A 72,089-nucleotide genomic window follows, 5' to 3' on the forward strand; every position below is an offset into this window, starting at 1 on the left:
TTAAACAAGAGACTCTTGACACTCCTTAGCAAGCCATCACCTCTCATTACATCTGAAAGTGTGTTGACGTGCAGCTGTCTGCACCTCCAGGGGATAGGGGTCTCTAAGGCCAGAAACCATGTCTTGCCTTCATTGGTTCCTCTGTCACAAATGGGATTTTACCTTCTCTGGAGTTGATAGATGCAGTGGAGATTTATGGGCCAGACAATTATGGAATATTGATAGAATGAAAGATCTCCCTCAGTAAATATCTTAAGACTTGCTAAGACATGGTGTTTTCTTTCCTTTTTGCTTGTCCTTAGAACTATTTGCTCTGTACTTTCTTAGATTACTGTATGGAGTGCTTTTATCTGTAACAGATCAGCATCTTCAACTCCAACTGCACGCAGAGGTCCAGAGTATAGCTATTCTGTAGTCAGTGTCTTTCTGCTAGTGCTAGGCATTTATTTCCATAGTTCTTTAAAGATGCCTTAGATTATTTTATTAGTTATTTTATATTAGTTATTTCATCAGTTCTAAAGTAGATAAATCTCTAAAGCTAATTGATGGATTTGCCTTCACTTCCCTCAGTGTAACTAAGAACATCAATACTATTCTCTTTTCTTATTAGATTAGAAGATAAAAAACACTTCTGGATTTATAGTTTGAAGGGACAGGGCATATGATGTCTTTATGATTATCTTTTATTTTGTTTGCCACTAATGAAGAGACTGAATAAGATTTCTTCAGAAGAAAAAATATCCAAATAACAATGTACTTTGGCTAGGAAAACTTTTCTTAAAATTCTCACTTGGCCTTCTGAGTTTGTTATTTTTGGAAGTTCTATTCCTGTGACTTTAAAAACATTTCTCTACCAATATGACCATATGATATAGATGAGGTAGTTATTTAGTCCATTTATAAACCCTTTTCTGTCCTGGTTTAGTTGTGTTGCATTCTAAATCATTTAGTAGATTAATGCATGTGCCGCCTGCTCTTAGAGATAATCTGGCATAGTGAAAGATTGGGGGTTTTTAGAATTGGACAGACCTGGTTCTCTTCTTTATTGTTGGAGTGTCCACAGACAACTTACTTAATCTCCCTGAGTCTTAGCCTCCACATATTTAAAATAGAAATAATAACATTTGCCTTGGAGGGTTGCTATGAGTTAAACACCATTAACAGAAGCAGTACAAAGAGCCTGCCACACAGTAGTCAAGAAAGAATTGCCTTTCCTTGCAAAAGTGTGCCATGCACACAGGAAAGAAACAAGGTGCCTGATAAGAAGAAACACTAGGGGTGCCTGGCTGGTTCAATCAGGAAAGCATGCAACTCTTGATCTCAGGGTGTGGGTTCGAGCCCCACGTTGGGTGTAGAGATTACTAAAACAATAATAGAAATTTAAAAAAACAACACTAAACTTCTACAGGTTTGAAGGAAATCCTGGCTTTAGTCAGGATTCATGTGAACATGGGTGGGTGATCAATGTCTTCATGCAGGAAGGCTTAATCTGGGCCAGCCCTGCAGTGCTGAGCACACAATGGGGTTGCCTCCCCTCTCTTCTGCTTCCGGAACAGGTGCTCCTGGGGTCGGACACCCTGGGCGGTGGCGGGGGGGGGGATTGATGTTAGCAGAAGGGAACCCAGAAGGGTAAATGTCTTTCGAATGTTTTTATAAAAATGGGCACTTTACTTTGCAAGGTGCCCTTGGTGACTAGGTTCTCCCATTTTGGATGATGAGGGCAGGCATGAGGAATAGCAGTTTTTCAGGAGACAGAAGGCTTCCATTTTTTTTCCTTTTATCTCACTTGTACAGAGACTCTGTCTCCCTCAGGGGCATATAGAGTAAAAAGACCTCCTAAAAATCAACCAGGCCAGAACTGCTCCAAGTTTTGGAGCAAGAGAAGTGCTTGGCAATGTGGCAGCTGTAGTAGGCAGAACTTCTCCTGGGAGCCCTGAGACCCACCATTGTCCTATTACATTCAACGAGCTCCTCAGGCTCTTGTCCTTGGAACTGTTACTGGAACAAGGGCCAGAGTGAACCTGCTTCCCGGTGAGCAGTAGACAAAAGTCTTCACCAGGTGGGGTCACCTCACGAGGTCGCCTTTATTTGTACAAACAAGGAGATCATGGGAATCATTTCCAAAGCCGTGACTTCCCAAACAAGGGAAAGCAGGCTCCTTTCATTAGGGTTTGATATGAATATTCAGGAGGGAAGATTTTAACATTATAATGAGGCTGAGGGAACGGTTGGTCACTTCTGGCACTTTCTGATTCATGTGGGTTAGGGGTCTTCCTCACAATTTTTCTGTTCTAGCCATTCATTTGTTTCTAAAAGGTAACATTGACAGGTAGGCAGAACTTTCTAGTAGAAGTTTCCTAGTTCAGGGGGTCCTGCCAGTGACAGAACTGGGGTTCTTGCTCTATTGACTTGGGGGCCCTGCCTGTGTCATCATACCTTTTCATTGGTCCTTCTTTCATGGTTTTGCAAATAGAATTCAACCAAAACAACATGTACATAGAAAAATATGCACCATCAGAAATTAATTCCAAGCTGTCATCATCCCGCTGCATTTTAGGAAGGTATTTTAGACTTTTTAAGGTGCTGGTACCTGCTACCTTGTTCTTTGGTGATGGGTTGGGGCCATGGTTTCTGTTTGTTGCTGAGTCCATTGCATATTCCGAGCCACTGCTCTCCATATGAGCTAGGGCACTGACAGGAAGTTTCAAGAAGAGTCACATATGACTCTTGTAGTAAGATGCTGGACAAAACTTTTTCAAGGGGCGCCATGTTTCTACCCAGGAACTCCCAGACCCAGTGAGCCCCACCTGGAGGTGAGTTCTTTTTCTTTCCTGAGGATGCTCCTGTGCTCTATTCTTTCTGTCTTTATAAGTAATTCTACCCTGAAATTGGGAAGACATGTCAGTTATGATTCTGGCCACACACTGGGTGATTTGGATATTGCTTCAGGCCCTGTGTACTGACCACTTTACTAGAATGGACTTGGGCATCATTCCCGAAGGAGTGGCTCTTGGTTATTTGACAGCTGGAAAAGGTGATGTGTACAATTCTTACTTCCTTGGGATAGAATTTCATGTGGGCTATGTGATCCCAGGGTCTTGGTTCCCTGGAAATCATTCCCTCCAAATTCTCCAGTGGCAGAATCATAATTTACTTCATTTTTTTCCTAGTAAAAGATTTTTCTCTATAATGGAGAATTAAATACTATTGATGATCCACTAGCCTAGTACAGTAAATCATAAAAAGGTGGTTATATTATTATAGTTGCTGTTTGTCCTATACATTCGGTGATTATTGATTTAGTGCCTACCATACATCAGGCACAATTCTTGGCACCAGGCATACGATAGTAAACAAAATGGCCCAAGTTACCTGCCCACAAAGAGCTTTATGATAGGTAGTACTCTTATTTTATGGAAGAATAAACACAACCCAGAGAGTTTCTGTGACTTATGTCACTACCATTAGGTTGTCATCAGTGTTTGGATTTAAACCCAAGACTTATCTTAAAGCTAAGATTCCATTGATTTGTTTTGAAATGTGTAAGCGATCCAAATTATGCATATAAACAATCACCTTCCATGGGAGAAAATTAGTATAAATATCATTTGAATTAAAAAAGAAAGGAAGAACAAATTCTTACTCAAATGTTAGATTTGTTCCTGACTTTGGACTTAACTGAAGCAAATGAAAACTTTGGCACTGATTATCCTTTCTTTCACTATGGTATGAGTACTGGAAAGGTGGAAGGAAACCTGTTTTAGAGGATCTGCCAAGTAGGGAAGTGATGGGGACAGGCAAGCTCATGTCAGCCAAGGGGTGTCATCCAGTCGTGGGAAAATCTCACTCACCAGTCAGGAATGAGTTGCTGACCCTCACAGGAAGCAAGGTGTTGTGGAAAGACCCTGCAGAGGATTTCAAAATACCATCACATCTGCCTAATATGAGAGAATTTTCTGAGGGCCAGAAAAATAAAATTAATAGGAGAAAAGTTATTTTTCCTCCTAGGCATTTGATAGGAACCAGAAACTATTTCTTTGGACTTAACAGTTGAAATAGGTCACTAGTTGCTTAGCAGGGACATGATGCTGTGAATACCCATGCTGTCTGTCCTTCACAGCCCCCTTGCTTTTCTAGAATAAAGATGGACTAGGATTAATTGGTAATTAGGCCATGGTTTTTCCTGTTTTGGTAATTAATGTCCTGTCTCCTTGCAAGGCTGTTTGATACAATACCCTGTTTCCACATCTGAGGACTTAGAATAGCATGGGAAGGCTTTCTGACAAGCAAAAAAAAAAAAAAAAGTTGTAATAACCATAAACCTATAATATTAAAAGGGATGAGGTTTTTTTTATGATTTCTGCTTTGTTCAGTATGATGTTTTAGTCTTCAAGGGGAGGGGGCTCCAGTTTTCAAGGTGAAAACAGAACACATTTCACTGGAAAAACAAAGGGATAAGGAGAAAATCATATATTTTCCCTTGGCGGCTGGCAAAAATCAATTCTACTTCAACAATGCTTTAAAAACATTCCTGTTTTAAAATATGGTCTAGAGCCATGTTGAAATTTCCTAGTGGCAATCTGGAAAAACTACTAAAGAAGGCAAAAAGGGTAGTTTTTAAAATATTTTTCATTTTCCATCATAAAATCCCATTTTGGCTTAACAGCAAATAATCTCGTCAATTCCAGATTTCCCCATTCATTGAGGAAACTTCCGTCAATGCAAAGTTTTGCAAGTTCTTTGTGCAACTGTTGTGTGAGGGGCTAATGGGCATTATGGCGTGGGGAGCTTGTGAGGGGTAGAAAGGAATCACCAGTCCATGCCTTTGGTACCATAATACCATGTCTCGACATTGTGATACCATTTTCCCACATTGTCCCGTGACACAAAGGTATCCAGGTCACCTTGGGCTGGTCAGTGTGGGCGTTCTCTCAGGTCCTTCTGAGTCTTCTGGAATTGGCATCTGCTCCAGAATATTGTTTGTTTTACAAGTCACTGCTTCTGTAATGCCAAGAGCATTACATTTTTGGGCCTGCCTGCCTTCCACCTACCCCAAATGGCAGTTCTGTGTCTCATATTTCTTTCCTTTTTTTTTAAAGATTTTATTTATTTATTTATTTATTTATTTATTTATTTACTTATTTATTTATGAGAGAGAGCAAGAGAGAGAGCATGCAAGCATGAGCGGGAGGAGGAGCAGAGGCAGAGGGAGAGAGAGAATCTCAAGCAGACTCGGGGCCGAGCGCAGAGCCTGATGTGGGGCTCAATGCCGCAACCCTGAGATTATGACCCTAGATGAAACCAAGAGTCAAACATTCAACCAACTGAACCATCCGAGTGCCCTTCTCATATTTCATTTGAGGGGTGACCATGAATGGAGAAGGAAATAGGCATTGACTTGGAGCTCAATGCTCTTCCAACATCCACAGGGCAGAATGCCTTGGGTCATTTGGTTGATCCATGGGAACCTCCATAAAATGCCCCCAGCAGCTGCCTCATAGGGGAGAAGTTAAGTGAGGTGACTCTGGAGGAAACATGTGGGCTTCTGAGGTGGTCAGCGCATGGCTGCTACTTCTTTCCTTCTCGTACAGTTGTTGACCAGGGGACCAGGAGCCAAATCTGAGGCGGAATCTTGGGGTTGGGATGATCCTGATGTCTTCTCCCTTCATAAACTGTATCTCATGGTCTTTCTGCAGCAAAGATTCATGAAATGCTTCAAGTTATTAGAAAAAAGACTGCTAGGAAAATGCAGGATCATTAATGTGACAACAGTGCTACCTCATTCAGTTTCATTCTGCCCATTCCCTAAAAATCTTTTCTTCTTCTCTCATCTTTTCCAGTGAGTGGTTATTTATTCATAAGAGACAGAGAGAGCGGTAAGCAGAGGGAGAAGCAGGCTCCCCGCCGAGCAGGGAGCCCGATGCGGGACTCGATCCCAGGACCCTGGGATCATGACCTGAGCCGAAGGCAGACGCTTAACCATCTGAGCCACCCAGTTGCCCAGAATTTTGCTTTTAAAAAGTTATTCTAGAACATTGCAGTATTGGGGGAAAAATAATATATATGTTTGTTTTTCCAATTTATTAGTCATGCTACATGGGTAGGATTTAAGAATCTTCAAATGAAAAGTAAGATTAGTGGTATCTTTTAACTGCTCAGGGTTCTGCTCTGAGCTCTGTGGATTGATGCAAAAATGACACAAGACAGTGCATTTCTGTCCAGACCCAGGGACGTCCCTCTTAAGGAATCTAATATCGTGCATTTTCTGGCAGCATCCCAGTTCATGGTGAAGTATGTCTAGAACACAAAGGACTAGGGATTGCTGATTATTAGAGCAATTAGCCTTTTTTCCCAATCACTGCTTGCCCAGTGGTGGCATGCAGTGGCCCAGCCTGGCGCTCTCTGTGTCTCCTCTCCCTGCTATCTGCTTCCTCTACGGAGTGGAGAAGAATCATGGCAAGCCAGCGATGGTCTTTGCTAAAGTCAAGATGGGGCTCCGGGGCAGCCCATTTCCTTATACTGAGCCTTCTCCCTCAAAAAGAAATTGGATGAAGTGGTCACAAACATTTTCCCAATGTTTCTCAAGCTTGCTTCTAACTGTGGTGTCTGCTTGTTTCAACCATGAATCAAAACACAGTAGTTTGTTTCAATATCATTGCAGTGAAGATATCGAATATTCTTTATCTCTCCCTACACCTGTGATGACATTAACAAGACTAGAGTACTAGAATTTATTGAGCCATTTTTATTCCTACGAATAGCCCAGGAATTCCAATCAGCCTGTAAGATGCTGGTTACTTTCAGGATTAAACTTATGTTACTTTCAAGTCAGGGCTGGAGCATCACATGATGGGAGGAGAAGAGAAAATTAGGGCAGAGACGGAATAGGAAAAGAGGCCGGGATGAAATGGAACAGCTTTACAAATGAGAATATTTGAGCTATATATAATAGGGTACATTTGTCCTCATGGTTCATAATAATCACAGTATTTTCAAGGACATTTCTTTTGCTAAAGGTTCTGTTGCCTGAATAAGCATGATTCACATTTTACCTGGTTTTAATGCAGCATTTATTAGGATGCTTTCATATTTTCTAAACCCCAATTTTAAAAATTATTTTTGGAACTCTGTACACACACTCCATACTGTGGTTGGGTATGTGTGTATAGCGTGTGTATCTCTGAGTGTAGGTATGTGTGTTTATGTGTAGGTTTGTGTATGCATGTGTGGGTGCCTGTGTGTAAGTTGGTGTGTATATGTGTAAATGTGCATGTATATAAATGGGGGTGTATGTGTGTAAGTGGGTATGTCTGTGTGTGTATGTGTTTATGTATGTGTATGTTTCTGTTTTGTGTTTATATGTGTATTTTCATGTGCATTTATGCATATGTGAGTGTATATGTGTAAGTGGGTGTGTTGTATGTGCATATGTGTGTGTCTGTAACTCTTTGCGACAAATGCTACACCTATTACAGGAGCAAAGTTTTCATGTTTATGCTTTCAGAACACTATAACCTCAACTTCCTGCACCATGTTGATTGGCAGAAATAAAGTTGCAAAACAAATGCTCTGGTTTGTACCTTCTACTAACAGCATCGTATTTGTTGACAACTCCTACTGAATTAAATGTCATTTTTTTTCTTGTTCTTCTGTCAGTTAAGTGTCTTCAGAAAGGTCCATTTTCATTCTAGAAACCATACTAATTTAAACAGCATTATAGTTCAGGTTTGGAAAATATAATAAATAGCTTCATACTTACAAGCTTTATTGATAGGCTAAATTTATGTTTTCATTTACTTCTTTCGTTGTTGGTGTTGTTGGAGTCTTTATGTTAAGTGACACAATTACTAGAGATAGTTAAAGAGTTTTTATGCCGTAGCTGCTGAAACTAGAACCAGGGGAAAATGCCCTGGACAGAGGTTGTGAGCTAAGAGAATGTCTTCGGTACTATGATGCCTGCTGATGAGCATTCGAGGAATGGATTATATTTCTAGCTCCACAACTACTTATTTTGAGTGGGTGAAACATTCTAATTTATATTTATAAACTAAGACGAATGGGTTGCATCTTAATTTTTCCATAATTAATTGATTCTAAAATATACATTGTGGAATAGGAAACAGTATGAAATTAGGAGCAGTACATAGAGGGAGGTCTCTTCTTTCAGATCCAGACTATGTCCCTTGGTAGAAGGTGTATGGAGTATAAGAAAAATTGAGCAAATATCGCTGGATTTATTTATGTTCTAGTCTTTCTAAGAACTAACTTTTAACAGTGTTAATACTGTATGTGTGTTTTCTCCTTCATTGATTTCTGCTCTTATTTTTATTAATTTTTCCTTCTTCTTTTGGCTTAGCTCTTCTCTTCACACATGGATCAATGTAATCTACTCTGTTAACAGTCTAAAAAAGAAAAACTAGATGATTGTATCAACCGATGCAGAACAACCACTTGACAACAATCAACAGCTAATCTGTCAAAAACTAGGAATACGATATAACATCTTCAAGTTGATAAAGAAGATCTACAGAAAGACCTGTAGATAACGTCGTACTTAATGGTGAAAGACTGAATATTTTCCCCATCAGAACAGGAACAAGGTGATGTCTGTGCTTACTACTCCTCAGGGGGACTCTGAGTGAGACTGAATTCCACTACTGTGTTATTCAGCACACAATGAGATCTTGTGTTTAATTTTCAGCAATTTCAGTCCTGTGGCTGCAAGAAATAGGACTTTTTGTTTTTTGTTTTTTTGTTTTTTGTTTTTTTTTTTTAGGGATGGCATGGAAGCCCTCTGATTCACAGGCCGTCATCTCAGAATTAAAAGATCTGAGCTTGTTCTTTTCTCTCAATGAAAATTTAATTATACTAAAAATTATTCATCACACACCACAGTCATCAACACTGCTGTAATAGTCAAGGGCAGCAAACACTTGGGCTCCCAAAGTGTGTGTGTTACATGGTGCTTTATCATTGTTCAGCACAGATGGTTAGTGTTCTTGGTTAAATTTTATGTCCCGCATGCCATGGATTACTAGCACCTCGTCTTCCATGAGGCAGGAGCTCAGCATTGCACTGGGCGCGAAGGCATGAGCAAGCTAACTCCCAGATCCCTTCCTTATGGGTCCATCTTCTGGAACTGCTCTTGCTATCAAGTTGGATCCCATCAGGAGACAGAAACTGCAGTTTTTCAACCTGGGAAACTATAAAGAAGTATTAAGCTGGTATAGGAGAAGCTGGTAACTGTAGAAGTGGAAGAAGAACCCTAAAGGGTACTTTAGGGCTTATGCAAGAGGACCCGAGGAAGGACAAACTTGGAAGGGAAATCTGGACTTTGTTGAGCAAGGTGTGATTCCGGACCACTAGATGGCAGAGAAGTTTGCGGGATTCCTCCAACTAGAGGTGGTCCCTAATCACAGGGAAAGCAGCAATAATTCTGGGGCCCAGGTGAGCTGAAGCTTGTAGGCAGACATACAGAGGGAGTTGGGGCACAACTGTAGGCACTTTTGGAGTTAGGCTGGTGAAGGAACATACAAGAACCAGGAAGGGAAACCCATTCCTCTTGCAATGTCTCTTTACAACACTCCAGAGCACTCCACTGCCAAAGCTCACCATCATTCCAGCTGGCAAGAGAAATATTTATTTATACATACATTTTATTTATTTATTTGACAGAGAGAGAGAGAATGAACGAGAGAGCACAAGCAGGGGGAGTGGCAGAGGGAGAGGGAGAAGCAGACTCCCGGCTGAGCAGGGAGCCTGACATGGGGCTCCTGGGATCATGACCTGAGCCAAAGGCAGCCGCTTAACTGACAGACACGCAGGCGCCCCAACAAGGGGAATATTTATAAAACATATTCTTTTCTAGCTGGACCACAACCCACATCCCAGACAAGCCCTGGACAGGACCCCGCCCCCTCTGGAGAAACAGTCACCTCCTGCTCTACCTGGCCAAGAGTCAATCTCCCCACACACCCTCCCCCAGGGGCACAGCTGCAACCCTCTCACATCCTTAAAACCACTTGAAAGGTCCAGCCTAACCGAAACTCGGGGCGACATCTATCTTGATGTCTGGCTCCTCTCCACCCTTAGAGAGTGAATAAACTCTATCTTGCTTGTTGCTCTACCCTTTGTATAATTCTTTGCTGGCCGCATCACTGGCCACCCTAACAACTGTCATTCTTTTCTTTTTTTTTAAGATTTTATTTATTTATGAGGAGGGGAAGGGGTAGAGGGAGAGGGAGAAGCAGACTCCCCGCTGAGCAGGGAGCCTGATGCGGGGCTCCATCCCAGAACCCTGAGGTCACGACCTGAGCCGAAGGCAGACACTTAACCGACTGGGCCACCCAGGTGCCCCACATTCTGTCATTCTGATTGATTTTATTTGTGTCTTCTTCTTTTTTTTTTTTTTTTTTTTACTTTGTCAGTCTGCTAAGGGTTTGTCAAATTTGTTGGTGATTTCTAAGAATCAATTTTTGGTTTCATTGATTTTTTTCTATTATTTTATTTCTCTATTTTGTTTATTTCTGCTCTAAACTTTACTATTTCTTTCCATCTGCTAGCTTTGAGTTTAGTTTGCTTTCCCTTATCTAATTCCTTATGTTGTGAAGTTATGTTATTGAGACCCTACTTCTTTTTTTAATGCAGGCATTTACACCTATAGATTTCCTTCTGAGCACTTCTTCCACTGCATCCCTTGAGTTTTGGTAAGTCGTGTTTTCATTTTCATTGCTCTATAAATGTTTTCTAATTTCCCTTTGATTGCTTCTCTAGGAGTGTATTGTTGAGTTTCCACATATTTGTGACTTTTCCTGTTTTCCTTCTTTAAGCATATTGGGTAGATTAACCCACTGACTTCTGGCCTCCAAGGTTTCTGATGAGAAATTGAGATAATCTTATTGGGGATCTCTTGTATGTGATGAGTCACCTCTTCCTGGCTGTTTTTAAGATTCTTTCTTTGGCTTTACCTTTCAACATTTTGTTTACTATGTGTCTCTGGGCAAGTATCTTTAATTTATCCTACTTAGAGTTTGTTGAACTTCTTGAATGTGTAGATTAATTTATTGCAGTTTCAATCCTTTAAATTTGGGAGGTTTTTTGGCATTATTTCTTCAAATATATTTTCTGCCCCCCCTTAAAAGATTTTTATTTATTTATTTGAGTGAGAAAGAGAGAGAGAAAGAGAGCAAGCACAAGGGTGGGGAGGCAGAGGGAGAGAGAGAGAGAGAGAGAGAAGCAGACTCCCTGCTGAGCAGGGAGCCCAACAAGGGGCTCGATCCCAGGACCCCAAGGTCATGACCCAAGCTGAAGGCAGACACTGAACCAACTGAGCCACCCAGGCCCCCGTCTGCCCCTTTCTATCCCTCTTCTCCTGCTGGCATTCCCACAGTGCCTATGTTGGTCCACTTGATAGTGTTTTACAGGTCCCTTAGTCTCTGCTAATTTTTTTTCATTCTTTTTTCTTTCTTTCCTCAGACTTGATAATTTCAAATGTTTTCTTTAAGCCCACCAATTCTTTCTTCTGCATGCACAAATCTGCTTTGGAATCCCTTTGTTGTATTTTTCATTTCAGTTATTATACTTTTCAGCTTTAGAACTTCTTTTTGGTTCTTTTTAAAAAGAAATTTATCTTTTTATTGATATTATTTTTCCACATATTATTTTCCTCTTTGTCTATGTCTTCCTTTATCACTTCGAGCATCTTTAAGGCAGCTCTTGTAAAATCTTTGTCCAATAAGACTGACACCTGGGCTTCCTCAGGTACATTTTCTGTTGATTTATTTTGTTTCTCTGCATCAGCTATACTTTCCTGTTTCTTTTTATGCCTTGCTATTTTTTTTATTGCAAACTGGAGTTTTGAATCTTATAATGTGGAAATTGGAAACAAGATTCTCTCTTTTAACCAGGGTTTGGTGTTTTTTTATGTTGTATGGTGCCTCTGTGCTGAGGTGTCTTTTCTGAGCTGCATCTTCCCTTGGGTAAGCATGGTGGTTTTCTAAATCCCCCCTTATACACAGTTGTTTTAACATAAAAAACAACAGGTGTGACTCTTTTAAATCTTCTGGAAGCCACTTCAGCTGGTGGAAGTTGAAATATTGGTGGCCAGCCTCCCTGTCCACATCTCATCAATCGGAGCAATAACTCCCAATGAGAATCTAAGACCCTCATATTTGGATGGCAAGATTATCACTGGCAACCCTGGTCCAGTAAACTGCCTCAGAAATATGGGTCGTATTCTATACAGCTGCCTGATATGGGTCTAGGTAGCTGCCACTACCTTCATGCCTTAAATAAACTAAGTTAACCAAAATTTCCCAGGCAAGCTATCCCCTGAATATTACAAGTTCTCAAAGAAACTACAGAGTTCCAAAGTGTTTGCTTCAGTTAGTTTCTGCTAGTATAATTGTTGTTCAGCTGGAGAGATGGATGCCTGGGGCTTCCAACACCACTGTCTTTTCTGTCTTCACTCCTATGAGGATCAATCTTAACAGCAAAGCATAATTACTTATTTAACCTTACTGGTTTCCGTGCATTGGATATTTAATTTTCTAATTGGATATTTCTAATTTTTAAGTTTTTCATTAAACTTAAAGTGTCTATGGCCTGTTCTATTGACTAGCTGGAAAATATGACTTTAAAAAACCTGGACATTTTGATTAATCAGAAAATTACATTGCACTAATATCCTAGTCAATCAAGCATCCATATGTCACTCTAGTAACACTTTGCAGGGTAACTGAAATAACTTTTCTTTGCCATTACTGATTATTGCAGAGTGTGAAATAATTATAAAAGTATAAAAGCCCTTAAGGAGAGCAATTTACCTGTTCTTGGCATTAATATTTAGGAATAGAACCAGTGCCCTCTGGGAACAATCAGCTCAAGTGACTTCAAATTTTTGGAGAGTATCATCATGGCCAAAAAAAAAAAAAAGTAATTATAGATAGATTTCAGTGTGAAAAAATTATAAATTTACTTTTTATAGCTCTGAGTTTGGTGATATAATTGTACCTCAGGGCATGACTTAACAAGAGGGACTGAGAAAGGAAATGCCATTGACTTCTCTAGCTGTGCACTTCGTGGGATATAGTTTTATAATGAAGACCCTAGACAATTATGAAACTTCTGAAAGAAGCTTCCTGTATGTATATGCATCTGTGTTTTTAAAATTTATACTGGATTGGCATTATAAGACTTGATGGGGTCTAAAAACATTAAAAGGGGATATGAGGACTAACACAACATAATAAAATTAAAAATAAGAACAAAGAAGGGAATATGAGGATCTATGCCAAATAAAAAAGGACTGTCAGAATGCCTAATTGTGTATGAGTCCATTTATTAGCAGTATAGGTCTCTAAGAAACTAGCGATCTAGAAACCTATCTCCTGAGAGCAAACAACCCTGAGTTTGAAATTCAAATCTCTCAGAATGGAAGGTGGTGATCCTCAAGAATGTTAGCATCTTATCACTAACCTTGCAAAACTGGATTATAGCACAGCCCAGCTACTTATTAACTGCCTTATTAGTCTCCTTCCTGGGCCTCGGTTAACTCATCCATGGAATTGGGGAGTTAGACTAGATATTCCTAAAGTCCATCCTAAATGCACCTCTTCTGGCCTCACATTTCGATCATTGAGTTAAGCTTCCTGCTTCCACAGGTGTTCTTTGTACAGCGACCTTCTACAGCTGTTGCCAAGCTAGCTCCCTAGAGAGGGCTCTAGGCAGGGTAGAAGAGTCTGGATTCATTACATACGTCTCTTTGAAAACCAGTGCTAGTCTTCCTGACCTATCTTTTTTAGCAAGTTAGATCTCGCTTCCATTTGTCAGTCTACCTCTTCCAGGTCTTATATTTTCAGCAAATCTTAGACAGTTCCATTAAGTTCTGAGACCGTGTTTCCGGAATCTTCAACTCCTGTTTGTTTTCCTCTAGAGCTACATCTGTTCATGAATGTTGCTATTATAGTGTGGCCACCCTCAATGAGGTTATTCAAATAGTCTGATTATGGATCAGTATGATGGGACTTGCTGTGTTCCTTCAATGGTTAGACATGTTTTTCATACTTAATATTTCTAATTAGTATGATTTTTTTTAAAGATTTTATTTATTTATTTATTTATTTGAGTGAGAGAGAGAGAGAGAGCATGAGAGGGGGGAAGGTCAGAGGGAGAAGCAGACTCCCCGCTGAGCAGGGAGCCCGATGTGGGACTCGATCTCGGGACTCCGGGATCATGACCTGAGCCGAAGGCAGTCGCTGAACCAACTGAGCCACCCAGGCGCCCCGTCTAATTAGTATGATTTTTTAAAATTAAAGTGCATATTTAATCTAGTGTTTTCTCCTTTAGTCCTCTTAAAATATTAATGCTGTCTCTTATAATTAATAATTACTTGGGAGGGCTGACAAAAATTTGATAAATTCCTCTGATATTTTCACTACATCTCTAATAATGTACTAAAAGGTAAATTTTTTAAAGTACAACTATCTTGCCATAATCAGTCCTAAGGGAGTGGCTTTTATTCTGGAGTTATACTGGAATTTTAATTTCTTAATAAACTCAAGTCAATGTTTCTCTCCTGTGGTGCATATGTTAACAATTATGTCAGTATTATTTTAATTATTATGGTTCCAGGAAACTGCTATTTGATGCTGACTCTCCACTTCCGTTCAAATGCTAATGGGTCAGGAGCTCTGTGGTTCCAGAAGTTCCATCAGCTATTGATAACCAGACTCACATTTTATTAGTATTGTCATTGCTGCTGTGTTTATCACGTTCTCAGCCTCTTCTGCAGAATGACATCTGTGAGAATTTTTATGTAATTCAATTTTTTTTAAAGATTTTATTTATTTAATTGACAGAGAGAGAGAGAAAGAGAGACAGCGTGAGAGGGAACACAAGCAGGGGAAGTGGGAGAGGGAGAAGCAGGCTTCCAACTGAGCAGGGAGCCCGATGCGGGACTCAATCCCAGGGTCCCAGGATCATGACCTGAGCCAAAGGCAGACGCTTAACCAACTGAGCCACCCAGGCGCCCCTATGTAATTCTAATTTTGAATTTTCCTTAACATACCAGCACGCTTAGTTATTTTTTTTTAAAGGAGACTGATTAATTTCTATTCCCTGCCATCCTCTTTCCTCTCTGCTTTGCTTTTCCCCCCTCAACATGTGAACATTACCATATCGAATTGGAGACATTGAACAATTTCTTATTATTTTGTGAATGCGTAACTGGATTGAAATAGTTTTCAGCTGTAGTTTAAAAACAAAAATCAGAACCAAAACTTTTACGCTGGTGGGAAAACTTGCTTATGAGAGTGCTCATAGCACTAATAGGGTTGGACAAAAGGAATGGTTAAATTTCAGTTTTATGTATGTGCTTACATAATGAATCCTATTAGGAGTCTTGCCACAAGAACATACACAATTAGCTCAATCCAAATGTACTATGCCACTGTCTCTGTATTAGCCAGTCTTTCATTCCCACTAGCTTTTTCCTGATGTTCTTTGGAAAAGATAAATCCTTATAAATGTCACAAAGCTCTAGACCTTGGCTTAACTGCACTTGGCCTTTAGATAATAAAAGAGAAGTAGCCAAAACAACGCAGTAATGGTACATTAATTTATAACCTCTAGCTGAGTTTTTAAAATCACAAAAAGTTTACATCTGACTTTTTGAAGTCATGCTTTTCTGCTTACTTATTCTATCATTTATTAAGTGAAGAGTATTTAAGTCTCCTACTATGTGTATTTGTATATTTCTTCTTTCATATTGATTAGCTTTTGCCTCATGGATTTGAAGTTTTTTGTTAGGCGCATACACATTTAGGATTGCCATATCTTCTTGGAGAATGGACACATTTACCATTATAAGAATGCTAATTACATATATAATTAACTTTATCCATTCATTTGTTGGTTAACATTTAGGTTGTTTCCATATCCTGGCTCTTGGAAACAAGGCTGCAGTGAACAAAACAGTATCTACCTAGTATACTAGCTTTTCAAAATAGTATTTTTGTTTTCTTGAAATAGGTACCCCACCGTGGAATTCCTGGGTCATATGGTAGTTCTATTTTTTATTTTTTGAGAAGCCTCCACACTGTATCCCATAGTGTCTCCACTATTTTACATTCCCAACAACAGTGCACCAGGGTTTCCTTTCTCCACATCCTTACCAGCAAGTTATTTCTCGTCTTTTTGATACTAGTCATTCTGACAGGTGTGAGGTGATGTCTCATTGTAGTTTTGGTTTGTGTTTCCCTGATGATTAATGTTGAGCATCTTTTCAAGGGCCTCTTGGCCTTCTGCATTTCTTTGGGAAGATGTCTATTTAGGTCCTCTGCTCCTTTTTAAATCAGATTTTTTTTTTTTGTTACTGAGTTGTATGAATTTTTTAAAAATATATTTTTGATATTAATTCCTTATCAGATAAATGATTTGTAAGCATCTTCTTCGATATAATTAGGTTGTTTTTCTTTTTGTTGATGGTTTCCTTTGCTGCACAGAAACTTTTTAGTTTGGTGTGGTCCCATTTGTTTATTTTGGCTTTTGTTGCCCTTGCCTTCAGAGTCAGATCCAAAAAGAAACTACACTAAGAGGATATTACTGCCTGTGTTTTATTCTAGGAGTTTTATAGTTTTAGGTTTTACATTCAAGTCTTTAATACATTTTGAGTTGATTTTTGTATATGGCATAAGATAGAAGTCAAGTTTCTTTCCTTTGTATGTAGCTGTCCAGTTTTACGAACATTTAATAAAAGACCGTTCTTTCACCATTGTATGTCCTTGCCTCCTTTGTCATAAATTGACCATATATGTGCAGGTCTATTTCTGGGGTATCTGTTCTGTTCTGTTCATCTCTGGGTCTGTTTTTATGACAGTACCATACTATTGTGATTATTATAGCTTTCTTGCATAATTTGAAATCATGGAGTGGGATACCTGCAGCTTTGTTCCTCTTTTTCAATATTGCTTTGGCTATTTGGCGTGTTTCGTGGCTCCATACAAATTATTTATTCTAGTTCTGTGAAAAACAGTATTGGAATTTTGACAGGAATTGCATTGTATCTGTAGATTGCTTTGGGTAGTATGGGCGTTTTAACAATATTAATTCTCCCAACTCATGAGAATGGAGTATCTTGCCATTTATTTGTGTCATCCCCAGTTTCTTTCATCAATGTCTTACAGTTTTCAGTATGCATGTCTTTAACCTCCTTAATTAAATTTATTCCTAGCTATTTTATTCTTTTTGATATAATTGTAAATGTCTGGTCCTGGATGTTTGCTTGTTGGGAAGTATTGATTAGCAATTCAGTCTCCTTACCAGTAATCAATCTGTTCAGAGTTTCTGTTTCTTTATGATTCAGACTGTGTGTTTCTGGGAATGTATCCATTTCTTCTAGGTTGTCCAATTTCTTGGCTTCTATTTTTTTCTTAGTAGTCTCTTGTGATCCCTTGCATTTCTTGTGACATTAGTTATGACTTCTCATCTGTTATTTCTATTTTATCTAGTTGAACCCTCTCTTTTTCTTGGCTAGTCTAGCTAAAGGTTTGTCAATTTTCTTGATCTTTACAAAGAACCAGCTCTAAGTTTTATTGATTTTTTATATTGCCTTTATAGTTTCTATTTTATTTGTTTCTGCTTTGATCTTTATTATTTCCCATTTTCTAACTTTGAGCCTTGTTTGTCCTTTTTTTTTTTCTTCTAGTTCCTTTAGCTGTAAAATTAAATTGCTTGTTTGAGATTTTTCTTGATTCTTGAGGTAGGCTTGGGTTGTTATAAACTTCCCTCTTATAACTGCTTTTCTTGCAGCTCATGGATTTTGATATGTCTTATTTCTGGTTTTTTTTTTTGTTTGTTTGTTTGGTTTTCTTTTTTCTTTTTTTCCTTTTTTTGTCTCTTTTTTCTTTTTTCTTTTCCTTTTTTCTTTTTTTCTTTTTATTCCTTTTTTCCTTTTTCTTTTTTTGTTCTTTTTTGTTCTTTTTTCTTTTTTTATTTGTTGTTTTTAAAGATTTAATTAATTTATTTATTTGAGAGAGTACATAAATGGGGGGAGGGGTAAGGCAGAAGGGGAGGGAGAAGCAGGGAGCCCAACGTGGGGCTCGATCCCAGGACCCCAAGATCATGACCTGAGCTGAAGGCAGACACCTAACCGACTGAGCCACCCAGGTACCCCTGATTTGTCTCATTTCTATTTTCATCTGTCCCTAGGTATTTTTTGATTTCTCTTTTGATTTCTTCAATCATTGATTGGTTGTTCAGTAGCATGTTGTTTAATCTCCGCATATTAGTGGTTTTTCTAGTTTTCTTCTTGTAATTGATTTCTAATTTCATACCATTGTGGTTGGAAAGGATGCTTGATATGATTTCAATCTTCTTGAATATACTGAGACTTGTTTTGTGGCCTACCATGTGATGTATCCTGAAGAATGTTTCATGTGCACCTGGGAAGAGTATGTATTCTGCTTCTTTCGATGGAAAGTTCTGTCCATGTCCATGAAGTCCATCTGGTCTAATGTGTTGTTTAAGGCTGATGCTTCCCTGTGTATTTTCTATTTGGATGATCTATCCATCGATGTAAGTGGGGGGTGTTAAAGTTGCTTACTTGTATTGCAGTGTATTGTATTTACTTGTGTCATTTTCTCCCTTTAGGTCTGTTAATATTTGTTTTATATATTGTAGTGCTCTCACATTTTGTTCATATGTATTTATAAATGTTGCATCTTCTTGCTAGATTGACCACTTTATCATTATGTAACACCCTTGTCTATTATTACAGCCTTTAGTTTAAAGTCTATTTTATCTGATATGAGTATAGTGGCAACAGCTTGTCTTGGTTCTCACTTACATGAAATATCTTTTTATGGGCCTTCACTTTCAGTGGTGCATGTGTCCTTACTTTGAAGTGAGTCTCTTGTAGGCAGTGCAGAGATGAGCCATCTGACCATGGCATGGTTTCAGCACAGGGGGACAGGGCGCTTGCCTGGCTTGCTCTGGTGTGGCTGCAATATAGGGTAGAGCTTGGGGTTCTTCTGGCTTGCTGTGGTGTGACTGTGGTGTGTTTGTGGAAGGGTGTGCCCAGGGGCACTAGTAGGTCAGAGTGCCAAAATGGGACCTGCCAGCACGAGCATTAACAGGTAGAATGGGATTACAACAATGGTGCCCACCAGCACTTTTATTCCTGGAAAGAGTCATAACAGGCTTCTGCCTCTCTGGAAGTCACTTTAAGGTTAGTAGGTGAGTCTTTTCCACATATGGTCTAGTCCTTTCAAAATGCTGCTTTTGTGCTGGGTCCCAGGCTGAGTGAATCTGTGTGTGAGCCCTTTAAGAATGGATTGTCTATTCCCTATCGTTCTGTGGTTGTCCTGGATATACTCCCTATTGTTTTTGAAAGCCAAGTATATGAATTAATTAATTAATTAATTGTTTTTATTTTTATTTATTTTATTTTTTTATTATGTTCAGTTAGCCACTGTATAGTACATCATTAGTTTTTGATGTAGTGTTCAATGAATGATTCATTAGTTGCATATAACACCCAGTGATCATCACAAAACGTGCCCTCCTTAGTACCCATCACTCTGAAAGCCAAGTGTTCTGGGGGCTTATTTCTCTGGTGCAGGGGTTGTCTGATATAGAAGACAAGCTCCTTGACCCTGAGGAAAAGTTCCATATCTTTGAGATCCCTCCTGATTGTGTGTTGCCCTGCCTGGGGAGGTGTTTTTGGTGAGAGCATGTCTCTGCTGCTCTTATCTATCTCAGTGGAGCTCTTTTATCATTTGTGGTGGAGGCACTGTTCATTTAGTTTTCAGGACTCTTTTAGAGGGGGTATTATTCCATATGCAGCTATAGGTTTTTTTTTGTTTGTGGAGGAGGTAAGTTCACGATCTTCCTACACGACCATCTTGAACCAGCTCTAAAAATAATTTTTTTTTCAGTAAAATGAAATAAAAGGAGGATAAAGTTTGCAAAATGGGGAGGTAGGGACCGGGACCTTTTGGAAAAAGAAGGTGATCCGAGAAGTTTTTACTATTACAGTGCCTTTTTAACAGAGCAGCTGGAAGCGAGGGCAGGGCCACGTAAATGTCTGGGGGAAACAAGTGAGGACAGAGCCAACAGCAAATAAAATGGAAGGCTGTGGATGTTTGAGGAAGAGCACAGAAACAAACTAAACAATGCAGAGAAGGGTAGGGGTGAAAGAAAGGGGGACTGCTGGGAAGGGTGGAGAGCCTGGTTAGCCTTGGTAAACACTTTAGACTTGACTGCATGAACTGGAAAGTTCTTCTGGTGTTTTGAGCAGAGGGGTGGCGCTGTCTGCCTTGTGTTTTAGAAGTCTCACTCCTTACGGTTTTTAAGAATAAACTGTAGAGGCACAAGATATAAAGTAGCAGAGGCCATCTGAGTTAGGAAACTAGCAAAACCCCAGGAAAAGGTGATAATGGTTTGGGTAAGAGCAGGAGGAGGGGTGAGACATTGCTAGACGCCAGTTAAAATTCTGAAATAGGGCCAATGGGATTGGTTGATATGTGATATGGGACGTGAGTTGGAAATTAAGGACGACACCAAGAATTTTTGCCTAAGCTATTAGGGGAATGGACTTGCCGTTAGCTGGGAATAGAAAGATTGGGGGAAAAGATTCAAGAGAGCAAGGACAAGAGACAAGGTAAGGTCAAATGACTTCTAGACACTTGGTTTGAGCCAACGCATATGCAGTTAGACACATGAGAAGGAGTTCAGGAGAATAAGTCCAGGCTGGAAATATAAACCTGTGAGTCACCAGCATACCAATGAAATTTAAAGTCATGAGACAATATTAACTCCCTAAGGAGTTAGAGAAAAGCAGAATGAGAAGGTAAGGATAAATTAACAAAGAAAACATAGATACTGTGGCTCTTAAGGTAGGAGAATAACCAGAGAATGTAGTGCCTAGAAGCCAAATGAAGACATCTTTCCAATGAGGAGGTTCTGGTGGTCATCAATGTCAATTGTTGCTCCAGTGTTTGTTAAGGTGAAGATTTGAAAATAAACTTTGGATGTAGAAAGTGGTCAGTGATGTCTAAGACAGGCAATTTTGGTAGGAGGGGAAGCCTGCTTGCGTGAATTCTAGATAGAATTGGAAGAGAATGGCCAACAGTTACATGCAGATACAAACAGGTTTGGAACAGTCCTCTAGATACATATAGATGGCCAACAGGTACAAAAAAAGATGCTCAATAGCAGTAACCACTGGGCAAATGCAAATCAAAACTACAATGAGATACCACCTCACACCTGTTAGAATGGCTACTGTCAAAAAGAAAAGAAATAACAAGCATTGGTGAGGACTTGGAGAAAAGGGAACACTTGTGCTCTGTTGGTGGGAATGTAAATTAGTGAAGCCAGTATGGAAAACAGTATGGATATAGGCTGTGGTTGGAATAATTCTGTTATTATTTTTTTTAGAGAGGGAGGGGGAGGGGAAGGGGAGAGAGAATCTAAACAGGCTCGATCCTAGGACCCTGAGATCTGAGACCCTGAGCAGAAATTAAGAGTTGGACACTTAACTGACTGAGCCACCCAGGCTCCCCATTGTTGGAATAATTCTAAACACACTCCTCCAAGATTCCTGTCCTCTTATTATTCAATCAAACACTGATCTAGGTACCACTGTGAAGAGGTTTTTGCAGATGTAATTAAAACTCTGAGTCAGTTGACCTTAAGACATAGAGATTGTCCAGGTGGGCCAGATCCAATCAGGTGAACTCTTTACACACAGGGTTTGTCTGGCTGGTAATAGAAGAAAAGGTCAGAGAGATTTGAGGCACAGGGGCATTCCACACATCACTGTTGGCTTGAAGATAGAGGAAGACACATGAGAAGGGGCGGGCGTGGCCTTAAGATGCTGGGCGGGGACCCAGGATGACAGGCAACAAAGGAGGGACCTCCCCGACAACTCTAAGGAACAGAAGTCTAATAACCTGAATGAGCCTAGATGCAGATTTCTCCTGCAAGGCAAGGAATCTGCTGGCTAACACCTTCCTTTCAGCCTTGTGATACTCTGAGCAGAGAATCCGGCTGTGCTAGAAACCATGTTAATAAATGGGTATTGTTTGAAGCCACTAAGTTTGTGGTTATTTGTTATGTAACAACAGTAAATGAAAACACAAGCCTTTATATTTCCTTTGCTCAGGATCCAGATGAGTTTCAGAACTAGGTCATTTGAGATTATGCAGGTGGCATTCAACCAAGTTAGCTGGGGCCATGTAAGATCAAGTTGTCTCTCAGATTCACCAATATACCCATGAAGTTGTAATGGTCTCATAACAATGGATATGATTAATGAGGTCTTTTTCTCAAATTTGCTGGGTTAACTTTGACCACGACTCAATTATAAAGACAATAAAAATCTTCACTTTCAGTTTTATTTATTTTTTCTCCACTCACTATTGTCTCTGACAATCTTTTTTTCTGAAAGAGGAAAGCTAGTCTTTTAAACAAGTGATACTGGAGAAAATGGACATCCATAGGCTCAAAAAAATCTCAACCCAACCTTCACACCTTTCACACTAATTAACTCAAAACGGATCAAAGCTTAGCTATAAAACATAACATTATAAAACTATTAAAACAAATCCTAGGAGAAAACCTTTTAGATGCAGGGACAGGCAAAGAGCTCTTAGTTCTTTTTTGGTGAGTACCTTTTAAGGAAATTTTATTTCCAATAATAGATTTATGTGTACCTTTAGTTATTTTGAGGAAAAAAAGGAAAAGTATTCATTTTGCCCTTCCACGTTTATAGACAAATCACAAAGATTGATTCTTCATTATAAACCCACAGATGGTCAATATTAGAGCCATCCAGTGTTTTCCTGAGGAAAAAACCTCTCTTTATGCTCATGAAAGTTTTGGAGGATTAGGGGTAGAACCAGAGGGTTGGGAGTGAGTTGGTGATGCTAGCAGTGTTGGTGTGGAGCAGGGAGGGGATGCTCCAAAGTCAAGTTCAAGTCCACCTGGAAGAAACTCCTGGAGAATGAAGAGTTACTTGGGCTTCAGATCTGCTAATCAACTTTAGTGTGCCATGTTATGCAGAATAATGAAAATGGTATTTTCCAGCAGAAACTGGAATAGGTAATACAAATTTAAGGATGCTAAAACACACATATGTATATACACACATGTAATATATACACAGATATACATGTGTATATATATATGTGTGTGTGTGTGTCTGTATTTTTTCTTCCAGCTTTATTGAGGTATGACTGACAAATAAAAATTATATATATTCAGGTTGTACAATGTGATGTTTTCATTTACCTACATATTGTGAAATGATTTCACAATCATCTCACGAGTAAACCCAGGAAATCATACCACAATTAAGCTAATTATTATATCCATCACCTTGCATCTTTGCTCTTTTCTTGTGGTGAGAACCCTTGAGAACTACCCTCCTTGCAAATTTCAAGTATATAATACATTATTATTAACTATAATCACCATATTGTACATTAAATTTCTAGAACTTATTCATCTAATAACTGAAAGTTTGTACCCTCTGTATATTTGTAATTTAAATTGTTAGGCAATAAGCATGCCAGCATATTTTTCTACCCTCTCTCTCACACATCTTTCAAATAATGTCTTGAAACATGTTCAGTAATTTAAAAATAATTTCCAAAGAGGGAAAAGTGCATGCCGTCTGGATTGTTCACTACCCTGTTTTCTATGAATTTGTTAATGAACCAATGGCTCTCTGGACTTTTCAGCACATTAAATGTTAAAGTAAACAAGAGATAATTGTTTCTTATTTTTAGAATTAGTAGATTTACAATATATTTAGCCTTTGCAAGTTGCATATTTAATTTATTTTAAATATGTTCTTTGGTAATAGCTTTTTAAATGAATTTTTTGTCATCATAGAAACAATACCTTGAGGTAAAATTGCTTTATAAACTATATTCTGTAAACAGTTAAATTTTGTGATTAATTTCAAAAGCTACAAGGATATTCATATTGGACATATAAAATAAAAGACTTAGATTCAGTAATTTGGAGTTTTCTTTGCATCATTAAATTTCAATTGTTAATGCTATTTTATCTTACAGATTCTTTTCAAAACATATTAGCTACTTGAAAGAGTTGGAAACCTTTTTATTTTATTTTATTTTATATTTTAAAAGATTTTGTTTTATTTATTTGACAGAGAGAGAGATAGAGAGAGCACAAGCAGGGGGAGCGGCAGGCAGAGGGAGAGGGAGAAACAGGCTCCCCACTGAGCAAGGAACCCGATGCGGGGCTCAATCCCAGGACACTGGGATCATGACCTGAGTTGAAGGCAGACGCTTAACCAACTGAGCCACCCAGGCGCCCCGGAAATCTTTTTAAAGATGGGATTACACTGTTGTGATTTATGCGTAAATTAGGTTAGAAAGCTTTAATTCATGTATCCATTAATTAGCAAACTTTTACTGATACGTTTCAACATGCACTAGATTAAGTACAGGGAATGTAGTCAGACATTGCTCGCGGGCCCTGCAAGGAGCTTTCAATACCCTTGTGAGAAACCCGCCATGGAATGCAGTGGCTGTCACAGGAGGCAGTTCGAGGGCGTCTGGAGAACACCGCACATGGGACCTGACTTAGCTGGGGGAGGAGAGAAGTGTTGTGGAGTAAGTGGTGTTTGGACGAAGCGCTAAAGAATGGGGGTGTTCTCCTCGGGGCGGGGGGAGCTGATTGAGATGAGATGAGATAAGATCATTCCATAGTCCATGCCCTCCAGCCAGAGGCCACCAGGAACACTCCTATGAACAAGTTTTATCCAGAACAGGTTGGGTTTATTATTCATTGCAACGAGGGAAAACGTACACCATGGCAAACTGTGAGGTGTCTGGGTAGGAGGTGTTAGGAAAAAAAAAACCACTGTTGGGTAGGGTTTTGGTTGGGTGATTTGAGGGAAGGCCTAAAAGTGGGGGGTCACTTTTGATTGGATGCTGAAAGCAAAGGCAATTCTATGATTGATATCTCAATAAATCTTATGTATAGGAGGGAAGATTATAGTCAGAGTAAACCATTACCAGTAATGAGGTAGGTGTCAATCATTTTAACCAAGAGAATGGGGTGTCTGTTATTTTTTGGGGTGACACTGTGATCTTTCTTTCTATACCTGGAAAACAATTACGAATTACCTTCATTTTGTTTCCCTTTATCATGGTCTCAGAGTAACTTTGTCTGGTGTTGGTATTGCATGATACCTCTTGGTATTTATGTCCAAGAGGAGAGTAACATGGCTCTGGTGTGAGTGAGGGCCACTTCTGGATATTAGCAGGACTGGGTCCTCCCCCCCACCACCATGAGTAAAAGGAAGCATGGGGGAAGTTTTTAGCTTTAATTGGGAGACATAATTCTTGAATTGTAGAAATCAGTGAAATGTATAGGTCTTCTAGCCAACTATTCAATGTATGGAGGAGAAACAGATTAACGGGTAAGTGCATTGCTGGCTTGGGTGTATTCTCTAAGATTTGCTTAACTCTTCGACTCCCAAATTTTATATTTATTTTGACATAGTAAAAATTCATAAATGTTAAAACCACCAAGATGATTTCAGTTCATGCACCCTCTTTTAAATACTGTCTCAGCTTGGGCCTGCTGATTCCCTTTGCTTAAGATTTCAACCTCTAACTCTACACCACCCCAGTGTTATTCCCTAGAAAACTAGTGGACTGGTATCAGAGTGGAATGATATAAAACAAAGAAGACGTTCACAAAAAACTTTATTATGTAAAGTCTGCTTGTAATTTGAATACAAAGGGTTTTAATAAGAATTTATTCACTGATAAATTATCCATATGCTGAGTACGGGCAAAAATGTTAGCCTAATAAAAAGAACACAGACATGATAGCCCTTGAAAGATGTAGGATGAAGTTAAAAATAGAGTACTTCTTGGGGTGCCTGGGTGGCTCAGTCGTTTGGTCATGGTCCCAGGGTTCTGGGATCGAGTCCCGCATCCGGCTCCCTGCTCAGCAGGAAGCCTGCTTCTCCCTCTCCCACTCCCCCTGCTTGTGTTCCCTCTCTCACTGTCTCTCTCTGTCAAATAAATAAATAAAATCTTTTTAAAAAAAGAGTACTTCTCCAGGGAAGACCAGGGGTCACTTTTTTTCATGTTTATAATTTATAGTATTTTTCACCCCCCCTTTGTTTATTGATACATCAGTCATATATCATATTCTATCACATCATGCCGTGAAATGTTTAGTTTATTGGCTGTCACTCTTGGGGAGGTTGCAAGACTTTCAGATGTCCTGTGAGTCTGTCACTGATGTCTGGCTTCACCTTGACAAGTATATCGGACTCTCCCAGCATGTTAGAGATCACAGAGTCTGAGAAATGATCACGTCCTTCCTGAAGAAGACAAGCGGGTAATGTAGACAGCACATCGTTGATCAACCAGTTAGACTCTCAGTTCAGTCCATTTTCCAGATCTAATGATATGTCCAGGTGACTGATTTTTGGCATCAAAGTTGAAATACTTCTCTTTCTCAACTTGTTCTTCTCACATCATCTTCCGATGGCAAGAGCTGACCATTACGGATGCTGCCTTCACTAAAACTGGATCATTGGCTAAACTCCCTTCATCCTCACTTGCAACCCCCTACCTTGGGGTGTTTCCCAATCTATCCATGCTTAAGCAGACTCACAGCAGTTTCTTGGCCTGGTACCTAGAGGTCTGTCTTAATATGCCAGTTTCTGAGCACGATCAATGGTTTTGTGCCCGAGGAATATCCGATCTGTTTAATTGTGTCCAGTGTTTTTAGCTCCCTTGTTTACTAGTCAAGTCACTGTGTCCATATGCTTGACTATATGAATCCATTCTTTTCTCTCCCCAGAACTTCTCACATGATCCAAAGCAAATAACATCTTCCAGTGGATTTTCCATTTTTCTTTTAATTGGTAAATAAAACTACTACCTTCAAAATTTTGTGTTGAAAGCAATAGGATACTTGCAAAAATGTAATGGAAATGCAAACGATTGCATTCTTAACTGTAAGCCTTCTCCTGAGTATGGTGTGTGTGATCTCTGCTAAATGATGTCCGGGTCTCCACTGCTTCTGCACCCTCCCCACACCTCCTGTAGGTCTGATGGTCCTGGAAGGGCATGAGGTTCCTGCACTGTATTCCAACTGAATCTGGGCTCTCTTTCATTTCCCCTCAACACAGCCATTCACCACAGGCTTGGAGTCCCCATTAGTCCACAGCTGCATTGTGTTTGCAGGTGAGTCGGGCCAGAAAGTTTCACTTACCTCTGTGTTACCCACTCTCTGCCTATGAGGGGATGCTCAGGGTTGCCAAGTTTGGTGAAACAGCTCTTCTACAGTTTCATGGCCCTCATTCATTCTGGACAGCCTATACACATGGTTTGCCTGATGGAGCCCAGAACCCATGGTTGTTTTGGATTCTGGGTCTTGTTTCTTAGAGAAGATCGGGAATCTTGTTCATGTCAGTGCTCTCTAACATTTCTATCATTCTTTTAGCCCACAGATATCTTTCTGAGCATGCAGCATCTTATGTGTATATATTTATGTGTTTGCAAATTAACTGCATGAACTATGAGTTCATAATTTATATCCATGGCAAAGCTTATATAAATATAAGGGTATAAAAAATGAGATGAAAAAGATTCCAAATGGAAGTTCTAATATTTTCCTTCTGCACCCACGTGTACTGTCCTATCCACTCCCCTGCTGAGCCCCTCCACCAAGGGGTCTCACTCCCAATGGACTCCCACACCTCTCAGGTGAGCAAAGCAGGAATGGTATCTCCAGGAACTGTATTTTGTGTACTTTTGCCTCCAACCCTCAAAATCTGTGAGGACTACTTTGAATTGGGTTAGAGTCAGATGTGGAAACCGAGTATCCATGTGGCTTGGGGAGTCTCTCCGTACCACGGGGTCCCCATTTGTTAACTAGGTGGCTGGGATGGAGAAGAGGCCACTACCATTTTGTGTGTGTGTAGTTTTTTTGGTAATGGCTCTTCATCCCCTCTTCTCCGGTTCCTCTCTGCTCCTGCTTCTCCTTCTCTACTTCTTCTTCCTCTTCACCTATTTATTCATCTGAAGTCTCCAGTAAGCCTCTGACAGTGAGAGAGAGTTATAGGATGAGGTGGTGGTGGAGGGCGGCGTCATCTCTGTGTAAATGGAGGGAAGGTAGGACATGCAGCATTGCTTTGGTCAAGTTCTCTTTCCTACTTAAATTATGGGCAAATTTTGAAAATGGTGTCCAAGACACCCTAAACTTGCCTGTTCTTCTTGATCTGGTCTCTGCAAATCCTTCAGCCAACAGCCTTGTGGTAGCCCTCCTAGTTTTAATAGCCTATAAATTATGTACTTATCTGTGGGGCAAAGGTATCTCAGCTTCCTACCTAAGGCCTCCATCTTGTCTTCCACTGAGAAAGGTTCGAGGTAATGGAATCATTTTCCAGAAAATATTTGTGTCCGTTATTCTGCTTGCCCTTATTCTAAGTGGGATAAGAATGGCTATTGAAGCTAATTAGCAGGACACATACGCTAGTTATCACTTCTGTAAAAATATTCTGTCTCACAAATCTTCAAAAAAAAAATAAAGAATATCAATGCATAGGACCAACTAAAGCACACACATAAAAATGCTGAGAGCAAAGAGCTGTGTCACTCTCATTTCTTGTTATCAGGATGAGACGAGGCAATTGTGTTTTCCTTCAAAAGATGGTAGCACTTCCTAAATCCTCATCTATTTTGTTGGAAGTTACATTATTTTATACTTCTTACAAGAATTTAGTTTTATTCTAATTAAAAACATGGTTTAGAAATAGCTTAAACTTAAAAAAGAAAGTATCCTCTTTGTGATTGTAGGATGTTGTGGATGCAGGCATCTATAGGGAAATGATGAGTTATCCTAGTTATTAAATACTATTGATTGGACATTAGAGGCCATCCAGGGCCACTTTCCATAGTTCTGTGATTCAATAATATGAGAAAGTTATCACCAAGGGAGCAAATTTCAAAACATTAATAACATTAATAGCTATAATGCTGTAAAATATTTTACTGCCTATGTGTTTTTCTTAATTAAAAAAAATATATATATATACACCCACAGAACTGACACCAACTCATTCCTCTCTTCTGAGAGAAAAGATTGGGACATTGTCACCCCAGTGGGTGACCTGAGAGATTTAACCTTATACCTGACATCTGTTTATTATCTAGATCTTACCAAGTCAAGGGCAACAGGATTCTTATGACCAGTGAGAAATACGGAGTCTCAACTAAGTGCCCAATTGGGAAAATATTTTTTTTTAAGATTTTATTTATTTATTTGAGAGAGAGAATGAGAGAGAGAGAGAGCGCATGAGAGGGGGGAGGGTCAGAGGGAGAAGCAGACTCCCTGCCGAGCAGGGAGCCCGATGTGGGACTCGATCCTGGGACTCCAGGATCATGAGCTGAGCCGAAGGCAGTCGCTTAACCAACTGAACCACCCAGGCGCCCCCAATTTGGAAAATATTAAGTAGATGGTGAGATCTTTATTATTATAATGAAATGCTGATTAAATGTATAATTTCTTTAATTTCACAGATGTTAAAATGCCAATTCCCAAGCAATTTAATTGAGGTAATGTATATTTCAAGCACCAACTAACTGAAATATTTTCTAAGATTTCAAAATTATTTTAAGCAATGTGTCCTTTTTTAGCCTTATAATATAAAGCAGACCCTGACTTCCCGAGTCTTAAAAAATGAGCATTCCTTAGAATTATATAAAATATGAAACTTTCTGAATAGTCCGGAAGTTTAAGCTATCTTAACTGAGCATTAGGATTTTTTTCCTATTCTGGAGACATACATGATGTCATCTAAGGATATTACCATATTTTAAAAGGAGCAAAAAGAAAAAGATATAATTATTTCATGTTATTAACAGTAAATATAAACAAGCCAGAGGATATAATAGAAATATTGACAAAACTGTCTCTTTTCTAAAATGGCTTCATGTGTTTGATACTGTGAATTGTTTGATTTAAAAATAAAGCAAGCCTCACAAACATAACACAAGCAGTTCTGGGCCAAATAATGTGCTGTCTCTACAGAATGAGTCAGATGCCTCTCTGCTGGTTCTTTCCATCCTGCATTCCAGCGGCTGTAGGCCTCCCTACATCGTTTCTAACGTAAAGAAGTCGCTTTGAGTGTAGGGACTTGTCCATAACAAAATAAAAAACGTGACCCCTGATGCTGTTTTACTAAATAACTAAAATTGGACAAATAAGAGTTCTTCCCTCATTAGATGATGGCAAAGTTTTGTTCGTTTTCAGTTTCTGATTCTTTAAACTGTGGGTCTGACCTCAAGCTATTGAAAATCTGTAAAGGAAAGGATTTTTCAGGTTTACATGGGGTATCTAAGCCTTTTTCATAAGTAATTAAAAAATACACAAGCATTTTCTCTGGGGAGCACAGCACTCCCCTGCACTGCCAGTTTGCTAAGTGGCTTCAGATCCATGCAGGGGCCTGTCACTGGGTGCCTACTCAGGCTCCTAAGAATGGAGGGTGAGCTCTCTGTTCATGGTCTGTCTTTGGTGTCTGTGGGGCACTGGGAGGCCTCTGTGTGGACTATGCGGATCTGTGTGTGGGTCTCTGTATTCAGATCTGTTTCCAGAGGTGTCTCTGTGTGGAGCTCTGTCACAGGTCTCTGTGAAGTCTCTTGGTGTTGGCCATTGTGAGAGTTTCTGCATAAGATCTGTGTGGGAGGTCTTTGTGGATGATATGGTCTCTGTGAGGACTCTTGATGTTGGCCCCTGTCAGAGGGCTCTGTGTAGGGTCTGTGTGGCTTTGTGTGGGTCTCTGTAAGAGGTCTTGGTGTGGGTCTCTGTGGGAAGTCTCTGTCAGAGGTCTTTGTGTGGGGTCTCGGTGTGGGTCTCTGGGAGAGGTCTCTGCGTAAGATGTGTGTGGAAGGTCTTTATGGAAGGTTCCTGCATATGGTCCTCAGTCAGTGGTCACTGAGAGTCTGTGTGAGTCTCTGAGGTCTTGGTGTAGGTCTCTGTGTGGGTCTCTGTCAGAGGCCTCTGTGTGGGGTCTTGGTGTGGGTCTCTGTGGGAGTTCTTGGTGTGGGTCTCTGTCAGAGGTCTCTGCGTGGGGTCTCCGCGCGGGTCTGTCGGGGGTCTCCGCGCGGGTCTGTCGGGGTCTCTGCACCGTCTGGCAGGAGAGGGGCCGAGGGCCTTGCTCCTTCCTGTTTCTGGCTGTTCCACCAGCATCCTGTCCGTGGCTCCTCTCCCGGCAGGAGCGTGGGGTGCACGTCTGCTTCCCCACCTCCCGACCCCCCTGCTGCTGCCCCCGGGAGGACCTAGCAGCCGCCAGGCTCAGGGACCCGGCCTTGGGCCGCCCGCCCCGAGCTCCTGAGGGCCCCGCGCGCCCCCTGTCCTGGTCCCTCCTCCCCTGGGTCCTGTGCGCGGGGCCAGCGCTGGGCCCACCCTGGGGGCCTCGGGGCAGGACGGGGCTCCAGAGAGAAGCTGCGGCGGAGCAGGCCTGCGCCCGCTGCGCCCCGCCGCCCGGGTGCCCCCGCGCGCGTGGGGTCCTGAGGGCCTGCGGCAGGGCCGTGCCTGCTGCCGTCGGGTCGGGGTTCCTCCCGGAGCAGGACTCCCGCCCACGGGAGCGATGTGTGTGGGCCCCCGGAGGAGGCCGTCGGGCCGGGAACAGGGCCGGCAGGGGCCCCTCCGGGCCTGCGCCCGCCTCCTGGACAGGTCCGCTCCGGCCGGTGGGGGACGAGCCCCAGCCGATGAGCTCCTCCCCCTCCGGGCTCTGGGGAGATCGAGACCGGGATCCGGGCAGGACTGGCCCCCAGGGCCAGGGCCGTGGCCTTGAGCGCCCGCCAGTCCCCTGGGAGCTGTCCGCGGGCCGCACAGGTGAGTAAAGGTCACAGACTCCGAGTCTATTCCGAGGCCCCCGGTCCTGTGCAATCTTATCAAATGACGCAAAAATGAAGCTTCTCTGCCCGAAGGCCTTGCTGCCCCGGCCGCCCGACCCTCCGTGTGGGAGCCGCAGGGGGCTTCTTTCCACCTGGGCCCGGCCGCCGGACTGGGGGGGCACCCTGCGGGGACAGCCGCAGGGCCTCCTAACTTCTCTCCACCGGGCCTGGAGGTGGCAGTGGGACCCCGCGGGTCCTCGGTCGTCACACCAGGGAGGGGCACGCCATGTCGCTCTGCCTCCTGCCTGGAGTCCCCCCCCCCAGGTGCAGTGTCCCTCTGCCTCCCAGCCACACCCCTGCTCCATCCCCCAGAAGGGGAAGGGGTGGCTGGTGAGCAGCCCCGTCACTGGTCTGGGGTAGGGCAGACTGGGGCGCAGGGGCCTCTGTGCTCCCCACCTGCACACCCCCAGGGCCGTGAGCATGCTCCGCCCTTGCTGCTCCAGAGCATGGGGGGGTGACACTGAGCTAAGAGGGGCTCCCAGCCGATGTCAACCCAGCTTCATCGGGGAGGGAAGGGCTCCTGGGTGGCCGTCCCCTACTCCCCCAGGAGATGGGCAGCAGGATTTCCCCCTCCTCTGCACTCAGGGCCAACCTTGCACCTCCAAGCTCCACGCCCCGCTCTGACATAGGACTCTGTCTTCCACACGTCCTGGAGCCCGAGGGGGATTTCTGCCTCTGCAGACCCTCCCTACAGCCACCCAAGTTCAAGGTAGAGAGAAAGCAGGAGAGGACGGGCGGAGCCAGATGCTGGTCTTGGTCTCGTTCATCTTGTCATGGAAACCGAAGGCGTGTGAGGGAGGGGGTGGGGTGTACCCCACGGTCCCCCTCCCTCCAAGGCCCCATCCCTCTGGAAGCCAAAGCAGGCACTCGGGGAGAGCAGACCTTGATCCTTCCCTTCCCCCGAGCGGGGCACAGACAGGGGCCAGCATCTCTCATGAGACAAAAAACATTTATTTTGGGGAAACAATAAAAATTGTGGTATGAAGAAGCCATTAGCACACAAAGGATGTGCCAACATGAGAAACAATAGGCTTTCTTTGCATGTACCCAATTTTTTCTTGAAGGAAAACTTTGCGATCAGGAAAGATGTGAGAAGCACACACTGCCTGATGGGGTGACACAAATTTTCGAAGATGGCATGTTGGATAATGCTGAATATGACCTGAGACACCTGCCACCATCGGCCTGTGCTGGCTGCATCTGCCTGGGGACCCCAGGTCCCTGGGTAGGACTTCCCACCTGCTGTTCCTGTGTCTGATCCACTCATTCCTATTAGGGCAGCTATGACCCTTGGGGGTGGCTTGCTGACTGAAGGCTGTCTCTCTCATCACTCTCCCCTGGCCTGGGGAGGAGAGAACCCTGTGGTAACAGGAATGCCCACATACTGGGGCCTGCAATTCTTTGTGCTGATTTATCTCTGAGGCACAAATTCCTCGGTGAAGTCCCATTTTCTTCCCCAGGATTTGTCCCACAGCTGTCACAATCGTCTGAGCTTCAACAGACTTGCTGTCTATAGCCAATTTGCTTCTGACTGGTACCCAGGCAAGGGCTGATGCGGCCTTGCCTTTTTGAAGGGTATCTTCCAGTCCTGTGCCTTTTTTATTGCGATTAAGGCACTGCAGAAAGTTCCTCATCCCTTTTCTAACGTGACTTTCTGGAAAAATCTGTCCCTTTTCTGGCATGAGCTGGAGGTATTTGCTCCCAAGGCTCTCTCCTGTTCCTCTGACCTGGGGAGGGTGTCCTGTCCCACTAGCTTGGGAAGCCCTGATTCCCATTGGTTCTGCAGACTCTTCTTCATGCTTTTCTGGTTTGGGACTCTTCTGGTCTTCTCTCTCATTAGTGGAGTCACTCTCCCTCTGGCTCTCACGTGGTTCCTCAACTTCTGGTACACTTGACTCCTGATGCCCCTCACTGCAGGGGATAAGGTCATGTGGCACTAGGGAAGCTGGTGTGTCTCCATTGTCATGTTCCCTCTGGGAACAGGGTGACTTGTGAGTGGTCAAGATGTCTTCAGCAAGGCGGGCATTAGTGTGAAGGTCTTTCAGGAGCACACTGGTGTCACAGTCTTGGACAGGCACGCCAGTGGCAAAGTCTGGAAGGAGGATGTCACTGGGAGAATCTTGAAGAAGCACACCAGCGGTATGGCCTTGAGGCTGGTTCCCCGACTCTACCTCCTCTTGGAGCTCAAACTTACTAGCCTTTGTTTTAAGGCTTGGCTCCTTTGGATCTTGGGCAACCGATTCTGTAGGTGGTGAGGGACTTTTACTAGTGCTTGGAGAGCCTGATCTCCTCAGATCCACATAAATGGTTTGGTTATTGGCCAGCATGCTGGGTGTTAAGATGACTTTCCAAGCAGGGGCCTTCTCGGCCTCCATCGCCTCCATGGCCCCTTTAGCCCTTGGAGATTGGGACCAGAGGTTCATCTCTAGTATTGCTACCTTGTTTGGTGAGGCATGACCCCCACTCTCCTCCTTTAGCTCATTCCTGGCCATTGCTAAACTTTGGCTTGGATCCAGGTTGTCTTTCTTGGCCCCCATAACAGTCTTGCTCTGCAGGGTTCTGTTTATGAGGCTGAGTGTGGAGGTCTGAGAAGGTGATCCGCCCTTCTGTCCTGATAAAGAGGTCTCCAAGGACTCATGGCCATCATCAGGTGAGGTCCCTCCCAGGCCCTGTTGGATTTCCTCACATGCGGGTGAGGGAAAAGGCAGCGGACCCCCTGAAGCAGGAACAGACTCTTCTGCTATCCCCTCCCCTCCTGGATGGGGCTGAGGAGGTTTTCCCAAGAACCTGTAGAACTTGGCTTTTGAGTGGGCCCTAGATACAAAGGTGCCTGAGCAGGGAAAGGGGGGCTGGGAATAGGGCAAGTGTTGAGCTTCACATAGAGATGGGATCATGGGCTTAGAGGCTTGGAGAGGTGGGTCCCACCTACGCCTCGCCCGAAACCTTAAGATGTGTGCTTCCAGCTTCTGCCGAATGTGAGGACTAAGGAAGAACAGCTCATGGGAGGTGTTTACGCAGGGTTTCCGATCCTTCAAGGGTGCTAGATTTCTGATTTCTGTGTGAGGGTGAAACTCGGGCAAAGCATGGTTGGCCACAAACCAGGATCGACGCACACTCAGAGGGATCAAACCCCGATTGATCTGTCCCAATTTCCTGAGCAAATGAACCTTTAAGATTTTTTCTAGATGTTTCTTATCTGGGCCCCTGGCAAAGTATTTTCCTGGGTCACTCTTCAAGGTGCTTATCAAGGGTCTTACTAACTCCTTCTCAGAGTTGGTTCCTAGAACCTTCACTGGGTACCTGGCTGAGACCCTGGAGAGATCTCTTGGCGTCCTCTTCAGACATTGCCATAGACCCTTACTAAAGTTCTTCTCTAGTTGGAATCTTGCTTGACGCTTCCTATGGGAACTTCTAGGGTACCTGGACCTGGTCCTCTGTGTGACCTGGCTGCTTTTGCCTTTAAACACAAAGGGCCTTGAGAGCCCCTGCTCTATCTGTGCCTGACTCACCCATGGGAATTCATCCTGAGGGCGCATCAGTTCCAGAGACAGTTGAATCCTGTGGCGCAGGCTACCTTGCTGTTTATTCCCGCTGAGCCTCCTTTGAAGGTGTTGCTTCTGGATTTTAAAGATGATAAAGTCCCCGTGAAAAGTGGAAACTGACCTGTGGGCCTGGGAGGCCTGGTTGTCCTCCGGAAGCTTGGGAGGGACTTGACTAAAGGATTTCGGAGACCTTTTCACCATAGTGGGTAAAGTCTTCCCCCTTTCTTGTTGTTTCAGCAACAGAGACCTTTCCAGATGTTGAATTTCAGTTGGGATGAATTGTGTCTTTTTTTGGGATGTAGGGCAAGATACCCCACCGGTCCTCCTCTGGGATGGGAGAGAAGGTGGTCTGGTTGGGACAGAAGGGGGAAGGGGGGCCTGGGACCAGGGAAAGGATAGCATCGAGGGTCGGGGTTGGGTCCCAAGGTGGAGCAAGGGTGGGGCGTGGGAAAACTGTGAGGATATTTGATCCTGAATTAGAACTGGCAAGCAGTTAGAGATTCCATTGAATAAAACAGAGGGAACCTGTAGTTGAGAAGAGTGAGTAGAGACCAAGGCAGTGGCCATCAGGGACTCACTGTGCAGAGAGGGGAGACCCCAGAAGAGCTGGCTGCATTTCTGTTGCAAGTGGTCTTCCAAGACCTTGGGGGATGAGAACAGCTGAGAACCGGCCAGTGGCTCTGGTTTGTCTTTCATGTTCCAGAAGGATTGCGGGGTGGTGGTGTTCTGCTCAGCACCCAGCAACTTCCACATAGTCCCCAGAAAGCCCACGTGGTCATCTGGGCACCACTGTTTGACAACTGACCCACCTTTTTCTTTCTCTTTCCAAATCTTCAGTTCTACCCTTTTAGTGATTAGTATCTCAAGTAGCTTCTGGACATCCGGATTGACAAATGAGGGGTTATGAGTCTCTATATGCTTGTTTGTAAGGCCACCCCAGAGCGAGGTCTCTGGTGCATGGCAGGACACATGTTCTTGCTGGCACTTGTGCTGTAATGAGCTAGGCAAGAACAAGGACTTGGTACATTTCCACCACCAGGAAAAGGATAAAATGGGGTAGATTGCATGGCCAAGGCCTGAGATGGTTGAAATGAGAGATGCCAAATAGGAATTACCTGGAGGTAAGCTCTTTCTGACTGTGTCCAATGGGATTTCCTTTAAGTTAGTTTGGTCTTCTGGCCGGGTGGAGGCCAGAGGTAGAGGGTGTCCTGTCCGAGGAGCGGGGGAAGGTGATGGGGCCACGGTGGGAGCATCTTCCATAGGCTCCCTGCATGGCTCATGGGCTCCAGCAGGCACTCCTCTGCGCACCTGCCCAGGGGCCGCTCGATGTAAGAGCTGAAAGCGCCCCTGGTCAGAGACCCTCGCCAGGTGGCTGTGGAAGACAGGAGGTGTGAGCTGAAGCCAGGAGCAGGGGGGCCAGGAGGGTGGGCCCCACGGCCCTCCACGTCCCCACACCCACTTCACAATTCTCCTGCTGTCCCTCGTCCCAGGGCTTTAGCCACACTGTCCCCGTGGCTCCTCCCAGACCCCCAGAACAGCCCCAGGGTGCCTGCAGCCCTGGGCTCACACCATAGACTCTGGGAGGAGCACCCAGGAGAGAAGGGGGAAGGTTCTTTACCTTTGCAGAAGGGAAAACAGGTCCTGAACCTCTTCCAGTTCTTGCAGGCAATCTCTGCAAGCTGGAAACAGGAGACCGGGTCATAGAGCTGAAGGCGGGGGCCCAGGGGTCTTACAGGAGGCCGAGTATAATGTCCCTTTAGGGGAGACCTTTGAGGGATTAGACTCGGGAGCCCCAAACATCAGTGTCCAAGGCTGCGTGCCTGCACAGTGATAGCAAAGCCCATGATGGGGATTGCTTTGTCCTTTACAAAGTGCTTCCCCATTCATGACCTTGTTGGGGGAGAAAGGACCGGGTCGCCTCACAGAGAAATCTGAGCAAAGTTGGGCAATTTGTCCACAGTTGGAGCTGGAGGTCCCGCCTCCCAGTCCAGGCCCTGGGGCCCGTGCTGGGCGACACCCATTTCCAACCCCTCAGGGCTTTGTTCTGGCCCAGAATCTCGAAGCATCCGGGTTCCACTCTCCCTCCCAGGAGCCCCTCCCCCCCAGGAGCCCCTCCCCGTTCCTAGGAGCCCCTCCCCCTCCCAGGGCTCTGTTTCCTGAGTGATGGGCTCAGGCCCTCGTGTCCTGGAGATGGTGGGGCTGGGCCCTCAGAGCAGAGGGGGATGGTGTAACTGGGGTGCGCAGGGCTGAGTGGCAGATGCTCACCTTTCAGAGTCTGGTTTTTCTTCTTGCTTCTGTTGTTCCTTCTCCATGGCTCTGCTTGATACTGAGATGAGAGAACACGGGGAGGCTGGGACCCCCACCCCCCGCAGCAGATGTTCGCTGCTCATGAACAATGTGACTTTCTACATTTAACTAAGGGGGGCTGTGGTTTTCTATCATTTTACTCATTTCCTTTTCAAAATGGATAAAAATGTTTTCAGTTTTCCTTCTTTGAAGAATGTACAGGAGGATTTTCTGAGAAATTTGTCACTGTTCCTCTGCTCAAGAAACACACGTATTCCCAGACCTGTGGGTGCATCTGAGCTCCTTCACGTAGGACCCCGCTTCCCGAGGCCAGAGCCCCACTCCAGCCGCTACTCGGGGCCTCCTGGGCTCAGCACTGCCCTCGATCAGCGCCGACAGAGGAACATTCACCTGAGACACCTGCCCCAGGAAGGTGGCTGGTGAACCGGTGCCCAGGGGCCTGACCTCTGCTAGAGATGCAGCTCTTAGCCGCCGGTCCTCGGCCACTGGTCACTGTGTCTGGGACATTGTCCTGGAGCCCTCCACCACACCTGGACTCCTGGCCTGAGATCTTTGGGTAGAAATCCTTGTGCCCCTCTAACCCCTGCCTAGTCTGGTTTCTCCCTGGATGAATGGTGTTCTATTCTTTCCTGAGAATACATGTTCTATTCTTCCCCATCTCTCCATTAATTCAGAAAAATGGAAATAGTAATACAAAAGGAGATAGAATCATACTCTGCTGGGTCTGGGTCAAGGGTTCCTTACCTTCCTGATGTTTCTGTGTTTCTTGCATGGTGGTAAGGATGGATTAGGCTGGAAGTAGGATAGTAATAGGAATAAGAGCCCCAGCCCACACAGGAAGGCGAGGATGATGTTAAGTGCCCAGGAAGAGGCACTGGAGCTCAGCCAACCACCAGTAATACTTTTCTGAGGGAAGAGGTAATTCTGCATCTCTTTCCTCTGAAATTCATTGGTACCAGATTGCACTGCTGTCCTCAGGTAACTGAGCACTGGGCGTGTGCTTGCGGACACAAAACCCAGGCCCACATCACAGAGCTATTGTTTGGTCACAAAGGGCTCCTGAGGGAGGGAGGGGACAGAGGAGAAGCAAGCTGGACCACAGCCCCTCCCCCCGCTGCAGCTCCATCCCTCCACCTTCCCAGGCCTCCAAGTTCCTCCCCTTAGCAGACACCAATCTCTTCTCTATATCCTTGAATCTGAGTTTTGTTTTGTTTTTTCAATTCCACATATAAGTGAAATCGTGTGGTATTTGTCTTTCTAATTTTATTTAACACAGTATTCTCAAGGTTATCCGTGTTATCACAACCGTCAAGATTTCATTATTTTTTTATGGCTGAATAGTATTCCAATCTGTGCGTGTGTGACATCTTTATCCATTCACCCCAATATATATGGGTCATTTAAGGCCGATGTTTTCTTATTGATTTTCTCTGTGGATGACCTATCCATTGATGTAAATGGGGTGTTGAAGTCCTATACAATTATTTATTGTTGTCCATTTCCCTCTTTAGGTCTGTAAATATTTACTTTATATATTTTGGTGCTTCTAAGGTGCATCAATATATTTTTGTAAGTGTTATACCTTCTTGCTGGATTGCCCTTTTTATCATTATGTAATGCTCTTCTTTGTGTTCTGTTACGGTCTTTGTTTTGAAGTCTCTTTTGTCTGATGAGAGTGCAACTACACCAACTTTCTTTTTGTTTCTATGTGCATGGCACATCTTTGTCTGTCCTTTCACATTTAGTCTGAGTGTGTCCTTGTTTTTGCAGTGAGTCTTTTATAGGCAGTGGATAGAAAGAAGCTTTGTTTTTATCCATCCCACCACTCCATATCTTTTGGTTGGAGAATTTAGTCCATTTACATTAGGTAATTATGGATAGGTATGTCCTATTACCATTTTGTTTTCTTCCTGGCTCTTTTTTGTAGTTGCTTCTCTGTTCCTTTTTTTCTTTTTCTTTTTCTTTTTCTCTCTTCCCTTGTGGTGTAATACCTTTCTTTAGTGTTATGTTTGGATTCCCCTCTCATTTTCTTTTATATATTTACCACAAGTCTTTTTTCTCCCCCCTGTGGTTACCACGAGGGTCACATATAGTCCCATATGTATGTAACAGTCTGTTTCATGTTGCCAGTAACTTAAATGTGAACATATCTTAAAATGCTGTGTTTTTATTTTTTTCCCCACGTTTAATATTTTTGATGTCACATTGACCTTTTTATTTTATAAATCCTTTTTTTTTACAGATTTTATTTATTTTTTGACAAAGAGACAGCAAGAGAGGGAACACAAGCAGGGGGAGTGCGAGAGGGAGAAGCAGGCTTCCTGCTGCACAGGGAGCCCGATGCGGGGCTCGATCCCAGGACTCTGGGATCATGACCTGAACTGAAGGCAGACGCTTAACTGACTGAGCCACCCAGGTGCCCCTGTTTTATAAATCTTTTAACTAATTATTGTACTTTTAGTTAATTTTAGTATTTTTGTCTTCATACTAGCTTTATAAGTGATTTATCCACTACCTTTGCTGTACATATATTGTATATTACTTTTGCCATTAAGATTTTATTTTTATATATTTTCTTGTTAATTATGCCCTTTCTTTTTAGTTTAAATAAGTCCCTTAAACATCTCTTAGAAGGCCAGTTTAGTGGTAATCAACTCCTTTAGTTGCTTATTTGGAAAATTCTTGATCTCCATATTAATTCTGAATGCTAACCTTTCTGGGTAGAGTATTCTTGGTTGGAAGTTTTTCTTTTTGTACTTTGGAAAGAAAGGCAGGTTGCAGTCAGCCAGCATTTCTTTTTCTTTTTTTAAAGATTTATTTATTTGAGGCGGGGAGATGAGAGAGAGAGAAACCCAAGCAGGCTGAGCATGGGACCCAACACGGGACTCGAGCTCACAACCCTGAGATCATGACCTGAGCAGAAACCAAGAGTCAGACACTTAACTGATTGTGCCACCGAGGTGCCCCTCTTTCTGCACTTTGAATATGTCATGCTACTCTCTTCTGGCCTGTGAAATTTGTGCTGAAAAATCTGCTGATAGCCTAATGGATACATTTCCCTGTACATAATAAATCGCTTTTCTTTTGTTGCTTTTTATATTCTCTATCTTCAACTTTTGACATTCAAATTATAATGTATCTTGGTGTTGGTCTCTTTGAGTTTTTTTTTTTTTTTTTGAAAGTCCCTTTGCTTCCTGGACCTGGATGTGTGTTTCTTCCCCAAGTTAGGAAAGTTTTCAGCCATTATTTCTTCAAATACATTTTCTGCACCTTTCTCCTCTCCCTTAGAGATCTCTTTAATTTGAACATTATTCTGCTTGATGTTGTCACATAAGTTTCTTAAGTTATTTCTAATATTTTAAATTCATTTTTCTTTTTGCTGCTCTGTCTGAGTGAATTTCAATGCTTTGTCTTCCACCTCACAGACCTTATCTTCTGTTTCATCCAATCTAATGGTGAACCCCTTTAGTGTACTTTTCAATTTAATTATTGTATTGTTCATCTCTGTCACTTCTGGTTGGTATTTTCTCATACTTCCTGTTTCTGGTGAAGTTCTCACTGTGTTCATCCATTCTTCTCCCAAGTTCCATGGGCATTTTTATGACCATCAAATTGAATTCATTACATGTAGATTACTTATCTGCATATCATTAAGGTTTTTCTGAAGTTTTGTCTTATTATCTTATTTGGAACATATTTCTATTTCCTCATTTTGCTTAACTTTCTGCGTTTCTATATATTTGGCAAGACAACTACTTTTAGTGTTGAAAAGTTGCCACGTGTAGGAGATGAACTTTCTCACTCACCCTTGTCCTAGTTCTTGGTTGTCTCCTAACCTTTGTGATTGTCTAAACAGTCTGATTTATTTTTGATATGTCCCCATTGTCGAGGATGTGCCAAGACCTGTCAATGTTCCAAGGAGAGGAATCTAGTTTAACACTTAGTTTTAGGGCTGATTGGAAGTCAGACTCTCAGGCAGAAGCTTTTAAAGTGTGCAAATATATATAGTCCTGTGGGGTGACAATTGTAAACCCAGCTGGACTCCAGATTGGGAGATCTGGAGGTGTCCCTGGGTGACAGTTTCAAAAATCAGGGCTCCAGATAAGTGTATAAGCTCCTTTCTGGGATGTTTGGTAGAGCTGTAGTGAGGCCAAGGGGATGCATAAGGATGATCTCTCTCTGCTTACATTCCCTGGGAGCACTTCTTTAGCCTCTAAATGTCTGGGAGACCTGAAGCTTGTCCCTCAGGTTGAAGCTCCAAGGTAAGTAAATCGGCCTTTTTCACAGGAAGACTGGGGTTGTGTTTCGGACTGCTGTCTGTGCAGTGCCCTGGAGGTATTGGCCTGCCAAGAAGTGTCTTTATAGTTCCTTGGAGCTCAGGAATGCCAGCCCCCTTGGCCACTGGAACCAGGCAGACAAGGGGCAGCCCCTGTGTGGTTTATGCATGCCTACTGGCTTTAGCAGGGCAGCTGGTATGTGTAGGGGTCAAGGATGCTCTCTGGCTTCAGAAAGAGAACAGAAAAATGCCTTGACTGCATGCACTCATGGATTTCAGCAATGCTGTAAGAGATTGCCCTGTCCCAGGCCCCAGGTTGGGGGCAGGAAAATGCCCTGACTGTTCACACTAGCCTGCCCTGGCCAGGGAGTGAAGAATTGCTGCTACTACCTGCTCTCTCTAGCCTCAGCAAGGCAGTGGGCAGTGCTGTGACTGCTTGCCCCCACCCTTCTCAATGAGGCAGCAGGAAGGTGCTGTGTCTTAGTTTGCCTACCTGTGCTAGCAGGGTAGGTGGAAAGCACACAAATGGTGTCTACCAGAGCCTTTGTCTCCAGAGAGAGCCCTGACTCTCCCCTGCTCCTCGGGCAGATACCCTCAGATGAACAAATGAATTTTCTTGCCATACAGTCTAGGCACTTTAAAAATTGGTGCTTTTGGAGAGGATCCCAGGGTGAGTGAGACTGAACATGAGCTCTTTAGAAGGACAATCTCAGTTTCTTATAGTACTTTGGATCCCTAATTCTTCTCGGTTTTCTAAGCCAGGCATCTTTGGGGAGCTCATTTCTCTGGTGCAGATCCCAAGGTTGGGACTGCCTGATGTGAGGCACCAACCCCTCACTCTTCCAGAAGAAGCACAGACCTCTCCCTATTGTGTGTTGGAGCTCTGGGGGTTGAGTTTTTTGTGAACACCACATCTCTGCCTCTCCTACCGGTCCCTATGAGGTTCTTTTATCCTTTCGTTTTCATCCAGATTTCAGATCTTTTTCACAGGGAAATGATTCATACATAGCTGTAGATTGGATGTGTCTATGGGAGGAGATGAGTTCAGGATCTCCCTTTGCCACCATCTTGACTCCCTTTCCAGAATACATTTATATAGTGTTTTATCAGACAAGATAGTCCATTTCCATACTACTTCCTGAGCATCTAACAGGTGTGTTATGTAATGGATTTTTCCTAAGGTAATTGCTCAAATCTATGAAATGGTATTAGTTTTACTCTTCTTGACCTGTTTTTACCTTTAAACCTCTCTGAGTCCTAAATGCATGTTGCATTTCTTTCTAAGATCCTGGGAGGTGTGCCCATTTTAAATCCTTTCTTTCTCTCTTTCTTTCTTTCTCTCTTTCTTTCTTTCTTTCTTTCTTTCTTTCTTTCTTTCTTTCTTTCTTTCTTTCTTTCTTTTTCTTTCTTTCTTTCTTTCTTTTTCTTCCTTCCTTCCTTCCTTCCTTCCTTCCTTCCTTCCTTCCTTCCTTCCTTCCTTCCTTCCTTTTTCTTTCTTTCTTTCTTTCTTTCTTTCTTTCTTTCTTTCTTTCTTTCTTTCTTTCTTTCTTTCTTTCTTTCTCTCTCTCTCTCTCTCTCTCTTTCTTTCTTTCACCATTGATATTTACTGTTATGCCTCGGCACGGGGGCTGATTGATGGGAGTGTTGCATGAACATTCCCCCTGCTTGTTAACTACACTTTATGGGAGTAATGGGAGCTTTCTGATTTTGATAATTTACTATATTCTCCACTGAGGCCAAAGTAGGGAGTGAGTCTATTGCTGTAAGGCCAAAGAGCATGATTGATAGTATGGGTATAAAACAAGCTGAGTCATGGGCCTTGTGTGCGTAATAGGTTCTGTAAGTGAGGGACATCGGGGAGTGATGCAAAGGGAGAGAATTAAAGTGACACTAAGAAATAATCTCTCTATTTTTATCTTCTTTAATGGCACCAGCCTGGATCAAAACATTTCAAGGCACATAGAACCAATGAGTCAGAACTCATACTGTAATTATACATCCATTAGTCTCATGTGAGCTCTTGAATCATGATTTATCAGAGATTTTTTGGAACATTTTTATGGATAAATGGAAAAGTGTTTTTGACAGGTATCAGTCTAGCAAATGACTTCAGAGACAGAGAGAGCTGGAACGAGCATTGCTGGAAATTAATTACTTTTTGTGAACCCAGCAGAGAACTGATGTTAAGAAAAACAAGCAACATGAAATCTAGAGAGTGACAGGCACTCACAGGAAGAAATAAGAACTCAGCATTTCTTTACTTAGGGCAGACACAGACTGAATAAGTTTTAAGCTCAAACAAAAATTAAACCAGAAAATTTTAGCAAATTGAGCAACAAAACAAACAAGCAAGTGTTCGATCAAATTCCAAAGAATAAAATAAATATCCATGAGTCCAAATAATCCATACCCAGAAAAAATAAATAACAGAAAAATTATTCATAATATAGATACAAATATTCCTGCCTCCAAGAGGTAGAGTTTAATTCCCTTCCCCTTGAGAGTGCACTGAATTTAGTGATCGGCTTCTAAGTGATAGAGAGTTTGAGAAAAAAATGTAACTTTTCAGCCGAGAAATCTGGCAGGTGCCACCTAAACCAAGTGATCAAGCTAATATCCCCAGTGATTAGTCATGTTGCTGTCATGTATGAACGGGCATGATGTATAAAAAGGGGACTCACCTTTGTGCTATATTTCCCCCAAACCATAACCCCGGTCTAATGAATAGAAAATATCAGAAAAATCCAAAATGAGAGAACTCCAAATGTGAAAAAGTCTTGAAAAACAAGAAGGGGCTGTGGGGTTATCACAGATTGAGGATGACTAAGCTGATACATAACTAAATTCTATATGTTATCCTTATTTGGATTCTGGGAGAGACAAAGGACATTAATGGAAAAAACTGGTGATCAGAATAAAATCTGTAGTTAACAGTGTAGTACCAATGTTCATTTCTCAGTATTACAAACATATCATGGTTATATAAGATGTTAACATCAAGGGAAGCAACTTCCAGAAGTCATCTCTTTTAGCCTTACAATAAGAAAAGTCTGGACAAATTGGAAATTAGTAGCTTTTCTTGGACTCATCAGAGAACCGAGGCTTCAAAGTTAATTGTCACCCTGGAATTTGGAGAGGCAGGCACATCCAGAGAGGTAAGAATTGAGACCTGCTTACTGCTTCCTGAGATCGGTAGCAGGCCCCACTGTCACAGAAGACTGGTAGTAAGACTTAAATGATACTTCTGACAAGTTGCTGGAGGCTGGGTGTGAGTAGTTGAGAAAATCCTGGAGGCCACAGTTTTGGGGGTTTCCCCATCAGGACCCCTGTAAGTTCTCATGGTAAGGATGGAGAAATGTGCCCTAGTGGCTTTGGAGGGAGGTGAATGAAAGGAGGAGGTAGTGGGGGCATAGGAATTGTTTGGAAATATGTCCAGGGCTTTCTATAGAACAGAAGTGTGCTCTCCAGGAGAAAGAACGTGGCCGGAATGCAATTCTGAAATCTTATCTCAGTCAGGGGATAAATTGTCCCCCACTTCAGCCTCTTACATCCTTCCTTTTTTCATGTGAGGGATGAGTGGGTGAAACATGTCAACAGGGGATCGAGCCTCAAGAAATAGATTGGGGATGCTGCAGTTAGGGAAAGGCGAAGGGGCACAGGCAGAGAGGTAGATCCGTGCAGCAGAGTCACAAAAGCTTGTGAAGGCCACGGCCCCAGACAGAGGCCCAGTATAACCTGGGACTTGCTGGCAGGTTATAGAATGCTTACTCTCCCTGACAGTCTACTAAGACACCTCCAGATTATCAGGCTAGTTAAGAGTGGGTTACAGCCCAAAGAACTGCAAGACAAAGACTGTGTCTGGGAAGGAGTACTTAGGGAAGCCCCAAAGTCAAGAGGGGAGACAAAAACAAGAACACTGGGGGAATTTCCAATGTCTGGCACATGTTACCACAAACATTAAATGTGGTGCAATTGATGAAGATCAGAACGTTGTATCTACCTATATGAAGAGCTTCCAGGGAGGAACGAATGAAGGCAAAATGGAATCCTTGAGTTTGTGGATTCTTAATTGATTTCCTTTTTTTTTAAGATTTTATTTATTTGAGAGAGACAGAGAGAGAGCATGAGTGGTGAGGAGACCCAGAGGGAGAAGCAAGAGGCAGACTCCCTGCTGATCAGGGAGCCCGATGTGGGGCTCGATCAATCCAGGACCTGGAGATCATGACCTGAGCTGAAGGCAGATGCTTAACCTGAGCCATCTAGGCGCCCCTCTTAACTGATTTTTAAAAGGTAGCTGTTTATTTTTATTTTTTTAAAAGATTTTATTTATTTATTTATTTATTTATTTATTTATTTATTTATTTATTTATTTGAGAGAAGGTGTGGGGGGGAAGGACAGAGAGAAAGGTAGAGAGAGAATCTCAAGCAGACTCTGCTCACAACCCTGAGACCATGACCTGAGCCGAAATCAAGAGTTGGACACTTAACTGACTGAGCCACCCAGGTGCCCTTAAAAGGTAACTGTTTAAAGTGACAATAGTAACCATGTGTTATGCAGTTATAGAACATGGGTAAGTGGAATGAATGACAGTGACTTCACAGAGATAGGGGGAAAGAATTGACAATACTCTGTTATAAGGTCCCTGCACCCATGAAGTGGTGTAGTGTTATTTTACGGTGGCCTTGGATTATTTAAAAATATGTACTGTAAACTCTAGGACAACAACAAAAATATAAGGAAGGAATTATAAATTCTACCATAAGTTAGGAGCTAAAATAGAAACATTAGGGGAAATTGGGAACTTGGTACAGGGAATTGTGTGCATTATTCTGCAACTTTGCTAGTGTTCTAACATTATCCCTAAAATAGTAAGGGTTCGATGTTCCTTGATTATGCTTAAATATGAAACCATCTCTTAAATAAATGAATGGTGCATCTCTTGACCTCAGTTCTCAGATCAGTTCTTTAAGAGACCTGGAAATCAGGCATCTGAAAAGAGGGGTGCCATAAATGAGAAAGAGAAATACTAATATAAAATGTTATGGTAAGTAAAGAGACTAGCCTCTCTGTACTCTGTAAAAATTAGAGACAAAAAGCATATAGAATTAAAATTATGCTTAATAATTAAGTTTCATTATTTTATCTTCTTTATAAGTGACCTGGGTATCTAAAGAATACTATTAACTCAGTTTAGCATAGGTTTAAAGTTTTAAGTTACCTAAAGAGCCTGGAGACTATTTTTATACTACAAATCGTAAGTATTGTTGAAATAAGTTTGGTTGGAAGAATGGTTCAATTTGGGTAAGGAAAAATTCACATTTTTAATAATCTGAAACAGCTGGTAGCTACAGGCAAGTTTATTTAATCAGGAAACGTTTGTGAGTTCAGGAAGAATATACCCAAATAGAATAAAAATGTATGATGCTAAAAAACGTCACTGTTTTTATCCAACCAACAATATCAAACTAGTCCTGTTTGCCAAAGACTTACCCAAATTATGTAAACTTGAATTTTGAAAATCTTTGAGTTAGTTTCTATAAGAATATTTTTTAAAGCATATGAAAGTATTGGAAGTTAAATTTCCCAAATTTCTGGGAATTTTAGAACTGCTCAATTTGTGTGTTCATATATCTTTAAAGCAATCAGAATAGAAATCCTTTTAAGGAATTTATGGTGTAATTTTGTAATACCATCCAAAGGTAGGAAACTATTACATATTTGTAGGCACAAAAACATACAGACAGACACAAATAGAGAGCTTTAATTCTAAAACTTCAGCCATGTATCAGACAAAATCACAGAAATAGGAACACATGGTTCCTATTTCTGGTTGTGCAAAAGAGCTAGTTATCATCATTGCCACCAATATTTGTGGAGATCTTTGAGATTTCCTTTGCACTGATGCGTAATCTTATGAAGGCTGTGGACTAAATTTTGGGTGAAGGACCAAGAAGAGACCCAGTGGCAGATTTGGGTGTCTCCAAAACCCGTCTGAGTGGTGAAACATCCCATCTCATCCTTCCAATGAGCTTTTTAGCTCAGGTGTTAGCAGCTGTTGTGCGTTAGGTCCCTCCATTAAGTTTCTGTCTCTACAGAAGGCTGAGCAGGGACAGTGTGTGTGGTAGAGGAAGAGTTTCCTTGGAAAGTGGCTGTCTTAGTATATTTCTCAGTCAAGGAGTTTTCTTGGCTTTGGGAGGTCTGTCTTCTACTGTGAGCTTTGATTTTGAGAATAGCTAATTCTTTGGTTGGCAGGGAGCCTTCTAATAGTGACTTGGGCTCGATTTTTGATGGGTCTTTTTGCAACTGTCATCGAACACTCTTTGTTTCTATTAAAGGAGCAAAGGAAGGTCAAGTTGTCAGTGAGAGCCATTCAAGGACGAAGGTACCTAGGCATGAGTCAGGGACCTGCAGGGGGAGGGCATTGGGAGAGCAAAAAGTACTGATATTTCAACTGGAAAGTTATTCTCTTTCCGGGAGGTTTACTGTGGCCATGGGACTAAGCAGGCAACCATGCTGGGTAGTGAGAGGTTCTAGTAAGATAGAAAAAGGTTTGGATAAAGGCAAGTCACAAGGCGGGCACCACGGATGCATGTCACCTTTAGAGTTGTCTGCTCCTCCTCGAACTGCATGGCCTCTGTTAGAGGAACCTCCTGTAGGGATTCATATTTCTATTCTCCCACACAGATGGCCAACCTAATACTAGATGTTGTACCCTTGCTCTAACCAATTAACTTTACTTCTCCACTTACTCTTAGTAAGTGAGCCATTCCACTCCTTTCCAGTTGTAAATCAGATAAGCTGAACATTGCAGACAAAGGGAGGGGTAAAGGACCAGTCTCTTGGTTAAGCTTGGCCTCTTTTATCTGAATCCCATCGTTGTGTCTTTCTGCTTTAATGGGATGTGTTGTTAAATAGGAATAAAGTAATGAAGCAGATGAGTCTGAGAGGTCTGAATGTCACATAATAAACAACGAAGGAGGGCTGGTTTCCACAATCATATGACAGCATCACTAGGCACAGAACATTCTAGACACACATGAGTGGTTTGGGACCACTGGGTCGGGGATAGCCATCATTTTATGTGAAGTCCAAATAAATAATGAGTATGTGTTCATGCAGAAGAAACTCTATTTACAGTAAACCAATTAAGAGTGCCTGAGGATAGGCCCACAAAAGAGAATCACTGTACTTCTGGATAAATAGAGGAAGGAGGCTACAGAATACTAACAGACGTTTCTACATCAGTTTAATTTGTAAATTTAAAAAATGTCTTTTTTAATTAGTTTGTAAACAAAGCAGTTTTTAAAAATAATCCCTTGAGGCCGGCAAATAATCTTTATTTCATTTCAATTAGCAATAATCACGCCTCAGATAAACCTCATCGGCTATGATACTGCCACCGCACAAAGCTCTTTATTTCATTTCAGTATCATTAGGAACACCAGTGAGATACTCTTGTACATCATAATTGATAGGCAAGCACATAGATTAGAAGCCCAGATGTATTCATGGTATTTCATTGTTATGCAGACATTGAAGACTGTAAGCATCTTTGTATGGCAAGTTTAGTAGATTTATATTTCTTAGTGAGGCAGCTATGGAGGTACATTTTTCAGCTCTCCCTTTCCAAAGAACCTATGGTGAGGGGCCTGGGCAAGTGACAGCCTCCAGCCGCTGCACCCATGGAACTTTCAGGCCCCCACTCACCTTCCTCCTGGGGCCATGTTCTCCCCAGGCTTCTCCCAGCCGATGACCGGATGGTAGAGCAGGGCTCTCCTGGCCTGATGTGGGGTTTCCCTAGTGGGCAGCCTTTGCTCTAGAGCTCCCCGTCAGCCTGGCTGAGGCTGTCTCTGAGCTGCACTGAAGTCCGAGGCTCTTCTTGCCCAATCCTGCCTCATCCCATCTCCTTTCTCAAGTGTCAGACCTGCATCACGGTTGGAATGCTTTTCCCTCCTACTCCTGCCTTTTTATTCTCCTCAAGCATTTCCCTGACAAATCACTCTTATGTCTGATTCCATCCTGGCATCTGTTCCCAAGAGAATGCAAAGTGACTAACTAAGAAAGACTAGAAAGTTTTCCCTTGGGCTCTTCTGGACTCCACTGATCAATAACAAGTGGGTCCTTTTCCAGGAGTGAATGGTGACACTCAATTCAGCTTAACATTCATGAGGATTGGTTTTCACTCCAGGTAGTGAATGATCCATTGCAGCTACAGATAATGAAATTGGGAACAACAGGAGACATGTCCAAAGGGCTGGAAATGATTTTTAACACAGACAAGGTATTGTCCGACAAAACCATGCAGATCTTAAATTTGATAGAATATATATATATATGTATGTATGTATGTATATATTTTCCCCTTAATTCTCCAGATCTAGAAAGATCTTAATGGTTCTTTTAAGCTTAAAATATTGCAAGATTCATGCCAGGTTAATTCTTCTCAAGGATTTTAAGAATTTGTTTTTACGTGTGATTTTCCTTTTCTTACAATGCAAAGTAATTCAGATCCTAATTAAGAGAATAAATAGGCAGCATGTATGTCTCCCTACCCACCCCCTTTTCATACCCTAAGCATTGTTTCCTCTCCAACACCATCTGTTTGAGTCTTCTAACCTAGCTGAAAACTGTCTGACCAGTCTCTAACTCATCAGCTAAGAATACTTAGTTACAGCACTTAAAAGGAAGGAAGTTTTGCCTCTTGGAACAGCTAGAAACCACTCCCTCTGTCTGCAGCCCCCTCCCCTGGCTGGCTACCTGGCACAGCCTATCTTGTCACTCATGTCTGCACAGACGACCCTCCACGGGAGACCCCTGCTCTGATCCTTCAACCGAGGTAGCCCCCTCCCATCTTTTCCTCCTTGGTTTGTCCAAATAAAATTATTTTTCTTTGTTTGCTATCTTAGTAATGAAGGTGGTGAAGCTTAAAACACAGAAAGATCCCATTTCCCAACCACCAAGTTGGACACAATTAAAAAGAGCGGCACCATCAACTATATGTAGTGACATGGACCCCCTGAATCTTTTAAACGCTCATAAGGATGCAGCCACTTTGGAAAACAATTTGTCATATCTTAGTAGATGTGAAGATGTGTCAAGTTTTGGACACAGCAATTGTACTGTATACACTCTAAAGAAATTCCAGCCCCTGTCTCCAAAATCCTAAGAAGATGCATAGCTGTTTTCATTGTAATATCAAAAATGGGGGGAAAAGCCCAATCCAATCAAGTAGAATGGATACATTTGCTTAATATAGTTTTATGATGGGATATAATACAGCAATGATCATAGACCACAATGAAACTTTTTAGAGTTAACATTATAGACATGATATTGAGCCAAAAAGCAGGTTGAAGAATACACAGAGAATATGATTCCTTTTATTTTAAGTTCAAAAATATGAAAATCAAAGCAATAGCTTATTTAGCAGTGTATTTCTATCAAATAAACTATAAAGAAGAACAATGGAAATAATAAACAGGATGGGATTAGAGATGGACCAATAGCAAAGGCACGGGTGAGTTTTCTTTCTTAGCTGGAGGGGTTACACGTGGGTATTCCTTTATTTTTCTTCCTTACATCTTCTGCATAACTTACACACATCATTTTGTAAGCTTTAAAAAAATAAAGCAAGATAATAATGTCAGCAAAAAATTGGGGAAAAGGAACATAAGCAATAACAACACCAAAAAGGGAGCCCTGTCTGCTAGAGGGTATTACACAGCGCACAGGAAACAATCCAGGGGCTGCTTTGTGCACCAGAGCCAAAGCTTTGTTTCATAACATCTTAAGGGTTTAGTGAGATTTTTAGCTTTTGAAATAGTGGTTCTCTGCTGCTTCCCTGCTACCCTGTTGACAAGAAGCCAGCTGCAGATACAAGTACTTCTGATAGTTTCTAAACCTGAAATGCAAACATAAAATTTTATTTCTTCCTTGATACATGCACCTTGCATTTTGTCTGGAGTTGGACTGTGGTTGTCTCCATACATATGGAACTTATGCCATGATGTGGCCACTCCTGGTCCCTGGGATGCCGTGGCAAAGCCTCTTAGAATCTGGTGACCCTGACAAATAGACGGAAAAACGGAAACCACAAGAGCTGAAAGGCAGTGGTGCATCAGATCAAATGTGTATGGCTTCAGGCCAGTGGCTCTCTGGGTTAATAACCTTGGGGCATATGTATGGTAGCCAGGAAAGGTACTTTTTAAAAATAGATTTATTTGAGAGAGATTGAGCATGAGAGAGAGAGTGCGCATGAGCAGGAGAGGCAGAGGGAGAGGGAGAGAATCTCAAGCAGACTCCCCTCTGGCACAGAGCCTGACTTGGGGCTCAAACCCACGACCCTGAGCTCATGACCTGAGCCGACACCAAGAGTCAGACGCTTAACTGACTGAGCCCCCCAGGCCCCCCAGAAAAGGTACTTTTAAGGAGCTAAAATACACATTACTGAAAAGAAAATTAAAATATATAATTGTCTTCATAGAAATTCAAATACAGTTTTTATACATATAACAGAAATACAGTAAAACGACTCTGAATATGTGTTTGTACAATGTGTTCCTTTTTCTTAAGATGACTGTGAGGATTGTCGGTGTTTGTACTGGATAGCCAGAATGAGAGCATCTTACAGCCGGCGTCGCGGTCCCCCACCGCGTGGCCCTTTCCCGGGGTCCCTCTCGGAGCGTTGCTCGTCCTTCGATCTCATGGTGTTTCCCAGGCCTGGTCCTCACCGGGCCCCTCCTGACGTCCTCCTCCACGGTCTCTGCTTCAGTGGGGGTCAGGGCGTGGGGAGTTACGGGCAAACTTAGGACAGTTGGATAAAGGGCATGAATTACAGGAAACAGCCTGGCGTCTCTATCCTGGGAATCTAGGGGAAAAGGGGCTGCCTCTGACCATAACGCAGGGGGGACTGAAATACAGGGGAGAAGGGAGAGATGATCAGAGATGTCTTGAGTTGGAGAGCACAGCAGAATGCCTCAGGGGCCATGGAGCCTCCCTGAGGGCTGCACTGAGAGACACGGAGGTGGCGGGTCGGGCTGAACCCGGCAGATCATTCTGTGTAGACAGCTTCCCACCTCACCCCTCCTCCCTTCGTTATTAATTTTTTCAGTTCACATTTTTTATTTGATAGAAAATGTTGCTCTTGCAGCAGAAACGAAAAACTAACAAACAGACGACTCAAAATGTTTTCAGAAACATGAAGAAATAGGAAGAGAGACACACGCCCTCCCCGGGGGAGGAAGGGAACATTTGTTTCAATCCTTCCCTTCTCCTTCTGGGAACTCCTCATTCAGGCTCCCCCAAGTCCTGAGCCATCAGAACTGCCCCTGTGCCCACACCCCTCCACACAAGGCTCTGCCCGCCTCGTCCTTGAACTCAAGGCATGGACGGACCAGCCCTCTCACCCTCATTCCCTTCACCTCAACTCCTCTAAGATCTGGAGACTGGCAAGACTCCCACAAAACCACATCTCTCAAGAGGAGCAAGGGAAAGCGATGTTTGGACCCACCTGGTCATAGAGAACAACGGGTGTTATAGGTGGTATTGAACCTGCTGTAAAAACCCCACAGAACTATATGAGCTGTGTAAGTCCCATCCAAACTCCTTCAACCTCTTTTTATCATAACGATGTAAAACGAAACTATTTTAAAAGCCTGATTTACTGGAGTGTTTTTGTTTGTTTTGTTAGATGCATGACCTCCTTGTTTGTACCTACGAAGACAGCATTCTTCCTTTTGAATCTGGCCTCTCAGTCAGCCCCATGATCTATCCTGATGATGCCCTGGTAACCAAGTGTCATTCTTGAAAAAAAATGTGGACTTTTCCACTGTTTGGTAGTGCGGGAGTGTTGCAACCAAATTTCTAAAATACACAGTAATATTGGTTTTGTCAATAGACCTTCATAATTGACCTTAGGTTATGAATATAAATTATGATTAACCATTAATTAGTTCAGCTTAGTTTACTAATATTTAATGCTCAGCAATATGTAAAACCTAAGAATTTAGAATTACATATTACATGTTGGTGTCAATTTTTAGCCAGTCTCGGGGACCCTCTTTGTTCTAGGACAAAGCCACACTTTGAAAACAAGTGCTTGTATTTCTCGAACTTGAGAGGACATCAGAATCCCAGTCTCCAGGGTTTCTGATCCAGTAGTTTGGGGGTGGAGACAGGGAATTTGCTTTTCTAAAAAAAGATGCAGCACATTTTGAGAAGCACTGCTTTATAAGATTCCCTGTTTATTTCCATCCTCATTATTGTCATGTTCTTCACACGGAATCATTAGAATCATTCGTGATAACGTAACTAAAGAGAGATCAGTTGTAAGAAATTCCACTCGCTCTAATAGCTTAATTTTAAATTGTGCCCTTTGCTAAACTACTGCTGGCCATAAGAATATAAATGAAACCCTTACCTCTAATAGTCCATCAAGAATTAAGAATGCACAGTTTGAAGGAACGAGATATCCTTGTGCAGCCCTCAGGTCACGAAGATGTCAGGAGTTGCCTTGAGTCTGACGTCGTCATGGCAGAACCCGAGCTCACTCACCCCCACAGAGGTTAGTGCAGTGACAGTTGCTACTGATAAGATTCTCTCGTTAGACCTTACCTGTAATGTACTTGGATAATGACGAGATAAAAATCATCTCACCCTCTCCGGGTTTGATTGATCTCCACTTAATTTGAATATTTGGTTTATCTAAAAGTCATATTGACTTAAAGGATTGATTTTTTTTTTCTGTAGGTTCATAGGTGAGGATCCCTTTAGAGACCTGATCACTGCCCAGGGCCGGTGGCTGGCACACCCTCGCCCCAGGTCCTTTCCGGCTGTGGGCAAGAGACACCAGGGCCTTACCACGCGGGCCTGTCCATAAGGCAGCTCACAACATGGCAGCCGGCTTCTTCTAGAGCAAGGGGGTGAGAGGGAGGTCCAGGCGGATGCTGAAGTCATTTTGTTACCTATCTTGGAAGTGATATGTCTGTGTGTGCTTCTGCTATATCGCATTTGTTAGAAGCAGGTCCGTAAGTCTGGCCCGTATTTAAGAGGCAGGAGGATTACAGAAGGTGGGACTACAAGCAGACAGGGGTCGCCGGGGTCACCTTGGAGGTGGCTTGCCACAACATTTTGAAATGCTCTCTAAAATCACAACATGAGCTAGTCTCCTCAATGTATTCTTCATAAAATTTCTTTAGTTAATTTTAACATTAAACCGATATACACTGTGACTGGTCTTAACTATTGGCACATTATAATAATTTTTCTAACTTGGGTAATGCAGTTGAAATTTTTGACTACTTTAAACTTAATAATTTGTCCCTTGGTTTTCCTATAGAAATTTTTTAAAGATTTATTTATTTATTTTAGAGAGAGAGAGAGCACATGCATGAGTTGGGGGAAGGGCAGAGGGAGAGAGAGAGAGAAGCAGACTCCATCCCAGCACAGAGCCTGACAAGGGACTCGATCTCACGACCCTGAGATCATGACCTGAGCTGAAATCAAGAGTCTGATGCTTAAATGACTGAGCCGCACAGGCGCCCCTAGAAGTTATTTTATATAGAAGATTTTAAAAAAAGGTTTAAAGGCCAATTTTTTTACTTACATTTATACTTTTTAGATCTTAAAAATCAAACAAAAGCATTGTTCATTTTACTTTAGGGTGATGAAGTGATCATCGGAAACTTTCTTATATTATGTATTTGCTCATAGAACCTTTCTTTCACGTTATACAGAAGAAGCTAGATGTATTTTCTGGGAAGACTGTTCCTTCTTCCTGTGCTTGAGTCCCTCAAAATACCTCCACTGCCGGGGAAATTGCAGGCCCACGGTCAGACGTCACTCGCCTGAGCTCCCGTGAATTCCACCCTTGTAGCAATGAGCATAGGGGAAAGATGACATAGGGACAATATCCTGCCTGTGAACACACATGTGCTCTGGAGCATCTCCTTGGCCTCATGAGGCCTCAGTTTCCACTTTCAGTAGAGTAGGGACCTTAGGTTAGATAGTTTACTACAACACCAAGAACAGATGTGATTAAAGATAAATTTGCATTAATAAAAATGAAAACATTTTGAACTTCAAGAACATCATTAATGAATGAAAAACAAGTCCGAGATGGGAAGAAAAAGTGTTCAAAACATATGTATGATGAATTACTTGCATCCCAAATAGATTTTAAAAGCTTACAGCTCAATTATCAGAAGACAAAAAGGCATTAAAATATAAGCTAAAATTTTGAATAGACATTTCATCAACGGAGATGTATATTGAATGGTCAACGAGCACAGGGCATGATTCTCAATATTATCAGCCATCAGAGAAATGCAAATAAAAACCACAATGAGCTGCCACTTCATAAATACAAGGATCACTATCACAAGAAAGACAGGGGCACCTGGGTGGCTCAGTTGGTTAAGCGTCTGCCTTTGGCTCAGGTCATGATCCCACGGTCCTGGGATTGAGCACCACGTTGGGTTCCCTGCTCAGCAGGGAGCTTGCTTCTCCCTCTTCCTTCTGCTCCCCCAGCTTGTGCTCTCTTTCTCTCTCTGTCAAATAAATAAATAAATAAAATCTTTTAAAAATAAAGTTAAAAAAATAAAAGTCAAGAACGAGTGTAGGAGAGGCTGTGGAGAAATTGGAACCCTCATTCATTGCTCATGGGAATATAAAAAGGTGCAGCCACTGTGGAAAACAATCTGTCACTTATTTGAAAATGAAGTTGTAAATTTATTAGATAACCCAGCAATTACTTTCCTGAATATCCATCCAAGATAAATGAAAATATGTGTCTGTACAGAGACTTGTGCATGAATGTTCATGGCAGCATGATTCAGAACAGCCAAAAAGGAGAAATAATCAAAATGCCCATCCATGCTGCAACGAAGATGAACCTCAAACTATATTATGCTAAGTAAATTTTTAAAAGTCACAGATTGTGAAATTCCATTTACACGAAATATCCATAAAAGGCAAGCCTGTAGAGACAGAAATTACATTAGTGATCGCTTAGGCTTGGAGTGGGAATGAGGACCAACGGCATATGAGCATGAGGCACCTTTATGTGGTGATGGAAATGCTCTAAAATTGGACTATGACAATCGTGGTAGCACTACAAATTTATTAGAAATTACTGACTTGTACACTCTAATTAGGTGGCTTTAGGATATAGATACATGTACCAGCTTTGTATGATATATTAGCTAGGTATGTATGTATGTGGTAAAAAATAAAGTAGTAACGTTCAGCATTGCTGTGACAAGTGGAGTTTAGGTGCTTGGTACATGGGGGCTAGTCAATGAATTGCTGTTGCCTTAATTTCTGACTCGGCCATTATTTCAACTTCTCAGTGGGGAGTCTGCTTGAGATTCTCTCTCTCCCTCTCCTTCTGCTCCTCCCCCCATGCTTGCTCTCTCTCTCTCAAATAAATAAATGAATCTTTTTATAAAAATGGAGTGCTACACTTTTTGCCATATTCTTGTGCCATTTAGATAAAAAACGAATATGAAATATGTAAATATGAAAATTGTGTATCATCACCAACAGATGGAATTATGCCCATGATTTAGCTAAATCTTATCAATATTTGAGATTATTTTCCCTAAATTCCAATCCGTGAAGTAAAAGCTCAGTCATTTCTGTTAGAAGTTTTCTCTTCATAGCGAAGTCAAATCATCTAATAGTATTTGCATCAACTGAATCTTAGGAAGCCATTTATATTTTTTAAAACTTTGATGGTTTTCTTTTATAATGCTCTTGTGAAATATATATATAAAAAAAACCCCTTTTAGCTTATAGTCTATAATTAGAGATACAACCAGGAAAAGAAATAAAAACTGAAATCCCAATAGCAGAATGAATTTTGCAGGCTAATTAGAAACTTAGAAAGCCTCAAATTTTAATTAACACTTTCCATTTGCAAATTAGCTGTAGAAGTGGTTGCATTTTGCTGCCCTTTTCTCTGTAAGAAGTATACTTTAAATAGTGACTGTAAAAAAAAACAAAACGGGAAAAAACCAATAATGCAAATATTTTGCTTTCTTTATGTATTCTTGAGCATCTCCTCCAAGCTTCATGCTTGCTTCTTTTCATCATTAATGAGTAATCCTCTGCTAGTATGGGGGTCAAGCAGTGAGAAAACACCAGTGAAACCAAAGTTCTGAAAACAACTTTAACAAGAACAGTCACGCTAAACAGCTAAAATTTTGTTCCACGGCAGAGTTACTTAGCTTGCTGTGAGACAAAGACTAGACGTCATCACGTTCTTCAGATTTCAGAATAAGCCACGATCATGTTGAACGCTGAGAACATTCCTGAGTTGATGAAAATCTTCTTTCTGATTTATTTAGATAAACTCTGGGATCATCTGTGATTTTAGGAGGCAAGAAAATATCTTCTGAATATAAAAAATTAAGAAAGTTAAAGCAGCAAAATTATATACTACACAGTGGGAAGCAATCGGCAAAATTCAGGTCAATGTGCCTGTTTAGGAGCAGGAGGGAGAGAAGAGTAAATACGGGGGCGGGGAGGGTAAGGAGGTGTCCATATTTTGCTGACACAAGGAGCACCCATGAAATTAGGTCTCAAGCTTTCCCAGGAGAGGAGGAGCTCCTGGGTCTAACAGTGACCTGTGAGGCCCACTCTCTACCCTTCCCTGCCCCCTCTGGCTTATTGCAAGGAACCTTCCAAGGACCTGGCTAATGTTGTGACAGTTCACCCTCTCTTCTGGGTGGTGGTACTGTCTTTTGTTTTTTCCTCGATATTTATTGTTCTATCTGTCTTGTGTTCCCTTTCTGGGAGAAACTTTCCACCGCCTTCATCTGTACATTTTCTGCAACCCCTTCTATCCCTATGATCTTCACAGCAGGTGCCATACTCTTTAAGTTGACACCTGACCCCAGGCAGGATGACCAGAGTTCTTCCCGAGGAATTTGAAATGGGACTAAAATGTTTCACTTCCCCACTCACATCTGATTCATCTCCTGGACAAAAAAAAACATAAACTTAGCTGGCCACATTCATGGAAGGAACAAAAACACCATTCTACCCAGAGGCATAGTAATAAAGCACACTTGCAGAAGGAAACAGAGAAAAGAGAACAATCTCTTTTTCTTTGTTTTAGGACATTAAAGTTGGCTCTCTATAACTTTTAGAACAGATTATTACTTGACATATTTCTAATACCAAGATTATAGTTGTAATAAATGTCCATTGGGCCCCCTTCCCTCTTTTTGTAGGTAGGATATGTTCCCTTTAAGTTTAAAACTAAACTGTGTTCTCCTCATCTAAATATTCAAATGAATTTCATGTTGAAGCACACAATTTACTGCTATTGAGCTGTTGTTACATGCCTTCATACGTTGCAGGACAAAGCTCTCAGACAGTGATTTTTAGACAAATTCCACCCTTCTCAATAACAGATAACATAAAAAAAAAATCACTGGACATTAAATCTTTCCTTATCAGTTGAAGGAAGTCTTGCCTCCATGTCCTTGCTAACCTGCATTTGACATATGACGTATGGTTTTTTTATTTTGTTTTATTTTATTTAATTTTAATTTAATTTTACTTTTATTTGTATTTTTTATGGTCCATATTTTAAATGATCTGACTGTTCGAAAAAGCATTTAGTTGTGTGTTCATTGTGAAACATGTGGCCAAATGCGCCGAAAAGCCCCTCTTCTCTGTGCAGTTAGACAATACAGAGAGAGAGAAAAGTAAAACAGCTTAGCATTTCAGTTGTGAGACCCAGCTCCATACGGCACTGCTACTTTATTCAGGCATATGTGAGTATATGGTCACCATCACTGTGAAGTATCTTTCTAACTTGATACTATATCACTGCACACATGGGGGGAAAAACCCAAAAAACAGCAGAATGATTGTCTTTTGAAAGGATAAAATGAAGCTTGGAAAAGTCCTTTTCTTCCTCCGAATGGTGGTTCTTCCCTGAAAATTTTCAAATTTCTCCAGTTTAACAGTGTTTTTCCAGTTAATAAATCCACACCCGCCCATGTATGAAAATCACAAGCAAATCAATACTTATTTAGGATCAAACAAAAAACACTTTAATCAGGACATTTCCAAGGTTTTCACTATTCTAATTTAGCCCAACTAAAGCTATTTAAAAGTTACAGATAGAAACAATTTTAAGGCATTTTTCCATTTATTTCTTTTTAAAATTTGATTTATTTAAATTGAAAAATGAGAACAGTTTATCAATTCCTTCCACCTCCCACCCCCGATGAATATTTATTTAGTTTTTAATATATTTTTTGACTTTTAATTACATGGAACTTGTTTTATTGATGTTTTATATGAGAATATAGAATATATGGCTTTGCATGACTGTTTTACATGAAATTGCACACACTTACACAATGTAGTGTTGATTGGTTTTATCTATATACATCTCTGGAAGAATTATAGCAAAATTATATTGACATTTTCAGTAACTACTATGCAAGCTTAAGAACTATTCTTGGAAGGGAAGCAAAGAATGGCGGTGAATTAATTAGAATTTGCTTTCCACTGCAAGAAATAGTGGCTCCAAAACAATTAATGTAGTTTTTTTTTTTTTTATTAGAAGCTTAGTTTTTTCCTTCACATAAAAGGACAAGGGTGGGTGGTACACGGTGGGGGTGGTGCCTCCATGATATGATTATAGGAGTCTTTCCAACAATTGCTCTACCAGTTTGAAACCAAAACCACTCATTTTTGCTATAATTCTCATATATATCCTCGATCTACAACTACTCTAGAGCAGGATCCTACTAGTAGTTCCATTAAACTGTTATATTTTATTTCCTTTGGTGCTCCACCCATTGCACTCCTTTTCACATCTTCTTTCAACTTGCATCAAAGTTGAATGCACACATACTTTGTTCATGCATCAAACACCATTGATATTGCTCTCACGGAAATAAGAAGGTTTGTAGCATCCACCATCTTCAGGGAATTCCACTTAGATGTTGCATTGGTAGTAATATATATCAAGGCTCATTTGGCTCTGGACAAGATGGTAACAGCTCTGGTGGGGATAAAAGAACAGAACTCTGAGTTTGGAAGCAGATCGGTGAAGTAGATGACATTTGTGGCTGCATTTTTTTTTTTTTTAAGAGAGGGAGGGAGAAAGCGGAGTGGGGCAGGGGCAGATGGCAAAGGGAGAGAGAATCTAAAGCAGGCTGTACGTCCAGCACGGGGCTGGACATGGGGCTCAATCTCACCAGCCTGAGATCATGACCTGAGACAAAATCAAGAGTCAGACGCTTCACCAACTGAGCCACCCAGGTGCCTCACGACTGCATTTTGATATATGTATGTACACGACCAGGTAATTGAGGAAAGGCAGAGATATAAAGAAGTTGGTCTTCAAACTTGCTTCTATACCCCTGACCATAAAAAGTTTCTTAAAACTGATTTCGTATCAGAAAACAACCACCGCCATAGCATTAACATTAGTAACAGCACAATGAAATAAGATGCAACCTGTGATATTGGAATCCTTAAAAAAATTAGCTGCTTATCTCATGAAATGTTGAGAAATTACAGTTATTTTTAAACCAGCTTTACTGAAGCTACAAGGGTCACATTGGACCTTGTAATAAGGACCTTGTAATAAGATGAACATTTTCATAACTGACAAATCTGAGGAGAAACAGGCAGCAGGAGGGCTGGAAGTCTGCTTCAGTGAACGGTCTAGTCACATCAGTGCTACAAAAGAGAGAATTGGGGTACAGGTCTTCTGTACGCCACAGAGAGACTAAGAGAAGGAGAAATTAGACTTTGTATGTCAATGAAAATGCAACAAATTGGTAGAAGGAGCTGGAGTCTAGGAAATAATAGTAAATATGGTATGAAAACATGAATGAGATTTGCTGCTAAGATTCCTGGGCAAGTCCTAAAATCCCTCAGGGGGCCGTACACCCTGATGTATACAACAGCATCTGTCTGTTCAACATTGTGGAGTTATCACTTCAGAAGTCAGCCAAGGGGAAAAGAAAATGCAGTGCTAGGAGCATAATGAGACAAACATTATAATTTACCTGACAGAAGAGAAGGATCGGTTTAAATCACTTTGTGGATAACATGACTTTTCATCGGGCCAAATCAGGCGAGAGGAGCTCACTCAGAAAATTCCAGCAAAAGAAACAAGTCCTCATACTATCTTGTATGGGCAAGCTCTGGACAAGTTTTTTGTTTGTTTGTTTGTTTGTTACTAATAGTTTGCTTGAAGTCTAGTTTACTGTAGTGGGTTGAATAGTGGCCCTCAAAATTCATGTCCTCCCAGAACCTCGGAATGTGACCTTATTGGCAAGAGGGTCTTTGCAGATATAATTACAGTAAAGATCAGGATGAGATCCCGTTAGATTAGCGTGGGAGCTAAATCAAATGAGATTGTCCTTGTGAGAGGCAGAAAGGGACACACACAGAGACACAGAGGAGAATTGCCACGTGAAGACAGGGGCAGAGATTGGCGTGATGTATCAACAGTTCCAGAAACGTCAAGGGTTGCTGGTAACCCCCAGAAACCAGGAAAGAGTGATTATCTCAGAGCAAATGATTATCTCAGAGCCTCCAGAAGGAACACTCTGCCCTAACCCTTCCAAAACCTTAACCTTTCTGTTAAGTCACCAAGTCTGTGACAATTTGTTATGACAGTGCTCAAGGAAAGTGGCTTCGGAATTGGGAAGGAAATAGGGATGTTAAGGACGATTCTGGTGACAGCTCAGGAAGAAGCACGGCAGAGAAAGTTTCTCATCGTGAGCATCAAGTTGTGGATGACCAGAATCTTGGCAGAAATACAAATGTTTAGGGTGCTTCTGGTGAGATCTTAAAAAAAAAAAAAAGGAAGAACATATTATCTGATATTGGAGAAAAGGTGATCATTGTTATAAAGTGGCAGAAAAAAACTCGACTGAATGTGTTCTTTTGTTCGGTGGAAAACAGAATTTACAAGTGATAAATGTGGAGAGACTTAGCTGAGGAGATTTAGCTGAGGAGAGTCTGAGGACAGCTGAGGAGATTTCCAAGCAGAGCTCCATTCTGCCTGTAGCAAAACGTGTGAGGAACGAGATAAATTGAGGAGGGGATTGCTCAGCAAAGATGAACTAGTGCTTGACTGGAAGGTTCCAAGCCAATACTGATTACAGAGGATGGAAAAATGAGGCCTTTTACTGCTGGGGAAGTGTGCTCAAGAGAGAGGTCCGAGGGCAAGGGTGGGCAAGCTTCTGCTGAAGAGATTAGGTAGGGGCCCCATGGATCCACTCAAACATCTCAGCAGAGCCAGGCATAGAGATGGGGTTCTGCAGGAGGGATCTAATGTCGTGGGTCCCCGGGACATATACCGCAGACCAACAAGGTTTTAGAGAATGTTGCATCAGCAGAAATACCACCAGCTTCGCCTGAAGGAGCAAAGACAAGAAGAAATGAAGGGAGGCTGTCAAACTTCTGGGATTCTAGAAGCAGGAATTGGGCTGGCAGAGCTACTTGGTGGCAAACACGGGCTATCCTTCGGGAACAAGGAAGAATGACTCCAAAGACAGACACGTGAACATGGAGGTGGAGGTCAGAGAGACAGCCTCAGGGCCAGGGGCCAACCAGACCAGCCCCAAGAACCCTGGGGATGGGGCATCAAGCCTCAGAGAATCTTCCAAGCCTTTAATGGAACTTGCTCTGAGTTTGGACTCATTTGGTGACCCCTCTATTCCTTTCGGTTTCCCTCTGTGGAATTTGGGAATGTCTATTCTGTACCTCTCCCCCCATTCTATTCTGGAAGGAGATAGCTGTTTTCTCCCTCCATGGGTCCATGGGTGGAGGCTTTCTGAGTGTGGCCCCTACTCAGAGTCACACTCATGCCTGATAATAGATGATTTAGAGGATGGATTTGGGACTTACAGATGATGCTGGAATGGGTTAAGACTCTGGGGGATGTTGAGATGGGATGAATGCATTTTGCACGCAGGACGGGGGGTAAATATTTGCTACCCGGTAGGCAATGTCACTCTCTATTACTCCATTGTTCAGAGATTTACAAAAATATTTTTGGTCTATTTTCCCATGTGAACTTCAGAATTGGCTTGGCCAAAGGACCTCACCACTCACTAAAACAAAAAAGGAAAATAAAAAACTGCTGGTGTTTTAACTGGGATCACATTAAATGTATAAATTACCTTAGGAATAATTAATATTTTAATTACACTGAACATATCTACTCAAAATCTATTGTTTAAAACAGATTTTCCTTGTCAAATTATTGTTGATTCCTTTTCACTTCTACGCATATTCCTTGAAAAACTGCTCTGTGCGTATGTCAAGTCTATTCCTTTGTCATCTTAGTTTAGGTACTTTAAAAGCTACAATGTAGAATTAGTGATTCTGCTCACAAACAGGCTGTAATCTCATAGTGAAGATAAGAAGTCTGCATTTATAATTCAAATCTGAGAGATTAGTAAGAATCCAACGAAAACAGAAAATCTTCTTCAGGATCTAAAGGGCCTAGAAGCAAAGGTAAAATGTCTCCACTCCCCTTTCCTATTTTCTGTACTATTTATTAGATTAATGTACCAATGGACAGTGGAAAGTGAGAAGAATATGGATTTTGGAACAGGCAGATCTGAGTTTATTGCCTAGGAGCAGAGCTTCCAAATTTTGGAAGTAGCTTTCTTGCTCACATAGTGGAAACACTCACATCTTCTTTTTAGAGCTCTTACAGAGATGAAAAGAAATAGTCCTCATAAAATATCTATTAAATAACACGTGCCTTTTAAATTGTGCTGCCGTTTCTGATACACTTTGGTTCTAAAGCTCAGTGAGTCCCTCACAGTGGACACAGCCCAGGAAGGAAATATATTTACTGAAATGTACTTTGAGAGCTGTATTTCTTAACTTATGTTTGTTACAGATGAAAATTGTATACCCTTTTTTTTTTTCTGGTTTTATTTTTTTATTGTTATGTTAATCACCATATATTACATCATTAGTTTTTGGTGCAGTGTTCCATGATTCATTGTTTGTTCATAACACCCAGTGCTCCATGCAGAACGTGCCCTCCTCAATACCCATCACCAGGCTAACCCATCCCCCTACCACCCTCCCCTCTAGAACCCTCAGTTTGTTTTTCAGAGTCCATCATCTCTCATGGTTCGTCTCCCGCTCTGACATACTCCCCTTTTCTTCCTCTCCTGTTATCTTCTTCTTTTTCTTTTTTCTTAAAATATGTTGCGTTATTTGTTTCAGAAGTACAGATCTGTGATTCAATGTATACCCTTTTTTAAAGTTATTAAATATCATTTGAAATTTCAAAGCATTAGGTATCATTACTAAAAAGAAATTGAATAAATAGAACGAAGAAGACTTACCTTGTGTCAAATAGAAATTTTCCTCATGTAGGCTTTGTACATTACTCTAAAAAATTCTGGTCATATCTTTTGATTTTTTGTTATTGATCTTGTTATGTAAATGAGGTAGTTTCTTTCGTGTTCCTTCTCAATGGTGGTTGATTACAGATGTATCTTTTTATAGTGCACTCCAGTCTAGAATAGAATTCTGCAAAACAGGCAAAAGTGACACAATTATAAATGCAGATTTTCTTCTGCAACTCAGCCTAAGTTAATGTGGACTATTAATCCATAGCTTCTTATCAGAAGTTCATTAAGGATGTAGATTGTCTAGAATATAATTATGTTGCAACTCTGTTGATAATTATAAAACTATTGATCTCCCTTCATTCATCTTATTTTATCTCCTTAAATTTTTATGGGTTTAACCGTAAGACCGTCGTTTTCCAAAAGATAACTTATTGCTGACAGTGCTGGGGGGGCATAGTGAACTTCACTAAATTGTTCCTAAGAACCACTTGAGACTTGATTTGCTAAAGTGACAGATGGAAAGAGCATCTCTTCTAAATATTTTCTGGTGGGAAAAGCAAGATTAAAACTGTAATATCCATTGTGTGTCAAGGGTAAGAGCTTTTTAACGGCTTTATTGAGATAAAATTCACCCATTTAAAGTGTACAGTGCTCTTCAAGTACAGTAACAGGGTACACAACCATCATGACAATCTAATTTAAGAACATTTTCATTACTCTCCCAAGGAAATTTACACTCACTAGCAGATACTCTGTTTCTTCTATGTGCCACCCCGCCCTGTGCTTACATTACTAATTAGTAATATTATTAACACACTTCCAGTCTTTAGACATTTGCCTCTTCTGGAAGTTTAATGCAAGTGGAATCGTAGATTATATTGTCTTTGTTGAGTGGATGCTTTCACATAGCATAGTATTTTCGAGGGTTCATCCACGTTGTAAGCTATATTAGTACTTCTTACATGGAATAGTTCATTGTATGGTATACTATATTTTATGTATCCCTTCGTCAGTTGATGGACATTTGTTTCCACTTTTTGGCCCTTATAAATAATGCTGATGTGAACATTCATGTGCAAGGTTTTCTGCGGACCCCTGTTCTCACTTCTCTTGGGGATATATTTACAAGTGGGATTGCTGGATCCTATGATAACTCCATGTTTAACATCTTGAGGAGGATACTGTTTTCTAAAGCAGATGCATCATTTTATATTCCTGTCAGCAATGTATGAGGGTTCTCATTTCTTCACATCTTCACCAACACCTGCTTTTGTCTGTCTTTTATATATATATATATACATATATATATATATACATATATATTTAAGATTTTGTTTATTTGCGAGAGAGAGAATGAGAGACAGAGAGCACGAGAGGGAGGAGGGTCAGAGGGAGAAGCAGACTCCCCGCCGAGCAGGGAGCCCGATGCGGGACTCGATCCCGGGACTCCAGGATCATGACCTGAGCCGAAGGCAGTCACTTAACCAACTGAGCCACCCAGGCACCCTGTCTGTCTTTTTATTTTAGCTGTCCTAGTGTGTTTAAAGTGGTATCTCATTATGGTTTTGGTTTACATTTCCCTAATGATGAGTTATTTTAAGCATTTTTTGTATGTGCTAGTTACCATTTGTATATTTTCTTTGGAGAGATGTCTATACAAATCCTTTGCCCATTTTTTCCCCATTAGTTTAGTTATCTAATTATCTAATTATTGAGTTCTATGAGATCTTTACTTATCCTGGATAGAAGTCTCTTATCAGATATATGCTTTGTAAATATTTTCTCTGTGGTTTGTGTCTGTTTTATTTAATAGTACTAATTATTTGATAGGTAGCAGCACAAGGGTTTTTAATTTTGATGAAGTCCAATTTACCTATTTTTTCACTTCTTTTGTGTGTCATATCTAAGAAGTCATTGCCTACCCCAATCATGAAGATATATTTTTATGTTTTCTTCTAAGATAAAGATACTGCATTGAATGTGTCATACTGCATCTAAAACACACTGCGCTGAGTGTCCTTGGATGTAAGTTCACCATGCAGAGGGGAGCCTCCAGGAGGAGGGAGCCAGCCCTGGGACAGTGCGAAGGGAAGGCCCCTCAGTGGCAGGAACAGTGGTGGGGGTGAGGAAGCAGATAGGAAAGGAAAGGACTCTGCCAGGCACCAATCAGTACCACCAGTGGTCACGACCTCACTGACTCAACATTTGTTGAGCAGCCCGGAAATCCCCTAATTAGAGTACTGCGCTGTGACCCACGTGATAGTGTTCCCTTCCATAGGCAGCTGAGGCAAGCGTGGGTGGCAGAAAGTGTCCACCCAAGGGAAACCCAGAGTGTGAGACCCAGGAGTGCAGGTGTGAGGTGCCCCCATGCCCTTCACTGCTCACTATGGACGCAGGCAGGCATCCTCACTGTGCTCCAAGAGCCTGTCCTTGACCCAGATCCTCAGGCAAGTGGGCGTTGGGGCAGATGGTCCCCTGAGCACCTCTTAGTTCTTTCAGCTACCACAGAGGCTCGCCTGAACAAAATCGGATCACCATTCCCACTTTCTTTTTTTTTATTTTTTTTAATTTTTTATTGTTATGTTAATCACCATATAGTACATAATTTGTTTTGGTGTAGTGTTCCATGATTCATTGTTTGTTCATAACACCCAGTGCTCCATGCAGAATGTGCCCTCCTCAATACCCATCACCAGGCTAACCCATCCCCCCACCCTCCTCCCCTCCAGAAACCTCAGATTTTGGTGTTGTTAATAACAAATATGTCCAATGTAGAAAGGTATGCTAAAATGGTAAAGAAAGGAACTTGAAGCACTTTGGAAGTAAACATACTAAGACTTTAACTCCTCATTTCTGGGCATTGGGGTTTTGAAAGACATATATTTCTGCCTAAATCGTTTTGCATTTCCCAAATATTTTCTAATAACCATGCATAACTTTTAGAATTAGAAAAAAAGTTTCACAAATTATAGACAAGGAGATTCTATAATACTTCGAGTTCTTGATCTTTTAGCAAAAATAGACACTGCCAAATCAGACCGATGGGACTGCGTTCCCACGCGGGCGCTGAGGGAGGCGCACGTTCCGATGTTTGCCGTATTTCATTTAGTGGTCCCAGACTCTACCGTGTCCAAGGTACCAGCATTGGTCAACTGCAGAACTGAAACTTGAACCCCATCTTTGGATTCCAGATCCCGTTTGATAGGTTTTCCCGAGTCAGTGTTCGTATCCTGACCTTAATATGTTTTATTTATCGGTGTGAAGAGACTGCTGTTGGTGGGACTTCAACATCACCCACCACACGCAGGTGCCACGTCCCCAGGCATTTCTGAGCCAGGGACAATGGACAGTCAGGTGCCGCTGGAGTTACATGAAGAATATAAAGGTGTAAGGGAATTACTCTGTATTGATCGCACCGTGGGGAGACACAGCCCACCTTGCTGTTTGAAATCTCCTGCGTGTTTGCTGTGGCTGAACCACGACTCCAGCTCAGTAGTGCCCTACTGCTGGCTCGATTTATTCCAACCGGGGAACCATTCCAGCAACATGCAGGCTGGGCTCCCACCTGCTGCAGTTTTAAATAATGAACACACAAAAGATTTCATTTTCCCCTTTGCTAAAGAATTTATGGTCCTTCTTACAGTAAACATAAAGACATATTTTTCTATACTTCATAGCATGAAAAATATGTGAGTATAGACAACTAGTATTGGTATTATTGATCCCACTTCTTATTTATATTTGCTTTTACTGAGAAGTTGTTTATTAGTCGATGTATATGATAGATTGAAGAGATAAACTGTTTTTAGTTTACTTTTGCTAGCACTTTAATAGAGATAATTTGAGTTGTGAGCAGCTCCTATTACACTTTTAATATCCTTTTTTTTCCCCAACTCAGATAATCCAGTTTCTGTTTTTTTTTTTTTTTTTTTTTAAGGAGGCTCCATGCCCAATATGAAGCTCATTGTGGGGCTTGAACTCACGACCCTGAGATCAAGACCTGAGCTGAGATCAAGGGTCAAACAATTAACCAGCTGAGTCACCCGGTGCCCCCCAATTTTGGATTCCTTAACTAATTTAGAGAATTTTCTATGCTATTTTCAAAATGCATTAACAAATGACTGCTAATCACTTTTTCCATTGACTATAATCTCTATTAATTGGGTCTTCTGAATGGTATGGTATCAAGTGAGGTTCTGAACAAAGCATTCAACAAATATTTGTTGTATGAATGAATAAACTGGTGATTCTGAGGCATTATAATGCTGAATTAACAACTTTTCAAAAATTTTTTATTATTAATTTTTTAAAAATTATTTTCTTTACATTTCAGTGTGCATTTTGTGCAGACTGTTTTTCACGTATAGCTGTGAACATGCATATAACTTGGTATACTTAATTTTTCCAAGCTGTTACTCACTGTGCATAGAACTTACTCACTCTAGTAGAGTAATACAAACAGAAAACTCAATAAATTTGGGAGTTATTTTCACATTTTAAAATTTCTATGTATTTCTAAGAAAACGAAAGCAGCTACGCTTTTGTGGCTCACAAGTCATAGAAATGTAATAATAATTTACTTAAAAACCAAAACCTCAGGCTGAAAAGATGTCAAGTGGTGTGGTATGTCAGTGGCTTTGAAATCACATCCACGAGGACTTGGTTTTGAGACTCTCAAACTCTCCTCCTGCCTGTGCCCAGGACAGAAGTTCTGCAATGTGAGAGAAACATGGGAGGCCAAGGAGACAAGGCATACGAGACACATTTCAATAAAGAACAATCAAAATTAAGAATAACCTCAGGAATATTTGAGAATGAGGAAGAATTTCCTTGGTATATTTTTTAAAAATTCATAGCTACAGGGACACTTGGGTGGCTCAGTTTCTTGAGCAGTTGGCTCTTGATTTTGGCTCAGGTCATGGTCTCAGGGTCCTGGGATGGAGCCCTGCATGGGGCTTTGTGCTCAGCATGGAGTCTGCTTAATGATTCTGTCCTTCCCTCTCCCTCTGCCCCTCCCCCTGCTTGAGGACACTCTCTCTCTCTCAAATAAATAAATAAATCTTTAACAAATCATAGCTACAAATCACTGGAAAAATGTGGAAACTTAATATTGTAATCAAAAGACAGATTGTGTTTTGATCTAAAATTTAGCCTTTCTTGAAAATAATTAGGATAGAAATGTATGTTCCTGGGTGAGAGAGTTACTCGTGGCAGACCCTCACTAATAACAACTAGGAAAAGTGGAATAAATCAAAAAAGTGATGTGTTTGAAGGCGTCAGATACAGGTGGAAACAGCAGTGTTGAATGAACTAAAATTTCAAAGAGGGTAAACCTTTGGTGGTGAACTAATGATAAGCAGTTGTTATTTCCCCTGCTGTCTCTCTGCAGAGAGAAAAAAGAAAAACTAACAAAAATGTTAGTAGTCACATGGAGCTGGAATCACAAAATTGGAGAGTCCAGGGAACCCCAGAAAGCATTTGCTGATATTTACACCAGAGAGTAAAAGGCATATTCCCAAATCTTCTGAAAGGCAGGAAAATCTCCACTAACCTCACAATCCTTAGGAAGCAAGCATTCCCCCAGACCCCCCGGCCTGATGAAGGTGAGGAGGACCAGGGAAAGAGAGAGACCTGAGAAAGTTCTGGAGAGAGTGGTGAATTGACCATGAAGAACACAGCTAAGTTTTATGTGAACATATTTTGTGCTTTTATCAGAGAGCATCTGCTGGGGGACAGAAAAATCGGGAGAGATTTTAACACTTAGCACAATGCATCTGAGCCTTAGCCATGCTATTTCGTGAGTCAGCAGCTCACTGTGTCTTGTTTCTGAGTAGAATCCCATTGTACAGGTGCACAGAGTGTCTATCCTTCCATCTGCTCAAGGACATCTTCGCATTTTACGTTCTTTGTCAACCGTGAATGGCAATTTTGTTTTTCAGAGTCCATCGTCTCTCATGGTTCATCTCCCCCTCCAATTCCCCCTCTTCATTTTTCCCTTCCTACTATCTTCTTTTTTTTAACATATAATATATTATTTGTTTCAGAGGTACAGGTCTGTGATTCAACACTTACACACTTCACAGCGCTCACCATAGCACATCCCCTCCCCGGTGTCTATCTCCCAGCCACCCCATCCCTCCCACCCCCACCCCTCCAGCAACCCTCAGTTTGTTTCCTGAGATTAAGAATTCCTCATATCAGTGAGGTCATATGATACATGTCTTTCTCTGATTGACTTATTTCACTCAGCATAACACCCTCCAGTTCCATCCACGTCGTTGCAAATGGCAAGATCTCATTCCTTTTGATGGCTGCATAATATTCCATTGTATATATATATACCACATCTTTTTTATCCATTCATCTGTCAATGGACATCTTGGCTCTTTCCTCAGTTTGGCTATTGTGGACATTGCTGCTATAAACATCAGGGTGCACCTACCCCTTCGAATCCCTACATTTGTATCTTTGGGGTAAATACCCAGTAGTGCAATTGCTGGATCATATGGTAGCTCTATTTTCTACTTTTTGAGGAACCTCCATACTGTTTTCCAGAGTGGTTGCACCAGCTTGCATTCCCACCAACAGTGTAGATATTGTACTTTTTAATTCTAGAATATCCACGTTAGGGCT

General features: G+C 41.7%; 1 protein-coding gene and 1 pseudogene across 2 annotated transcripts; both read right to left on the reverse strand.

The window, feature by feature from the left end:
* Positions 1–32,902: 32,902 nt before the first annotated feature.
* On the reverse strand, positions 32,903–38,803 carry LOC113934829 (spermatogenesis-associated protein 31E1-like). 2 transcript variants are annotated; one of them, XM_035723428.1, is made up of 4 exons: positions 38,558–38,803; positions 37,772–37,832; positions 37,125–37,185; positions 32,903–36,878 (listed from the first exon to the last, which is right to left on the reverse strand). In XM_035723428.1, exons 1-4 carry the CDS (start codon positions 38,741–38,743, stop codon positions 32,957–32,959), a joined length of 4,230 nt encoding a protein of 1,409 aa, XP_035579321.1. In that variant the 5' UTR covers positions 38,744–38,803; the 3' UTR covers positions 32,903–32,956. The 2 variants fall into 2 exon arrangements, with proteins under 2 accessions (XP_035579321.1, XP_035579320.1); XM_035723427.1 differs by having other exon boundaries at positions 37,772–37,856.
* A 10,576-nt stretch (positions 38,804–49,379) lies between these two features.
* LOC113935221 lies at positions 49,380–49,501 on the reverse strand (annotated as a pseudogene).
* Between the last annotated feature and the right edge of the window lie 22,588 nt (positions 49,502–72,089).

The sequence above is a fragment of the Zalophus californianus genome, chromosome 13 (assembly GCF_009762305.2).
Source record: "Zalophus californianus isolate mZalCal1 chromosome 13, mZalCal1.pri.v2, whole genome shotgun sequence".
Lineage (NCBI taxonomy): Eukaryota > Metazoa > Chordata > Mammalia > Carnivora > Otariidae > Zalophus > Zalophus californianus.

Bases quoted from the DNA above. Each gene is read 5' to 3' on its own strand.
- LOC113934829 (XM_035723427.1), bottom strand. From the start codon at position 38,743: ATGCAGAATTACCTCTTCCCTCAGAAAAGTATTACTGGTGGTTGGCTG. The intron at 37,857-38,557 runs GTAAGGAACCCT...TGGGGGTCCCAG, and splicing joins AACACAGAAACATCAGGAAG to CCTCCCCGTGTTCTCTCATC. The intron at 36,879-37,124 runs GTAAAGAACCTT...TGTCTTCCACAG, and splicing joins CTGTTTTCCCTTCTGCAAAG to CCACCTGGCGAGGGTCTCTG.